We start from the raw sequence: 72,089 nt of genomic DNA on the forward strand, positions 1-72,089 counted from the left end.
AATGTGGGTAGCGAGTTTCTGCTCCCGTTAAATTTTGCTAACATAATAAATGGAAAATTGCGTACCTTCGTCCTCCCGGACTAAAACCGCACTTACCGCAACTTCTGAAACCGCGAGGTAGACTAGCAATGTTTTACCTTCTTTTGGTTTTGAGAGAAAAGAATGGCTTGATAAGTACTTATTCATGTCCCTCAAAGCCTGCTAGAACTCCAGTGTCCATTCGAAATTATTTTTCTTTTTGAGCAGTGTGAAGAAGCGATGGCATTTTTCCGACGAACGGGAAATGAACCTGCTCAAAGCTGCCAATCTTCCTGTGAGCATTTAGATTTCCTTTACGTTCGACAATTGATCCAGGATATCTTCTATAGACTTGTTTTTGTTGGGGTTTATCTAAATTCCCCTTTGTGAGACTAGAAATCCCAGAAACTTACCAGAATTGACCCCGAACGCGCATTTCTCAAGATTAGGTTTCATGTTATGCTTCCTCAGGATGTCGAATGTTTCTTGCAAATGCTTAAGTTGGTCACATGCATTCAAAGACTTAACGTGCATATCATCTATATAAACTTCCATAGTCTTTCCTATTTTCTTTTCAAACATCTTATTTATGAGCCGTTGATAAGTGGCTCCGGCGTTTTTCAACCCGAAGAGCATCACATTGTAACAATATGTACCGAAATTCATTACAAACGAAGTCTTTTACTGATCTTCTGGGTTTATCCTGATTTGGTTTTACACGGAATAAGCATCGAGGAAACTCATTAACTCGTTCCCGGTGCGGGATCAATCATTTGATCGATATTTGGCAGTGGGAACGAGTCTTTCAGGCACGCCTTATTAAGGTCTTTATAGTCTGCACACATGCGAAATTTATTGTTCTTCTTAGGAACTACTACTACATTGGCTAGCTAGTCTGGATATCTTACCTCTCGGATCGAACCGATATTAAGCAAGAAGGTTACCTCTTCTTTGACGAATTTATTCTTGGCCTCAGAAATAAGGCATTTCTTTTGTCTTACCGGAGCTACATTGGGATCCAAACTCAGCTTGTGCACGGCTACTTCCGTCGGGATACCTATCATATCCTCGTGAGACAATGCAAAACAATCGGCATTAAATTTACGGGATTCAATACAACCAGACCTGAGCTCCGGGTGCAGTCCTGTCCCCAAATGGAATTTTCTTTCTAGGAATTTTTCGAACAATGCAACTTGCTCCAGTTCCTCCACTGTGAACTTCATTGCGTCCATCTCTTCTGGAACTTGAAAATATCTCAGCACCTGATAATGTTCTGAGGACTCTACTCACGAGCTAACTTTTTCTAGCTCAGGGGTAGGTGCCTATTACATCCCATACTTTAATATTAGGATGAGTCGTAGTAATCCATATGAGCTTAAAGGGATTAAGACCATTCATGAGATTATAGAGGATTTGTGACTATGTTATTGTAAGACCTCGTAAGTTTAACAACTTTGATATAATTATATACATTTGATATGGTATTTTGAGTGGAGTATTTTTGTAAAAAAAAAAGGTTTGAAAAATATGATTTTGTATAGTTATTAATATTACTACTTTCGAACATATTTTAAATTATACACATAATATGAGAAAGTTTATGAGATTTTCTTTATTGTAAAGGTAGAAATTATTTTTTTCACAAGAAAAGAAGGTTATCGTTTTACCATTTTAAGAATTAAGGGTACGAAAATTTGTACTCTTTATATGAAATTAGAAAAATTAGAAGTTGAGAAAATATATGTATTTTTACATGGATGTTTTAATGAAATAATAGTGTATGTATTGATTTTCTATGGTACCACATGACCATGATAGTAAGATGAATAAAGTATGATAAAATTGAGTAGTATTTTAAGTAATTTAAGATAATTCTTAATTATGTGAATAATTGATTAATTGTGGGGATAATTATGGTATTAAATAGGATTAAGTGGATAAAGATTTTATGGGCTGCCACATGGCATTAAGCTAGGCCAAGGTGGCACCAATATGCATGATGAGTCATAACACATAAGGTGCCTTGTTTACACGTGAAAGTCTTTGGATAATTACCTTTGTTTTGGTTTCTTTATTAGTGATATAACTTGGAAAAGTTTTGGAAGACATGACAGAAGAAGGCCGAAAAAATTGTTTGATGATTTAGAGTATGGAGTGAATATTAGTCGAATAAGAAATAATGTGCTATGATATCAAGAATATCATACGGATTTTCCCTACTTCGATCCACCGTTACGTATTTTTTTGCAAATACGTGTGTTAGAGGGATTGTCAAGAGAATCGGCTCAGGTATATTAAGGCTATCCCTCTCTTTTCTTTTGGCATGATCCAAGTAATGATACATAAACGTAATATTATTCCATAAATGGTTATACTCTTAGTAGTTAAGGATGTCTACGTTATTCATTCCTATGAAATGTATGTCTAAGTACGCTCCTAAGTCTCTATTGAGGTATATGATAAAGATGTTAATGTTCATAATGGTATTATATGCATCATGCATTTACCATCGAGCTACGGTCGATTGGGCAGTTACATATTTACCCCCGAGCTACGGCCGGCCGGGCAGTCATGCATTTACCATCGAGCTACGGCCGGTTGGGCAGTTATACATTTTCCACCGAGCTACGGCCGGTCGGGCAGTCATACATTTACCACCGCACTACGGCCAGTCGGGATAGTTATCACTGATCAGTTGGGCAGTCATGCATCATACGATATGGATAATAGTCTCAAAAAGAAGCATTATATATATATAAGTATAATAAGTATGCATATACGGTGGCACTTCAGAGATTCAGGTTAATTTTATATGTCTTTAATTAATGTTGGGTTATTGTTATGTTTCAGTTCTGCCTTACATACTCGGTAAATTATTCACACTGATGTCCTTTTGTTGGGGACGTTGCATTCATGCCTGAAGGTATAGATGATCAGTTTGACGAGCCCTCATTGTAGACGAGGTTAGCATTCAGCGAAGGATCGGTAAGACTCCACCTCATTTGGAGTGTAACCGAGTCTATAAGTCATCGTGTCAGAGTTTTGCTACAGACTTATGGGTAGGCCGGTACCCTGTCCCATTTGATGTCGAATAATCTTAGAGGCTTTGTAGACAGAGGTTCATTATATACAGTATGTCAGAGTCCTTGATGGCCCATATGTATTCATGTTTTAAGAAAGATGGTTCAGTGATACAGTGTTTGCTCATTTATAGTTATACATTACGAGTTGTGGTCATCTTGGCCCATGACAGTTATAAAAAATAAGTTACAGAGTGGTTCGCTCGGGCTAATACAACACTGGGTACCAGCCACGCCTCCCCAGGTTTGGGGCATGACAGTGCCGGTTCATGTAATTTCTATATCGTGTGCTCCTTCCCTTTGCTATTGGAAACCAAAATTGCATTCATCTCTCTTGCTGCCGGTTGATCAACTCTTATCTGCTTGATTCCTTCGGGCGTTGGAAACTTTAGCCATTGGTGATATGTTGAGGGTATAGCTTTTATCTCGTGTAACCATGGCCTTCCCAGGATGATATTATATCCCATGTCACCATCTACTACTTCGAAGAGAGTTATTTTCATTGACCCATTCGCGGACGAATGTTCTTAAGGGGGGAGACTGTGAGACCCCAGGTGTTTCTCTCTTCTCTTACGTAATATACGTAACGTGGCGTGGTTATATTAGGTATATATGATTGGGTATAGCACATTGGGAGAATAAGACTGAAAATGTGTGGTAATATCAAGGAACTAAACTAAAGCTTTAAGTCAAAGGAATCCCTTAAACAAAGGTTCATGGTTAAAGAAATGGCTCGGGTAGCACCCCGCGCGTTCGAAAGGTTTAAGTTAACTTGCACATGTGGGATAAGACTAAGAGTGTATAATATGCTAAGAATAATGTGTTATGAGGTATTATAATATCACACTCGTCACATGTTAAGTTTTGGAGTCAAGCAAGTTGCGAAATAAAGGTCGGCAAAAGTTATCGTAAATTTCTCTAATAAATATTTTAAACTTTGGGTCAAATGTATCAGATCATTTATCCTAATATATAAAGATTTATGGGACCCACAACCTACCAAATCGAAGGTCTACGAGTCTAGTTTGCAACCAAAGAAATCTCACATCAAACCGACGTTGGAGTAAACAGTTATGACTGTTTTACCGCGGACTGTCCGGGCTGAAATCGGATCGCGAACCGGGTCGGGTCAAACAAGTGGTATAAGTCGGAAAATCCGACTTTTAAGACCCCAAAACATTTCATCTTCGTCCCAAAATAGTGAGAAAGCTTAAGAGAGGGTTTCATGGTGTTCTTGAGTGATTAAGGTCCGTTTTTAACAATTTCTATCGTTAAAATTTGCCCCCGTGCCTAGAAGCGCAATCTCTACGCTTTGCAATCGTTTTCCCCTTCTATTAGCTGTGTTTGGAGCAATTTTTGGAAGATAGGAAATTGTTATTCATGTCATAACCTTACAGTCTAGGCTTAGTATTTCAGATGTTGTGCTGCCCGATCTGTTGGGCCCCCAGTCTAGTTAGCTAGTATGTTTAGTGGCTAACTCGATCGAATAAAGTATCGAGTGCCAGTCGTGCCTCCCCTAGTTTGGGGCGTGACAATCACGCTCGCAAGGTTGAATCCAGCGAGGAGCTTTGTTGCCGGAATAATGCTTCCGGTGAGTTTAGCTTGCTCCAATACTCTCCATTGTATGATATTAGTTGAACTTCCTAGATCCACTAGAACACGTTTAATCTTAAAATCCAACACATTTAAAGAAATTACCAGTCATCGTTGTGTGGTAACAACAATCCCTCCTTGTCCTCCTCCGTGAAAGTGATATCGTCTTCCCTAAATCTTTTACTATGAGTTATTGATACTTTAGTCTTCTTCGCTACCAAAAGGGTGACCCCATTAATCTCATTCCCTCCGAAGAACATATTGATCATTTGGTGTGGGGGTTCTTCTCCTGCTTTTGAAGGTTCCGCGTTGTCTCTGTTACGACCATAATTGTTCTTAGACCGGTCACTCAAGAATTCTCTGAGGTGACCATTCTTGAATAGTGTTTCCACCTCTTCCCGGAGGTGTCGGCAGTCCCTTGTTCGGTGGTCGTTCGTCAACGGTGAACTTGTTTGCTGCCCGGAAGTTTCTGCCACGACCTTCGGTCCGCTCGTAAGGCAAAATCCGACCCCTCGAAGTCCGTCTGCTCGCATCGTAGTCATTCTTTGATTTTTCTCTACTTTTCTCCCGTCCAAAAGGCCGATGATGTAGAACTGACCTGGTCATCTTCGATCCTTATCTTTGACTCGTACCGACTGTGGACATCTGCCCAAGTTGTTGCTTGAAACTCAAGTAGGCTCTCCTTTAGCTTCCGGGAAGCGTCTGAGCTTCTTGGATTCAATCCTTTGGTGAATGCTTCAGCTGTCCATTCATCCGGGATAACTGGGAGCAACATTCTTTCTTTCTGGAATCGGGTAACGAACTATCGTAATAATTCAGATTCTCCCTGTGCGATTGTGAATATGTCGGCCTTCCGGGTTTGTACTTTTCTGGCCCCGGCATAAGCCTTGATGAAAAAATCCACAAGCATCTCAAAAGAATCTAAGGAGTGCTCGGGTAATAATGAATACCATGTTATAGCTCCCCTCGTGAGAGTTACTCCAAATTTCTTTTAGCAACACAGATTCAATTTCGTGAGGAGCTAAATCATTTCCTTTTACCGCCGTTGTGTAGGTGGTAATATGCTCCTGTGGGTCTAAAGTTCCATCATACTTTGGCACTTCAGCCATTTTGAACTGCTTCGAGATTAGTTTTGGTGCCGCACTCAGCTTGTACGGCAATTGAGTATACTTCTTTGAGTTCAGGCCTTTCAATACTGGTGGCACGCCTGGGATTTGGTCCATGCATGCGTTTACTTCCCTCATAAACCGTAAAAGTTCATTCTTGAACGGGTCGTTCTCGTTGTTGAGACCGGATCCACTCCCCCAGCCCCGTTGGAGCCAACTTTACCCCTGGGAGTGTTGTCGTCGATTCTATGCGTTGTTTGGTTTGCGGGAACACCAGGAGGAATTGGATCTCGTTTGTTTGCATTATTCGAAGCCCCCGATAGCGCCTGCTTCAGCTTCGTCATAACCTTATCGTGCCACGTGAGATGGCCTAGAATGATCGTTTGTTGCTCTTGCAGAACCCTCACTGCATCCACGACATGCTCCTCATCAGCATCATCGAGAGTTGTCTCCTGAACTTGTCGAGGGTGCTACCTGTCATGAACTGGCGTGGAGTCATTCCCCTCATTGCGGATGTTACTGATTGAATCCTCGAAATGAGGCTGATCCCCTCGAATTTCAGGGTTGTGCATGTCGTTAACAGTGTTATCTGCCATTTTTTGTATTTTTTCTAAGACAAAATAATCAAATCACGTTAGTAAAAAAGGCAAGGATCAATTTAATTGCACTATTTATAGCTGTATCTAGGGAAAAGGTCCTAGGATCGTGCCCTCCTTTAATGTCAATTATGAGGGTCATTGATGAAGATGTAATAGTGAACATAAATGCCAAATTCTCTGTAACGTACCGTCTCTCTTAATGCTATAGAATATTTTTTATTAAATGCTACCGGGCGCAGAGTATTTAATACACCTTTATGAACGTTATCCCTTCCGGTGACAAGTGAAATGATTGCGTTGGGTCTTCGGTCATCCCCGTCTTGGGTTCCACGTGCATCTTTCCTTTAAATAACCACGTGTCATATCATATTTCACCATATACAAGAGACGAAGCAGAGTTTGAAATTTGTGAATTCTGAATTTACACTGAACTTTTAACTCATTTGGTTACTTAATTTACAATTAAATATTTATACATATTAATCAATTTTCTAATACAAAAATAATATCTAATTAAAAATAATTGGACTCTTCCGAACCTGTAAAAATACACTATCTCCGCCCTTTACTAGGAAGTATGCTGGGAGCAAAAGCACATGGGAACTCGTTGTTCTTTTCTTGGTATAAACGAAAACTCCATCTATATATAGTATACAAACTAAATACTAAGGAAAGCGCAGGATTCAAGATTTGATATATACTCCCTCCGTTCACTTTTATTTGACATGTATGCTAAAAATAAATTTTTATATTTACTTATCAATTTACGCATATCAAGGAAAGACAATTTTTTTTCCTGTTATACTCACAGTATTTATTACTCATTTTAAATTATTTTCTCAAATCCAATAAAATATGCATCAATTAATATGAGTATTATGATAAATTATACACTTTATTTATTATTTTTTAAGGGGTGCGAAAAGTCAAAACATGTCAAGTAAAAATGAACGGAGGGAGTATTAATATTATGGTATTACGCGCCTTTAGCATTGTGCAGCAGATCAGGGGTTACTCCTAATCCAGAAGAAATGACGCTGATGCCTATGGGTTGCGAACATGGTTGCCAAGTATTCTTTGTCCAGCTATACAGGTAGCAGACTGTTAGTCCAACTGAGTTAGTGGGAGAATCATATGTAAAGGCCATTCATTAATTAAAGTATAGTAGAATTCATATCCAAGCAAACAGTAATACAACTAATCAGGACGGATGCACGTGGAACAAAGCGATTAGTTGAAATTTTTTAGTAATATTATACGGAAATAATAAGATGAAGGAAATAACACCGGTTGACATATATTGTTGCTTGGCACACTAGTTAAGTTACTAATTTTGAGAGAGCTTCTATTGTTAAAAATTGTAAATAGATAGAATTGAAATAGATAGAATTGAACTCACGCCTTCTTTTAACTTAAGACTCAACAAAATAACTGGACTAAGATTATTTCTTGTTAGGTAATGTGATAATTAGTACTATTATTTATTTTTTTATGTTCTATAAATATTGACACCACTTATAAAAAATCTTGCATGTAGATATTAAATCTAAGGTTTTAATTTGAAATTGGGATCATAAAAAGGTAAAGACGTTGCCGGTATCCCACGCTTCTTGAGGATTTACAAAGTTAATTAGAATATGTTACCAAGCTCGAGCTCACTTCTGACGTTAAGTTGATCAGTGCATGCATTCATGTGAAGTTTCATGGATTCCACATCTTTATTCTATTTTCTGTCTACTTGAGGGGATGCAGCTGACGAGATATTCTGTTTGAAAAGTATTCTAGTTTCCATTTCATAAATGCCACACCTAATTACAGAGATGCGTTTTGGCATCGCACAACTATATAGTATAAAAATCCAGGCATGTTTTAGCAACGAGTCAGAGAATCACTTTAAATTTCTTATAGATTTAAGAGTTGGGTATGCTCTGTCAAAAGTATTACTCCTACTTATATTGGATCACCAATTCCATCTATGCCCTAATCCATCACCCTTCCATTTTATAGAGACGAGTACATGCAACCTGCCCCCGAAGGATTTTTGTCACTTTTTCTTTTTGTTGGGGGGAGTGTGATTAATTATTACCATGGGTTATAATAATGTAAAATTATCTCATATCACTTAATTATGATTAAGTGGTATAAATAAGTGTATCTTGTATTTATTAATTTGATGTAAATACAGATTTGAATATATTTTCGCTTTTGTATTGCGAGTTTTTTTTTAATTAATGTTGAGCAGTGGAGGATTAGGAGCAAGTTTTGGTCATTTGGTGCAATGCCACCGAAGGAGATTCCTTAAGAAGCCCACACGATGACGCATGATTATTAAGCTATAGAATATCCAGAAAGGAGTTAAAAAATAGTATAGTATTGATGTTTCTACTTCTTTTTCATTTTTTCCCCTTCTCCTCTCGATATATTGGTGACTCTAACACGCTTGACCCACTAAAGCTGAAAAGAAACATGAAAAATAGGGAAGGAAACATTATTGTAGTCAACAAAACTAAAAGAGTGAAAGGAATAGGGAAATTATTAGGCTGATGAAAATAAAACAAATAAGTTTGGCCCGGCCCCTTCAAACTCTGAAATACTATCTTATAGGACTCTAGATTGTCTTATTCTTTTTTTAGCCATTTATCTCTACATTTACCTCCAACTAATTATTTATGTTACTAACAATTATTGATTGTTAAACAACTTCCTGAGTATCTTTAAGTTATTGGACACAAACTTATTTTTTTAATACTTAATTAGCTATTGGGATTGATAAAATAACTCCAGTTTCTACTTGCCCATGACCGTACGCATTCCGAGTAAATTTCACAACTAATCATATAATAATTATTATTTTTCACCAAAGTTATATAACTTTGTTTTCTCACACAAAAATCATATAACAATGTCATTTTTTCATCAAAGTCATATAACTATATTTTCTCACACAAAAATCATAAAACTTTTACTAACTCACACAAAAATCATAGTGATCGAAAAATATAAAATTTTAGTAGTATTTTCTTATTTTGTAATTTTTATTTTTTATTTTCAGTCTAATATATAATAATCCAATTAAAATAGGAATGAGCTCAGCGTGACCTGGCCCATCCGACCCAATACTCATACATATAAATTAAAATAATACTAAAAGTGAATAGTAAATCTATCAAAAGATGATACTTCTATATATCTTTTATTTTTCTTTTCAAGATTTTTAATCAAATTGATAGCATTTTTATTTCAATTGCTCTCTAATTATACCTTTTATTTCTTTATTTTTTTGTCAGAATCTCATGCATTCCGAACTAAATGAATTCACTTTTAGTATTATTTTAGCTTACGTATATGGGTATTGGGACAGGTTGGGTTGTGTCATTCCTATTTTAAGGAAGGAAAAAATATAAAATTAACCATCCGGCCGAAACTAATTGTATTTGCTAGCCAATATATATATATATATATATATATATATATATATATATATATGAGAGAGAGAGAGAGAGAGAGAGAGAATGTGTATGTTATATGTAAATAATACATGCGCGCGCGCGCACACATATATAATATTTTATCGGCTATTAGTTTTAGGAGCGGTTCAAAATATACTCATATTTCTTCTATTTTAATTGGGTAATTATTTATTAGACTGAAAATATAAAATAAAAAAACCGTAAATTAAAAAAATACTACCGAAAAATTTATTTTCCGATCGCCTATGATTTTTGTGTGAATTAATGAAAGTTTTATGATTTTTGTGTGAGAAAACAAAGTTATATGATTTGGGGAAAAAAGTCATAATTATATGATTTTTGTGTGAGAAAACAAAATTATATGACTTTGATGAAAAAAAGTAATAGTTACATGATTATTTGTGAAATTTACCCAATATTATTTTTTATATTAACCAACTTGAGCCAGAGTAGCAAAATAGTTGAGCCATGTTCAAAATTTTCATTTTCACATTTTAAAGATACATACTTCAGTATAGTTCACATGTGATGACATTAGACGTGTCATACATGCATCGAGTACAAGAAACTCCACTACTGAATTTCTTTATATTAGTGACAAATTAAATCTTTATAAACTTAAAATTAAGAATGAAAAAGAGTTCATATCTACTGGACTTATTGGACTCCTAATGATTCATTAGTATTTTGACTGGCGAACAATAATAATAATGCATATAATAGCACCAAGTTCTTTGCAGTTAATATATACCTTCTCTCTCTAACTTTATTTTTCTTTTTGCTCTTTGCTGGGTGGGTTGAACTTCTCTCTCCAATGGCGCGTGCTTTGTTTAATGCATTATTGGTAGAAGGTAGAATTATTAAAATAAGGAAAATTGAAATTGTCAGTGCGTCACTGGCGGTTACGATCACCGATGAACTTGTTATCTCCCTTTTTTTCTACGATAAATTATTACCGTATGAGAATAATTAGTCGTGCAGGTAACAGACTAACAGTAGGGCAGAGATGTTAAATGGACGGATCACGTCGGATATAGGTTAGTAAAAACTAAATAATGTAAAAATAGATAATCTATTCGATCCAACTAATATTCAATACGGATAGAAAATTAGTTAAATAATGGATAATATAAATATTCATATTATCTATAACTTTTTTATATGATCATTTTTGGAAGAATTTTTAATTTTTCAAGGAACCCTAATTTGAATCTTTTCACCTATAAAAGTTAAATCTATTTGTCATATATTTTTTAAGTAGATAATATGAATTTTATCCATATTTGACTAATTTTTAATAAATTTATTATCCAACGCATTTGTTAATGAATAATATGAATAGATAATTATTTTTTTATCCATCCCCTTGCCACAACAATTGGTATACCATATCTCATCTATTCAACTACTAGTAGTAGCTCGTAAAATCAAATAAGAAGGGAGAGTTTTGTGCAAAAAGAAAAGAAAAAAAAGGATAATAATAAAGAGAGAGTGTTGGTAGTCTTTGCTGTTATAGTTATTTTATCAAGCGCCCTGTCAGTTTAGCAATGTAAGCATTGACTTTTCTCTCTCTCTTCTCGTCTCTCTCATAAGATTGTCGGCTTCCATTTACTATTCGAGGAGTAATTTATTTACTTTATAGCTAAGCAGTGTGTGTATATAATTACATATGCCATACCCAAAACATATAGCCCACTGCCCGTCCTTGCCTAAAATCATTTCTGTTTCTTGTTTCCGCTGTTTCGTTAATCTGTTTCTTCTTCTTCTTCTTCTTCTTCTTCTTCTTCTTCTTCTTCTTTTTTGTCTGTTACTCTCTGAAGCTGGATCCTCTTCAATTCATTCATTAAGCAGTCTGAGTTGTTGTTCTGTACTGTAATTCAGATCCTATATATGCTCAAGGTTTCGCCATCATCTTAATTAGTGCATATATAGTCAAGCTGGATAGCTTCAGTTCTTGTAATCCTTAGTCGCACAATTATAAAAAACCTCTAAAGCATGTAACTTTAGTTCTCCTAGCTTCTCCTTTCCACCAAAAAAATTAAAAAAAAATCTTTTTTTTTCCATTTGTTATGTTTCCTGCCGGATTCTGATTATTCTGAGGATCAAACGATCTGGCCGTTAAACTGAATATCGTGTAGCTAAACATTTAAAAAAGCCAAAAAATCATGTAATTACTTCTCCTTTGAAAGAAACCTAGCTCATCTAATAAAACAAAAAACAAAAAAAAAACAAAGGAAAACTATCGGAGATGCCGGAATTTGAATCACCAGTATCGGCGCCGGCAACGCCGGGGACACCAACGCCGCTATTCTCGTCGATTCGAGTGGACTCAATGGAGTCTAATTATGATCGAAAGTCAATGCCCCGATGCAAGTGCTTGCCTTTGGATGCTCCAACATGGGGCACCCCTCACACGTGTCTTTCTGACTTCCCTGCACCAGACGTCTCCCTCACCCGCAAGGTACACACGTTCTCAACTATTAATTTGCATTGGATAAAAATAGTAGAAATCATGCTAGATAGTAACTCTAAAGGGATTATAATTAGTAGTTAAATTTTGAAGAATTAACCAAATAGCCGTCCACCCAATCAACTAAATTAAAAATAGTCAATAAAAGTATAATATGTGCATAATGTTTGTATTATACATGTATAATTATGTATAATCAGTGTATAATTTATATATATGGCTAGAAAAAATAAATAATAAATGTTGCCGGCTATTTGTGTAAAGATTCCTTAAATTTTTGGGACAAAAATATCTTGAATTATATTTAAGTTAAGATTTTTAGTTTACGATTTCATAACAAAAATAAGTATTGACTAATGTATAAATAACATGAGAATGACTATCTGTTATTAAAATCACATATTCACATTTCATTTGTCAAGGTCCAATGGTTGCGATAACTAGCTAGATTGTGTCAATTGGACCAGCTTTTGCCAGTCTCTCGATTGCTAGAATGTTGTCATATTATATTTTTCTTTAAGATATTTGCATCTCTTTTTAAGATAAATTCTGGTGATATTGATTATTTATTTTTTGCCTATGCTATTAGATTTTCATTAATTTAATTTTTGGTCCACGTAGAATACCCGGCTATTAATCAAGTTTTAGTTAGACAAATTGGGGGTTAGGTAGATCATATGGGTACTTAATAAACCATTACAAGCATGATTATGTCACAAGATACATTTATTAAACTCAGATTAATATCCTTTTGTTATACTCAAAAATGCATATCCAGACTCGTTTTTTTTAGTTACCAATACTCGTTTTGTGGTGAAAGACTCTGTAATATTTAAGTACAAAAATAAGCGAATAAAACGAGGAAAACTTGAAGGACGTACAAGCTCACTCTCACGAGTCACGGGTATGAAATGTGCTACAAATATAATCTTAAAATTTAGCAAGTTTTTGTTGTGCCAATAGATAATAAACCGACGCTCACTGTTCTAGTAGTTCATGAACTTGCAAGTTCTGATTTCTGACATAGAACTCCTTCGTTGTTACTTTGTTGCATTTATAGAACTAATTGTCATATCCTAAAGCATAGAAACTTGTGTGTGGATACAGTTGGGAGCAGAGTTCGTGGGGACATTTATCCTTATATTTGCTGCAACAGCTGGGCCAATTGTGAACCAGAAGTACAGCGGCGTAGAATCTCTAATAGGAAATGCAGCTTGCGCTGGGCTGGCCGTTATGATCGTGATTCTGTCAACAGGCCATATTTCTGGAGCACATCTTAATCCGTCGCTCACCATCGCATTTGCAGCACTTCGTCACTTTCCGTGGGTTCAAGTGCCGGCCTATGTTGCAGCGCAGGTTTCAGCATCCGTTTGTGCTTCTTTTGCTCTCAAGGGTGTTTTTCATCCTTTCATGTCTGGTGGCGTTACTGTTCCTTCCGTAAACACTGGCCAGGCTTTTGCTCTCGAATTCCTCATCACATTCAATCTCCTTTTTGTTGTCACTGCTGTTGCTACCGACACCCGCGCGGTATGGACCAACTTAACTTGTCTTGGGAGCATTAATCATACATAGTTTTCCTTCGCACTTCAGACTTTTCAAGCCGTTGAGAAATAATAATAATTATAGTATGCATTTTACCATATAACCCCTAATAATGATAGCATTTCAAAAAGTCATGGAAAATAATTTGGGGAATAATTAAGTAGTTAATGATAAGGGTAAAATAAGAGAAAAAAAATATCTTTCTCTCCATCTGCTAGAATGGACAAGTAATTTGCTAGAATGGACAAGTAAAAGTGAAAATATATTTTCAGTGAAAGAAAGAAGGATAGACGATAGCATGTTAATTATGTTATATATACTTCATTTGTTTCTGATTAGCTAGTTTTCTTTTATATACATATTAGACTACTAGTCTAGTTTATTGAAGAGGACCAAAGCGAGAAGGAGGCGTAAAAATTTACCTTAGGTAAAATTTATCATTGATATTGGTTCAATTACACGATCGAAATCTAGAAAGATCTATTACCTCCTTTGAGTTCAACTTAGAGGTTCACACAAATTAATATTAAAAAATAAATCCCTAGAATCCATCTGGTAATTACTTCCATGGCAAGATGGCATGAAAATTTTGTTTTTTCTTCTTTCCTTCCTCTTCCTATGCCAATAAATACATATTCCTTTAGTTTTCTTTTCTCTAACGATACAAATCTTAATATTCAATAGGTGGGAGAGTTGGCGGGCATTGCAGTTGGAGCTACAGTCATGCTCAATATTCTAGTGGCGGGGTAAGTAAATATCTCAACACCCAAGTATTTATTTATTTATTACTTTCTTATGTAAGCCCGTTTGAGGTGCTTAATAACCAAAAAGTGAAAGATCAAGGACAAGGAGGGGCACATGCCAACTTACATCCTCAAATCCTGAGTGTGAATAGGACAGGCTCAATTATGTTAAAAAATATAGCCAACTATCTTTAGCAACTAACCTAGAAATTGTCTTAGATTCTAACTTAGAGACTAAAGTATTGCCTTCCGTATTACAAACTGTGTCAACTCCTAATTCCTATATGTACACTAGGAGTTGAAGGCCAAAAAAATGCGCAAGTAGGACTTCTCCATAATACTACAGGTTAGATGTAATATGATCAACTTACAAAACATTATGTACAACCCTTTCCTTGACCTGCCTAGTTCTAAATGTTGGGAGCTGCATCTTATCCATCATGAGAGGACCATTAGCTTCTCTAGGAAGGTTCTGGACTGTGTAATACAGTTTAGTTGCAAGTGGGACTTGCAAATTTGGCCAAAGCATTTTGCAACGCCATTTTCTTCCCTAGCTAAAACAGTGCCATACTCACAACACCTAAGTATTTAGCTTTTACAGTTTACTTAAATCTATCTGCTAAATCTTTTCCTCCCAGAATCCAAAAATCCTACAATAGTACGTGTTAGTACTAATATTTGGGTTAGCTACCAAACAAATTAAACCTCTGGGGGTATTACCGTATCAGCTCTTGCATTAAGGAAGAAACTTCATTCTGATGCCCTTTCCTCACTTACAAAACTGTTGCACAGAACCAACCGTAAAGAAGTAAACAGTAAGTAGAGAGCTAAATGCTCTCATTCCAATTGTGTTTTTCATGCCTAGCACAGCGAGAAAAGAATTCTCAGCTAGGCTTTTAACTAAGACTTTGCCAAACCAGTAACTCTTTTTTTTTTTTTTTTTTTTTTTGGTTTTTGAAATGTTGGAATAAGCAGGCCATCAAGTGGTGCTTCCATGAATCCAGTAAGAACTTTGGGACCAGCCGTTGCAGCAGGAAATTACAAGTCATTGTGGATATACTTAGTGGCTCCAACTCTGGGGGCTCTTGCAGGGGCAGCTGTTTATACGCTCGTCAAACTTCGAGGGGATGATAGTACTGAGACACCACGCCAGGTTAGGAGCTTCCGCCGCTAGCCTGCTGAAGGAAGGGTGTTGTTCCAACTTCTAATAGCTTATCTTATTATACTATTGCGTGCTTGAAAATAAAGGTGGAGGACTCGGAAAATGTGACTTCCAGTCTCACTACCAAAAACAATTTACAGTTGCATTTGGCACTCTTTCTCCTCATTCGCTATGTGTGGATGGCTTGAGGAAGGGGCTGATATTCGCTTGTGGTCTGCGACCTTTTTTCCTTTTTTTATGGTTTGCTGTGTGAGAAACTTTGCTACGTTATAATTCTGTGTGATGGTAATAAGAAGCTTTCTGAGCTGCTACTTGTTTATGATCTTGTCATAATGTTTAAGCATCAAAATGCTTATATTAGCAGCCATCACATTATAAACACAAAGTTGTAGCAAAATTGTGCACTCCACATAAGTGTGAATCCAATTCAACAGTGATATAATTAAGTAAATAAAAATATGATATCTTTAACAGGTTAAACTTTTAGATGAGATGTCACACGCTTTTGCGACTATATTTCAGGAGACATCAGTTTCTTCTCCGCCAAAATTGAAAAAACAATGATCTTGCCTGAATTATTTTTCAAAACCGCCTGCCTATGGATTAAGCATGCACAATTCATGTGTTAAACCATCACAAACTTTGATAAAGAAAACTATATGATTGAAGCCTACCAAGAGGAGTGAACACCTGGTTCCACGATTGGTAATGGCGTAGTCACAACTCAAAGTATATCCTAACTATAGCAGATTTGAGACTCTCAGTAATAATCATCACGTAATACTAATAATACGCATAAGGGAGAGCTGAAGAGATCGGAGACTACTGCAAATCAAGATAGAAACAGGCTACTCACAGAGGGATTAAGGGTGACTAGGTAGTGTCTGATGGTTGCCTGTGGGCCAATATATACAGGTTGCATCCCTTTGCTTTCCTTTTGATAAAACAATCACTTACACGAAAATAAAAACCTGGAAAGGAACTCCTATACGGGAAGACATAGTATTTGTTAAAACAGCCCACCTACTGGAAATTTGGAATCTAGCTGAAAATTGGGAATGGGGCGGGGGGCTGCAAAGGACCTTTTCTATTGGCACGAAGGACAGCTTAATCAAGTTCCATTGTCAAAAATCACGAAGGCATGCAACTTCTCCATTCTTTAACACTTGAGCTTAATTGATCCGGGAAACGAGCAGACCAAATAGCCAAATCTGGTAATGGTCCTGTCAGCGCAAGAAAATTTTCTCCTGCTCTCTTTGGCAACTTTTTCCAGCTTACCTGCCATTTCAGATAATAAACTATTAGTCATAGCAGGTAAAGACAGAGAGCAAAATGCATAGTGGCATTCAAAAGACCAGATTATTCTTAATGTGCACACAGCAAAAAACAAAATTTATATGCCATGAAATTGTAATGTCACTGAAACCCTCTGAACGGTTTCATGCCAAGCTATAGCGAGCTATCATAAACTAAGCAGAATCACCAGTCCTGCCTTTTCCTAAGCTCATTCCCAGTAATATCGCACCACGCAATTGCACATTTCTAGACATTTATCACACATTTACAGAGTACACCATTACATTGCATCCATATACGGTATACCTTGATCAACTTGAAAAGTCAAGAATTCCTTCTAAAAGATGGACAACTTATGAAGACAGTACAGCTGTTTCAAGTGATCATTGTTAATTATGATGGGACTGGTGCGTGACCAAAGATACAGGGGTTTGGTGCCTGAAACCATCTATCTGGTGCACAGATAATGGTAACAGTTGGTGAAGACCAAACTCCCATATTGTGTGCTGTTTGATGAATTTCTGAAAATTTTCTTTCAGCCGAGGGTCTATTGGAAACAGCCTCTCTACCTTCACTAGGCAGGGGTAATGTCTGCGTACACACCACCCTCCCCATACCCCACTTGTGGGAATATACTGGGTTTGTTGTTGTTGTTGATGATGAATTTCTGAAAATTATATGTACAATACTATTTTCACAAACTCACTCAACTTTCATCTACCACTACTGATTTCTTTCGAGTGAACCAAAATGTTTTAATCTGTAAGTCAAGTCACTGTGTAAAATAAATAGGACATAGAGTATGTCATAATTACTAAACAGGATTTCTCTATCAAATTGCATATCTTGATAAAGGCACTTTTGAATTATAAATGGTTGAGATTACTTTCCAAAGCCTCCATGATTCACTGGATTAGAGTATTGCTTTCATAGTTGCATAACCCTAGGTAACCTTTTAAAAGAAGAATGACAAAAAAGGCAGCTAGGAAACCAAGAGCGGCCACAAAAATTTATACTGCTTTTACTGAGAAAATAAAGAGCTACAAACTTTGGTTCTTCCAGATGCTCCTATAACTCGATGAAGCTTCGCGCCTTCATGTGCGTCCTGCTTTAAGGAAGATAAATGGAATTCAATTACCCTACCTGCCCAGGAAATGCCTTGCATAATGCGTTGATAGTTGCGTTAAGTTCCCTAGGATCATCCTTTTCGGAAATTTCTGGTTGGATCATTTCAGAAGAAGTATTAGACCATTCTTTGGTAGCAGCACCACAATTCACCATGAGCCGACCATTGGGCATCAACATCTTATTCATCTCCAACCAAGTTGTGACCTGTCAAGGAAAGCCGAAACAAATGCATTAGATCCTAGAAATCTACCACCAGGAACCAGACAGCAATAGATGCACAAGGGTGAATTTTATGAATCAAAAAAGCACACACAGGTGAATTAAGAGTACCAGCAACTTAATACTTTTGGTGAATATATATATATCTACTTATTCAATAAAAATGAGAGTAGATCGGCAGGTCACACTAAATCTAGGTCCCACTGGGGGTGCACTTGAGAAATTAGCACTTTCAACATGAAATGAATCTTTGTCTAGTGTTTGGTAAATGTTGAAAGTGTATATCACTAGTAGAGCTTTCAACAAATGAGTACGGTAAGGGTGGCAAGTGGGCCGGTCCGGGACCGGGACCGCGGGACAAACGGGCCAGGAGCGGTAGAACCGGTATTCGTGGGCCTGTTCCGGGCTTCTGGCTGGTTCTACAGATTGGGACCGCTAGGACCGGGACCGTTTGGGACCGGTCCCTGGCGGGCCAAACGGTCAAATTTCAAAAAAAAATAACTATCCGTTGGGGAATTTAAAATCTGGCCGTTGGCTGTCACAAAATAGCCATTAAAACCCCCGAATTTTTTTAAACCCCAAACTTTTTATAATTACACTTTTTCCCTATTTTCAACTATAAATACCCCCTCATTCTTTTATTTTTCTTACAAAATCATCAATCTATCACAATCTCTCTCTAATTTTCTTCTATAATTGCTACTATTGCTTACTTTATTGTTACAATTTGTGAAAAAATTGTGAAGTTGGTGAATTGAAGTCTTCAAGTTTTCAACGATAATTAATTTTCAACAAGTTGTTCGTCAATTCGGTAAACTTGTTCCAACTCTTAAGTTTTAATATTATAGTTTTGTTTGTTTTATTTATTTTCTATTACTTGATTAATTAAGATGGCTTCCTTAAAAAAAACTTTTTGGTAAAAATAAGGGAAAATCCAAGAGTGGCGAATCTAGTGGTCAATCTGTTCCTCCTCCACTACCCCGGCTCCCCAAATCAAACCCCATATACGTCCTACACCTGCTATTCTTGATAGCGATAATAGTTTATTACAATTTAATGAGAGTCAATTTTGCCATAATATTGGAGCTGGTGAACAATTAGACCATGAATTAATGAATGCTCTTTATTCTAATCCAACTATTGATGAAAATGATGATGAGGAAATAAATTTTGATGAAACTCAACCGGATGATGATACACCCACTAGTCCTGCTCCAGATGTTAACCCAACTAGTGATAACCCTGCTAATCCAAATGATACCCCGTCTGATACTCCTGTTAGTGCCCCTAATATTTCTAGACAACCTACCAAACGGACAAAAACATCTCCTGTTTGGCCATTTTTTACTCAACTAATTCCAGAAAATAAGGCTAAGTGTAAAACTTGTGGCACAGAGTTAGCTTTTAAATATTTTGGATCTCGGGGAGGGGGGCGAGAACTTTGGCTAGAAACATATTGAAACACCCTCAAGATAGAGTCAGATATCTTCGTCTGAAAGCTTTGGCCGAGGGGAAAAGTGTACCTACTCCTAGTCAGGCTGACCCTAGTACCGATTCAAATCAATTTCAACCGGGAATTAACACTGTTATCAGTGGTATTTTATATTATGATCCAAAAAAAGATCGGGAAGAATTGGCAAAAATGGTAACTGTTATGTGCTTACCCTATAGTTTTCCTTCTGACCCTAACTTTGTGCATTATATTAGAAATTTTTTTAATCCTACTTATAAAGATTTTCCTCGCACAACCGTAAAGAGCGATATTTATAAATATAAATATGAATATGAACAATATTTGCGCTATTTATTTACTCATATAAATTGTCGTGTTACTATTACAACTGATATTGGTAGAAGTGGTAACGACTGTGATTACCTTACTGTTACCAGTCATTGTATTGATGAGGATTGGATAATGCAAAAGCACATTATTGCTTATAGAATAATTAATTCACGTCACACAAGGCAGTTTATTGCTAGCACAATTACGGATATTTGTAGATATTTGTAGATAATGCTACTAGTAATACAAATGCTGTAGCCTTGCTTACCACTATGCTAAATCCTGCATTTAGTAACATTTTTCATGTTAGATGTATTTGTCATATTTACCATTTAATTGTGGGTGATGGTATGAAAATTTTAAATATTGAAATTAAAAAGGTTAAAATGGCTCTTAATTGGCTTTTTTATTCAAACCGTAGAAGTAGACTTAGAGAATATTTTAAAAGATGCGATGAATTTGGCCTAAGAGAAAGAAAAGTTCCTAAACCTTGTCCAACTAGATGGAATTACATGTATGAAAGTTTGGTTGTTGCATATGAATGTAGAAATCCCATAAACTCAGCGTTTAATGCACATGTAAGTGATGATGATGAGCACCTTACGAATGAGGATTGGGCTAATGTTAAAATGCTTGTAGATTTTTTAGAAAAATTTCATATTGCTACAAATGAATTTTCTGGGCAATATTATCCTACTATTTCTAACTGTTTAGTTTATATTGCAGAACTTTGCAAATTTGTTTGCTCATTGTTCAGAAGGTGGGAAAATTTATAAACTTGCTATTGATTCTATGAGAAAAAAATTTAAAAAATATTTTTTCCCTATTCCCCCTATTTATAGTGTTGCTGCTTTGTTAAATCCTTGTATGAAATTAGGAGGTCCTCAATTTTGGTATGAAACTGTTTATAATGGTTTAGCACTTGAAGATGAGAAGTTGTCTCAACTTCCGGAAGCAATAGCCTCAATTAGAATAAATGCTCAAACTATTTTTAATGCTTATCAAGTTGCATTAAATCATGCTAGACCGAATGTTCCAACTCCTTCTTTTGATTCTTAATCATCTAAAAGAACTGCGGGAGTAAGAGCACTTAGTGCTTGGGCGGGGTTTAGGGGTTCTCAAGGTTCTAGTAGTAGTGATTTTCACAACTAACTGAGCTTGAAGTTTATTTGTCGCAGGGAATTGAGGAAGTGAATCCTGAAGGCTCCTTTAATCTTTTGGAATGGTGGAAGGACAAAGAAAAACGCTTTTCGGTTCTTTCAAAGATGGCCCGAGACATTTTAACTATTCAAGCTTCAACAGTGGCATCAGAGAGCGCTTTCAGTCAAGCAAGACTTCAACTCGGTGATTATAAAGCGTCTATGAGGGAGAGCTTGGAAAAATCAGTATTCTTCAAAGATTGGATCCGTTCGGAAAGAAGAAATTTTGGACTTGCTGAATCACAACCAAAGGAAGACGAAGCTTACGAAGAAATGCTAGCTGAACTTGCGGAGGATGCTGCTTCACCCGGAAGCGGCGATGACCAAGCTACTTTTCCGGCACCACCAACAGAAATTCCTTCGGACCTTGATGGATTTATGAAGTTTGTAAGAGATACCATGTAACTTGTATGAACAAAAATTAATATGTATTATGTAACTTGTATTTTGACACATCTTGATTAGTTTCTTTTTCTTCTCAATGATGGTATTAGCACCTTGTCGTGCTCATTCCATAGGGGTAAGGAAGACTAAGAAAGATATTGCCATATTTTTTTAATGCTATAATAAAATTACAATGCATTGCTTTGAATATCTTTTTACAATATTTTTGTCTTTAGGCTTTAAATTTGAATTAAAAAATTTAGGTCACAATTCTATAATAAAATTTACAAGGCATTTCCTTAGATATTTTTTTTAACATCTTTTTGTCTCTAATTTCTATTTAATTTTAAAAAAGAAAAAAATCCGTTGGGCCCACTTAGCCCACTTATCCCGCGGGCCGGGACCGTTTAGCCCGGGACCATGAGTTCGTGGGCCCGGTCCCGGGCTGGTTCCTACAAAAAGACCATTTGGCCCTTTTAATTTGGGCCCGGGCTCGGGACCGTTTGGACCGGCCCACATGCCAAAAATAGAGTACTGCAAATGCTCAAATTTGGAGCTTATGAAACTTCTGTTGGTTAATATTTAGGTGCTATTTGACAATTTTCCCCACTACCAAATCAAAGCGATTTTTTATTTTTTGATAATGTGGTGCCGAGGGCAGTTTGTGCGCAACTCGACTATTTCACCGGGTACCTGCTATCTCAACGACACAGGTACCAGACAAATCAAAGCGAATATTTAAATGCTTAATTTGTATATTAAACACAAAGTACTTTGTAAAATAATGGTACAACGAAATGCTACTATAGAATTTATAAAGTACTTCTCTAAATAACTACCAGAAAAAGTACTTATCCAGAATACCACACTCCCAATTGGGTGCCAAAGGATTGACTCAAAGATCAACTCTATTAGCAGCCAAAAAGAAAATCAACATGAGATTATTCCAAAAAAGAGATACTATTATCAACAACATTAGTTTATGAGAAGATAAGCAAGCATTGTCTGTAAAGATAGCAACAACAACAATAACAACCCAGTAAAAATCCCACAAGTGGGGTTTGGGGAGGGTAGGATGTACGCAACCTTACCCCTACCCTGGGGAACGGAGAAGTTGTTTTCGATAAACTCTCGGCTAAAGAAGATGAAAAAGCACCGATAGCAATTCATAGCAAGACAATATATTTAGAAAACTAAATTGAAGATAACAATAAAGAATATGAAAGAAGTATCGATAGCAAGTAAACTGTGCATGACTGTCAAAATTACTACAAAATGCATGGCTATCAAAATTGTGCACTTGAGCATACCTCTTGCAGTTGGGGCAAAACCTTTCCATCAGAAAACAAATCAACTATTATACCTGAAATTATCATTTTGGAGAATTAAGTAAACACTGGATAGAAGTCAAACCTAGAATGTTTCAATGTCAATATTTCGAATGCTCACTTCTTATGCGTGGCAAAACAAGTTAAAAAGTATGATAAATCAGGGAAGAAGCTTCCACGGAAGAAAATTATTTCAAACGCTTCAACTGCAGGAACCAGATGGAAGAACAATCATTTACTGGAGGATAAGAACTTCCCTTCCATCATAAACCAATTAAAAGGTTGACTAGGGATTACATTCTGAAATTCTTCTGTTTGATTAAGGCAGTGATATACCTGCATAACCTCCAGGAATAGTAACAGATGGAGAAAATACATCTCCAATATGAACTTCCAATACACCACCACCTTCATTATGTTTCTCCAGATCAGAAAGCCCAAGATATTCTCTTGCTTTTTCAATCAACTGGAATGAATGAGAAAAGCCATTTTGTAACTCATTTTCACAAATCAAACATGATGAATTGGACAGTGACTTGAATAATTCAGTTTTAAATGTCAGATGACATTATTAAGCTGCTTTTTTCTCAACAGTATTAAACTCCTTGAACTCCAAGTTATTGGATCAATTTCCAAAACAAAAAATTCCGAACTAAAAATGTATGAAAGATTAAGAATATTGTGTAAAACATTCTAGATGATCACGTTATTATTGAGAATAAAGAGAATAATTAAAAAAATTGTATTCTGGTGGCTGTTCCAGCGGTGCAGTGCCTCTTTCAGGTGGCAATTCCAAATTAGATATTCTGACCGCACCACTTGTTATGGTCACTATTCCTACAACTTTTCCAGAAACTTTTCCAATCACTGTTCTGGTGACTTTACCAATTGTTGCTTGGCCAGTGCAACAGCACATTTCTTCAATGATTGAGAGTAAATCTTTCTGGTGATTGTTTATATTCTAATGTCACTGTCTGGACGATTGTTTACTGTTCCGATTTTAATATGTCTCATCTTAGAAATGGGCGAACTCAAGTTGCTTCACCATCTTGCTTTTAAGGGGAATGTTGAAAGTCAAAATAATAAGAAAAAATATAAAGTAAAACTTAATGACTATGTCATAATAATTAGAATCCTACGAATTAGGAAGCTTTCTTTTTCATGTTACGAAAAAGTAAAAACTCCTATATAAACAGCTCTCTAGTACTATGTTTTTAACCAACAAACTTCAAATAAGAGTTGTCTCTTCTTCTTTTCCCTTTTCTAGTCCTAATGAATTCTAAAATTTTCATAACTTGTGCAATTTCTTTTGCCATGGGTATATTTTCTGCACTAGCACATGTCAGTAGCCTAGCCTCAGTCAAGAATTCAACGACATAAAATGCACGGAATTTCTAAAAGATTAAAATCCAACAGATAAATGACGAACAACCAGTATTGCTGCTGAGGAGTGCTAAATTCCTCAAACTAGGAGCAAGACAGGCTTGGTGCTCCACTCGCTTAGAGGCTCTTTCGTGCAGGCACCAAGGCGATAAAACATGTGCATCATCGACCATGGATTCTATCTTGAAGAGGGTGGCATTGGACAATAAGCATTTCACTTAAGTGAGAGCAGTTTTCAAAGTTCCTTTTTCAATATTATTGTTGTTTTTGTTTATAATCTGTTCATGCACTGGAGAAAATAAATTATTCATGCATTACACATGTATTTCTTCCTTTGTAATATTTTCATCAAAGTTCATGCTTTAGTTGCTCTTTGAACTTAAAACTCCAAAAAACTTGAATCTTTTTTTCCTTTTTCTTTTGCTGCTCTTTTGAAGTACAGAAACACCATAAATGCACATGTATTTTCAAGGGTGTCACTAGGTATTTTCTGAATTCATCATATGTTGTGACTCTAAATTAGAGGCGGTTCTAGGCATAATTTCCTCCTCAGAGATGTATAACACGAATCACTAGAGGTCTGTGTCATTTATATGACAATCAACTCTGGAGCTCCATGCAACTTTCAGTTACTAAGATCACTACATAACTTCCACATAAGTTAGAGAAGAAAAAATTAAAACTGAATGGCATCAAGTAGCTTGACGAATGACAAGAGCTGCCAAAAATGGATGAAAACCCAAAAGAAATTTCTAGTATGCAGCACATGCTCATATGATTTTGTAGAAGTTCAATTCCTAAATACAATAGAGATCAGTTTCAATTGCCACACTTAGTGAATCTGCTGGAAAGTTACTATAGACCTGTTAAAATTTTGAATTTCAAACTGATAGCAATGATTTTCTTTATCCTGCCTCTGGTCATATTCTAATGTCTACCCAAGGAAATAATTTTCTTCTTATATTTCCTGTTTTGGTTTTGGAAATATTAATTCGCAGAAGCTAAGGCCTTTAGTGTTCCGTTGATTGATTTTCACCATTGCCAAGTCACAGACCCTATGAGGTGTCCTTTTACTGACTACAACAAGGAGGTTAAATAAGTCACTCTCATTGGCTAAGCTTGTTGCAAAAGAGTATGCATATCCATACCTTTTTTTCCCAAACCAAAGATCTTTCTCGTAATTCTTAGAATTCTTGTAACTGCCTAAACTTCAATATCATTCTACTCTTTTTGAATGGAGCCGTATGCCTATGCCCATATCTGCATAGTACATTGATTGTTTTCCATAGGTTCTGCACTTTTTGCTACTGGCTCTACAGGATGCATCTTAGTGTAAAGGAGAGGGTACTTATTCAAATCAAAAAGCATGAAGTTAGGCTTTCAGGTCACCTTCCTCTCTGCTTTCCATGGTTTTGATTATCAACAAAATAGCTGATGCAACAAAGGCGTTTCCTTGACAAAATAATATAAGACTAATTTAAGACTCTGGAAAATTGTGAATGACGCAGTACTCAAATTCTTTTTTTTGGATCAATTGAAAAAAAACATAAGCAAGTATCATAGCATTGAAATCCTCTAGATTTATATTTTCTTTGTCTTTCTGGCAATGCACCAAGGTTCAAGATATGCTAGTGAAAAATTGCATTTGAGTTATCAAAATATAAATATGCTCTATAAAAGAAAAAAGCTAGGAAATGATAATGAAAGGTTATTACAATTTCATCTATCTCCCATCCAACAAGCTGCAAAGAAGGCCATAGTTCAAGCATCAAATGTGCAGCAGTTGCGCCCCCCTGAAAATTAGCAGGAAGTAGCTGTACATTAGTTTAATCAAGCATAAAGAGACGGTAAGATTTCAAACTTGCATTTGTTAAGAAAAGTTGATGTATTAGTGATATGTTTTGTCAAAAATCATTAAAAGAACCTAAATTACCAAGCCAAAAATTGCAATTGGACCCCTTGGAACAATGGCCGGCAAGGTGGCAAACTCATCCTGGTAATCAAATAGAAGAAACTGTACCACATTAGGAAGTTACCCCAAAGTAATATAGACAGCCTACCCCAGATGTTATTGCGTCCACACACAAATGCCCATCATACATTTTGATTTAAATAATGTGAGAATTAGACAACTATGAGAAGAATATAGACATTAATAAAAAGAAAATGAAGCAATGGCATACCCAATATGCATCAGTCCACTTCTTTCCCTTGTGAAGAATGCTATGCACATTATCTGTTCCAAACAAAATAAAACATAAAAAATCCTTAGAAAAAATTAAGTCACGGAATGACAATCGTTTGACAAAATGCTACTATCTCACATACTGGAAGAGTCGAGAAGCAGCACACGTGAGTCGGGAGTGTCGAGGATAACTATGTTATTATAACTACTTGTGACAGAAGTGAGCACCTTAAAATCCACTTCATCAGCAGAGCAGAATACTGTCGCCTTTCTTCTCAAATGCGCCTTCCTCCTTAAACGCGGAGCCCAATGGCAAATAGAGGCAGTGGAAGAGGAGCAGGGGCTTTGAATGGGTAATACAGCAAGCCTGCTCATGTCGATACGCCTTCTTTCCCGGCTATGTTTTTTTTTTTTTTGCGGATAAGAGAGTGAACATATCAAGAAGTCCAAATATTCGGTTTTTGGTAATCAAAATATAGTAGTATTAGATTTGTCACTTAACCACTCAAACTTAACTAGAAATCATTTATGTATTGTGAACAGCTGTAATTTAAAAAAAAACTACAATAATACATAAATTTTATCATTGACAAAATATAACTTCATGATCATGATACATGCTTCATCCGTTTTGATTTGTTTGAATCTAAAACCACCAGGGTCAAATTGACTAATTATGTGATAAGTTATTTTAATTTTAAAATTAAAATCTATATATTTAAAAACTATCAAAAAGTATTGGTATAAGTCACAATAGCTAAAAAATCAAAATATTTAAAATAACAACAATAACAATAATAATATATCCAGTGTAGTGTCACAAGTGGCGTATGAGGAGGTAGAATATACGCATATCTTATCACTACCTTTAAGAAAGCAGCGAGGTTATTTCCGTAAAATCTTCGACTTAGAAAAAAAATATTTAAAATCTATTTGAAAAAAATATGGTTAATAAAGTTTCTCATTTGACACCCTAAATAATAATATGTTCCTTCTTTATGAAACAAATGGAGTATATATTAATTAATGTAAGTTTTACATTAAAAGAAAACCTTAAATTTCAATTTTATAAGAAAATTCTAACTTTATTAAAGACGACAATTTGCTTGTGGTAGTTGTAAACAATAGACTACACTCGCATAGGCGAAGTGGACAGAAGGGCATAATGTTTTTAATCCACAAACCAAATAGGCTGCCAAACCGCCAGTAATTAAGGACAGCAGTGACTCCGTCTGTTCGATAGCTCCGTAAAAATCAGATATTTTGCAGTGAATATGTAGAGATACTGTTGAGAAAATCCAGGTCCGTCCCCCCCTACTTTTTCCATTGAATCAATACTCATCGCTACCGTCTTAATCAACTCGCTTCTGCTCAACGTATGTAACATTTCTGTATATCTTTACCTAACAGCGTTTTTAGTTCCCTTTATTTCTCGCTTGATTGGACGCTTCAAAGTTATGCCAAATTTTTTTACTGAGATGGTAAAGCATGAGTTTTTTTTCCGTTTAGATGACAATTGAGGGATTGAAACTGGTAACTGCAGGAGAATTATGAGATGGGTCCTCATAAAAAATTGATGAGATGGGGTATTAGCATTCTTTTCCCTTCTGCTTGTTTTGGATGTGGATTTTGCTCAAATGAGTGTGAAAAACGTAGTCTTTTTTTATTTAGTTTCAATTACTTATGTGCTTCTGTACATCTTCGATGGATCACTTAGTTCATGGTTTTTGAGGTTTGATTTACTCTTCTTCTCGTAATTAGGCGGCCAGTGGCGGGGCTATGTTCAATTAAATCCCCTTAATCGGAAAATTGTACTGCACAAAATAGAGTAAAAACAACTTTTTTGGGGTATATATAAGGTTTTGAATCCCCTTGACATATGTTTACCGGCTGGTGCATCCCTGGGTTAGCTGTGATGATAGCTGTGCGTATATGCGGTGATAAGGGTCTCTGCTGTTTTCCGACTTTACAGGACGATGAGTTGTGCATCTGAGCTTCCCTTCTATCTTATAAAAAAAAAATCCCCTTGACATTTGGGAAACTTTAAATCCATCGAATGAGGGGGTACAAAAGTTACTTAGGTCATACGTCAGCATCCTAATCGTCACATTCTTGCATTTTTCCTGGCTCCGCCATGTTAGGCCGCCATGCTAGATATTGTCGTGTGTTTATATGCAGACTTGCGTATGAATGTGTGAGCGTGCTGGTAAATGTATGCTCTTTATTTGAAGTTTCATCCACGTAAGTAAACATTGAAAACCGAAAAAGAATTCCTGTGGTTTTATGCTCATAATACCTTGCATTAGATTCCTCTTTGGATAAATTGAAATTTTCGGATGTAGTAGTCAAACTGTTTGCTTGATTTAGATTTATCTTGTGAGAATTTGTTACTTGGTATCGGTGTAGTGAACCAAATAATTTCAGCTTTATATCAAGTCTGAGCCTGTTTTTGTGTAGGAGGAATGTTAAAAAAGGTTGCAGAGGGATAGCAACGTTCTGGCTTGGTCCTTCATAGTTGTTACCAATGCAGGATGTCGGTGTAGTCCGGCATGATAGTACCGCCCTGGGTGGCCACTGCGGTGATCCATTGGATATTGAAAAGCAGAATGCGGAGGCCAGCAATCATGGCTTAGCTACTGAAAATGTGGATCAATCTGTACTCACCATAGTGGTTTCTGCGGGCGAATCACTCAACTCCCAAGCTGCCACAGTAACCACAGACCCAGTTGGGGATATTGCCACTACTGTGAAAATAGAAATTGTAGAGTCTCCTAAGAAGCTTAACTTATCCAGGAATTCTAGTCGTCATGAACAATGCAGGTTTCTAGCTCTTCTACTTGCGTAGAGATTAGGTCCTTTCTGCCAGTCTCTTTACTGCTTTCTCGTAAGCTAAGTTGCTCGGACACGGGTGCGGGCGTCCGACAAGGGTGTAGATCTAGAGGTCGGATTTTTCGAAATGTAAATTCTAAGATTCGGATATACGGATTCTAGTACGGATACGGGTGTGTGGACCCCGCTAAAAATAATTCAAAAAAATAAAAATATAAAAATATCTCTACATTATGAAATTTTTTGTGGAATACTTACGAATAACTTGTAAACTGTGAATTTTTTTTTATTTTAAGTTGTAGATAAGTAAAGGATTGGCATCCTATAAAGTATGCTATTTTCTTCAAATTTATCCTAGTTTTGGTTCTGATTTCGGGAATCAAATTGTATCTCGTCTCGAATTTTTCCGTCCATCGTGGTCAAAGTACCCAATCTTGTTTGACCAGATCCAGTGCGGATCTCATACCCACACCCATACTAGTGTCGTGTCGACACAGGTGCGGTACCTAAACTGCCGTGTCAGAGCAATTTAGCTCGTAAGCACCGTGTAAAGTTTTAGTTATGAGACCCTTTATTTTTCAAACTTTTTGATCCTAATTGAACCCTTCTTATGTGCTTTGTTTGCATTGCTATCTACATCTACATACTGAATAAACCATTCCCCTCCCTCCCCCGAAAAAAAAAAAAATTATTTTCGAGAACTTCTGCTTGGATGATCTTTTGTTCTACCAAGATTTAGCCTTTTTTTTTGTACAAAGGTTTATTGCTGTAATCATGTCCGAAGTTGCTTGCCGATCAATAACACATCAACCTTATGTTCGATGATGGTATCTAGATATAATAACCATAAGAGAAGTACCCATACCCTTTTTTTTGGGTTTCGTTTTGACACTATGACCTTTATTTCTCTCTAGAATTTAGCTCTCAAGAGCTGTTGTGAATTTGGTGTGTTGCTATATTCATGGTCAAAGTTGTGGTAGTGCTCATTATCACATTACTTCTGTGTAATTGAATGGTAGTGTGACACATAAACTATCAAGGGATTAAAAATTGAAAGGGAAATCGGAGTGCTTACAGGATTTATATTTGAATTAATGTCCACCTTATTTAAAAGAAAGAATTAAGTTGATGTCCATAACTAACTTAAAATAGGCTAGCAAATCCTAGTTGATTAAGTCTATGAGATTTGCAAAAAAAGACCTTTTGAGATAGTCTTTTTTTTTCTTTTAATTTATTTTTAGTACTTTGCCGAGGGTCTATGGAAACAGCCTCTCTACCTCACACAAGGTAGGGGTAAAGTTTGCATACACCCCACCCTCCCTAGACTCCATTTGTGGGATCATACTGGGTATGTTGTTATATTTTTAGTACTTTATGGATTTCTAGTTGGTATTCTTTCAGAACTTGCTGCAGCAAAACGGCCATTTATTTTGATTTAATATAGAGTGTGCCAATCTTTGTAAGTTTTATTCTTAATTTTTGATTTGCATATTCAGAGTATCAATCTTTGAAGTTCCTTAGGTACATTGAAAAGTCTCTGTCGCAGCTTTTAGAATATAAAGAACGAGGCTCTGGTCCAGTTTTGAAATTCTCTATGACGCTTTGCAGAGTATGTCAAGAGGAAAAGGAAGAAGAGTTAATCGATCTTGGATGCCACTGTCGTGGTGGATTGGCAAAAGCACATCAGTCATGCATTGAAACGTGGTTTAATACTAGAGGTTCAAATAAATGCGAAATATGCCAGTAAGTGATAGACTAAGTGCATGCTAATCTTGTTTTTCCTTATACAGAATATTGATGTAGGTTTTCCATTTTATGCAGGCAAGTAGCTGCCAATGTGGCACCTCCAGAGTCTCATGCACCTGTAAGTATCTGTCTTTGTTGGATACCAATGCTTTTAGATGAGTGCGGAACGATTGGATCTCTTTAAACTTTGGTTATGCATGCTTTTGGCTCTCTATTTGAAGTTGCTGCTGGGTGCTTCAGCATTCAAGCTAGACTGCTTTTTGAAGCATGAATATTCTTCTGGCATTTCAGCTCATAGGCTTTTGAACTTGAGCATTTGACTGCACCTGCCTCCCTTGAGTGCTTTTTGTGGTCGATTAAGTAGGAGCGAATGGAGAACATACTTTTTGAACCATCAGTATGACAAAGACCACTTTGGCTAGTGGCAATAATATGTCACTTCCCAGAATGTTGTGTGACTAGAATGGAATAGATAAAGAACACTTGGTAAATTTGTGAAACACGAAAAAAATACACTGCATATGCAGATAATCGTTATTCCCTTCCACAAGTAGTAGATTCTGGTTATTAAATTACCATTTTGAGTTGATGTTGAATCTCTTACAACATTATGCATCTTTATAAAAAAGAACTAACTTCAAATTGTTTTAACACTATAATGGACAAGATAAGAACCTGTAAATTTGTAAATGAGGAAGAATATGCACCACTACAAACAGTTAGTAGTTATTCCCTTTTCTTGAACTAGTTTATTCTAGCTAATCACTAATCTGTCAGTAGTTATGCCCTTCCATTAACTAATCAGGCAATAGTTTATTCCATTTCACAAAATAGTTTATTCTAGCCATTACAAACAGTTAGTAGTTATTCCCTTTCATAAACTAGTTATTAAAGAGAGTCATCTGCGTAAAGTTGCTTAATGCCGTGAGGGAATTTTGCCGACTCATAACTCTACAAAATGAGTTAATGGCTAGAATCTTTTTCTTGTTAACTAGTTTATACAGTTGTGAGTTGCTATGGAGTCCCTCACAGCATTTGATGCCAGAATGTCAGGGGTGTGCCAAAATTGGTGAGGTTAGGAACCTAATATGATATGATAGCCGAAAAAGAGGCCACCTTGGTTGGTATTTCCAAGGATACCTCACTTCTTAAGATGAAATACACTATTAAAAGAAGCAAACTAAAGCACAAAACTTTTTATAAAGTGTTTATAATTCAATACAAGATAATTCATATTAAGGGTTAAAGGCATTTATATAGGCTTGGAAAATCTAAGGAGTAAGAGTCACCAACTATACCAACCAATGTGGGAGTAAAAACCTACTAAAGGAGATGATGAAAACTCAATAGATAAGGATGAAATCTCAAGATAATTTTGTCCAGAATACCATCAGCCCCTCGGCTATCCATATTTACCATTTCCCCCCTTAAGTGTTCCTTATGCAGTCCGGTTCATAACTCTTTACAACTAAAACCTTAAACCCTGAGTACTCAGGGTGCACCTCAGCTGAACGTTCTGTGTAAAAATTGCTCTATAGCTGAAGAGAAAGCAATAAGGCCCCTATAAGAAACATAATTTCTGGAGGCAATTCTGTATTCTTCACCATTCGATTTGCCGGAAGATTTTATTGAGATGACATACTTTCGATAATGGGATTTGATGTTCTGTGAAATATGTGGAACGACGGTTACTTTTGATTCCTCCAAGTATGCTCGCTGTCCCTTATGCAAATTCAAGAAATGCGTCAAAGAGATTGCTGGAAAGGAGATACACTATGCTATTTCTGCTGAGGCTATTAGAAGGGGATTGGGTATATCTCCATGTGATGATCTTGAAGAAGAGAAGGAGCTAAAGCAAATGAATTATGATGCAACATATAAAGCTTGTCAGTATTTAGGCATGTCATATGTGGCCAGACAGATTAGATCTGCTGATGAAGGCCACACTATCTTCTATAACATTTGTGTGGTTATAAAACTTATTGAAACACGTAGTCTTAAACAAGCCATAGTATTTGTGTGGCTATAAAGACTTCCTATTGAGGAAATATAGGAATGCGCCAATCTTTTTTAAACAGTTTAAGATGATTCGACAGCGTGTCATCATTTATCCTTATACTTGTCATATCTTTTAGCTTACCACTATTTTGTCATCTAGTGGGTTCATTTGTTCACATTGATTAGTTACCAAAACATCTTAGACTTAGTAGCCTATAAATAGGTCTCGAAGCCTTAATGTAGGCCAGTTTGTATTTAATAAATCTATTATATGACTTTTGTGCAGTAGTTTGCTTCTTTTAAGAGAGTGTTCTTAAAAGGTGAGTTATCCTTGAAGATAGCCAACCAAGGTGGCCTCTTTTTCGATTATCATGTCATAGTGGGCTTTCTAAACTTGCCAATACTGGCACGTATCAACGATTTGGCGTCAGCCAACTTTTGTAAGCCATGTCCCTCTTATAAGTTTGCGTTAAGGTCCACGTGTGATTTCTAGAATGGGGTTGGTGTACCGCTTGGTAGAGGGACATGTTATCCACTGAGTTCCAAAGTTGGAAATAACTGATTACTGAAAAAAAATTTAAAAATAATTTCACACTGGTTCAGTGAATAATGGTAGTCTTCTTATGTGATTTTGAGCATTTCTCACTACTTGAGCTAGATGTTAGAGTTGAGTTAGGCCCAAGGTACATTTCTGTAACATAGTAATTTCATTTTATTCCTTTTTTAGATTTTGTGGCTCCAAGTTACTTTCTTGATAAGTCAAGTAAATTACTTCAAAATATATCGTGTCAATACTATGTAGAAATTGGTTGGCTCAACCACAATCCTCTCACGTGTTAGGGTAAATATGCATACTGCCGGATTCTCTCTTTACAGGAGAAATACAAATGAAACATGGACACCAAGTTTCTTCGCCACAAAGTAATTCTTGATTCCTAGTCATTTATCCTAGACCGAAAGTTTTGTGTTTATATGCTTTCTACCATGATAATGAATAACAAGGCTGAGTTGATTATGTTGTGTTGATCTCTTATTTTAATTGGGTGGGGTGGGGGGTGGCTCTCTCGCTATCTCTATATTTCTCCTTCTTCCTCTCTTTGTTCCTACTTTACCAATCCTGTGTACAGGTTCTTCCACTTTTTTTAATCTATGAATGAGAATATTCTGATTCTGCTCTTCCTCTCTTTTTCAACTGCTGCACCTATATTATTTGTCTGCAAAATGTTAAATACGAGCAATCTTGCAACCTCCCGGTAAGCATTAGCCATGAACCAGACCTCAATAAACATCTTGCAAATTTGTTACAACTGCTTCATCCTTTCCACATTTTCTGAAAATATAGGGTATCTGCTAATATAGAGATGCAATACTTTAAAATAGAGAAAATCTCATATATAAAAATAGACATATTTAAGTTTATTTTGTACAAAGTGGTTGACCCAGTAAAAAAGTATTTCTAGCTATGCCCCTTTTTGTGGGTATGTATTCGCACATTAGTACAATAAGAATATTGTTAATATGTCTATTGTATTTTATATAAGATTTTTTTTTTTTAGGGATAATACATAAGTTGCTCTCTATACTTGTCCCGAAAAGTCAATTTCACGCTCAACCTTTACGGGCGTCCTATTACCATCCTATCCTTATCCAAGATGAATTTATTTACCCCCTAAAATGCCACAACCAAATTCAACCCAAGTAGTGTTTACACGCGCCGACACATGGCATTTTCGCAGGTGTTTTCATTTTTTTTCTTTCTTTTACGGGAATAATCCTCCCCACCACCCCCCTCCCCCCCCCCCCACAACCCCAACCCAAATCTTTCTCTCCTTCAAAATAATCCACACATTTTTATCATCTTTTCCAGCTTGCTGGAAAATTTTCAATCTCCATGGGCAACCAAATTACAACCAAAGAAGTGACTTTCAGAAAAACTTTTTCTGATGGAACCTTTGCAAGAGAAGCTAGCTGACTATATTGACAAGAAAATGGTCTCTCTTTTTGGGTTTTTTCTTTTCCTTTTTCTTCTTTCCATCTTGATCAAAAGATAAAAATGTAATGTGAAGTTAATGTATAGAGCACAATCACAAAGCAAGAGGAAGCTAAGAAAGATCCAATAAAGTGCTGGGTTTTCGTTTCCACCTTGGTAATTTTTTGCTCCAGCCAAGTTGTGAAGAACAATTGGAGGGTGGAGGAGGTGATAAAATAGGTGGAGAAAGAGCTATCAATCTTTAATTTTTGTTTATTTACGATTATGATTGTATGGTGCTGCTCTCTTGTGACAATGGAGGAAAGAGAGAAGAAAAGGAAAGAGGAAAGAGAAGAAAAGAAAAACGGGAAAATGAAAAAGAACAAGGAAAATAAAAATAAAAAGGGTTAGTATTACACTAATTAAATACAACTAATTAAGTGTAATTAAATATAACAACCAATGGAAAAATAACATCTGTAAAATTTAAGTAACCTTTTACGTTTTTTCAGCCTCCCACGCGTTTTGAGTAAGGTGAAATTAGTTTCTTTGGCACCTCACATTTGAAGGAGGTATTAAATTCACTTTGAATAAGGATAGGGTGGTACTAGGACGTCCGTAAAGGTTGAGTGTGAAACTGATTTTTCGGGACAAGTACGGGGTGCATCTTATGTATTTTGCCTTTTATTTATGTATGTAGTAGATAATTAATTAGAAAGAACACTCTAGAGCAATAGTCAAGTTGCTTCTTCAAGGTTCCTTCGGAAGTCCTGTGTTTGAGCCCCTTAAGCAACAATTTTACGCTGCCTTATTTCTTTTCTGAATTTAACTGTTTTGGGATTTGCGCATACTTGTTGATGCAGATCTAGTTCTTTCATCTAAAGAGTGATCTAATAACAGAGCAAATTTTGAAAAATATTCTTGCCGAGTTAAAATGTTGTATTGGTTTGAGATCAAATTGTACATGGAGTCAGTTCACTTCGAACATAAAATGTATGTAATTTCAAACTTGATGAAAGATCTCTGTAATATGTCTAAGTTCATGTAATCAGTCTAAATTCATCTACAGGCCTGGTTGGACGCATGGATAGCCATGCCCTTATTTTTTCTCTGACAAATATTCTACTGATTTAAATGTTATATCGGGTTGGAGACCAAATGAATACCGTGGATCCAGATTCTACTTACTTCAGAACATAACCGGTGTCCAAACAGAAATGATTAAAATCTCTGAGCCAAGTCCAGATTCATCTACAGATCTGGTGGAACACTCATGTCATTTGTTATCCTATGAAACAAAACCACCTTAATTTCGATAGGCACTGTAAGGGTATATTTTCATTTTCGTTGCTTTTGGGATCAATGTTGTTAAGGGGCTTTTTTCCGCCTTCAAAACTTGCCACTATCACAGAGATACTTTGGCGATTTTCATCTTTATGCTAAGTTGTGGCTCAGAAAAAGATCTAAGCTCAAAGATTAGTCAGCTACATATTATCGGATAGATACTCTTTTAATTATGTTTGACTGTATCATTTTCATGGATTGCAGACAAGTTATTGGATTTGGAGAGTCGATCCTTCTTTTAGAGGGACGAATATTTCCCAAGAGCGGGATAGAGTAAGGAACATCGCATTTTCCCAAGCTGCTACTCTTACATTCTTTCTGAAAGTCATATCTTTTATATTAATTCTAAATCAGTTAATTTGTACAGGGTTGTCTTAATCCACTTTGGGTAGCATTTTGTATCCTCATTGGTGGTCTGTTTCTGGATGTGCTAATATCCATTACGCTTGGAGTCTCTGCACTGCCTGTGAACATCATAATCGGTACATGCTCTTGATCTTTTCAACTTCTCATTAATCGTCTGTTGTCAAAACTAGGACATTAGAACTTTTTAAGTGTCCCTTCTCACGTTGAAAGCAAGAAGCAATGCGCAGGAGTAATAGTTGTGCTGGGACTCGGAACGGCTCTTCGGCTTGCCCTTGAGTTCTGCCATGATAGGAGTATCAGAAGTGTAGTGCACCGGGTAGAAGCAAATGTCAGTCTTGGATATCATCCTACGTTGTAGGTGAAAGGTACTTGGAATTCAAACTACACCAAAACTGTTCATACACCCTGAAACATTGAAATTTTTCCAGCAAATGTGACCCAGAGGCTCGCAGAGCCTGCAACTTGAAAAATTTGTTGGAGCTAGTGTTCTTAAATGACAATTTCTGAGTGAACTTATCATTGTATTTATATGCATTGTGTAGTTTGTCTGCTTTGATATCTATACATCAGTCTATATTGCCAAAATTACTTCGGAGTGCAAAACATAGGCTGCTAAGCTAATTACATTTATGCTAGGCAATTAACACTCCTCAAAAGTTCTAGGGATTAAATGGATAATAATGGAATAATAGATTCTTATTAGAATATCCCAAACAAATGGCAATTGTTTAACCAAGTGAGTTTTACGAAGAGTAATTATATTGGATTTTATCATGTAGGTAATATTAGTAATTATTTTATCCGGTTTAACTATATTTTATTATTTAGTTAAAGTAACTTTTTTTTTTTTTTTTTTTTTTTTTTTACAGATGGTATACAAACTGGATGTTCGTCCTCCTTCAACCTGGAATTGAAATCCTGCTAAATCTGCTCAAAATCTTCACCAAATTGTGCAAAAGTTTAGTTATGAGCTCATTAAAGTATTTCCAATAGTTTGCCACAACACCTAATCAAATTCGAATTCAATTTTGAAACTGTAATTTTTGAACTCAAAACTGTAAAGCTTTGTTAATGGCAGAAAGCTGGGGGAATTAAATTTATAGGACTTTTGAACACTTAAAGCAGTTTATAAGACTAAAGTGTTAAGATTGGTGTAAAAATGACACTTTCATTGTTAGTGTTTAATATTTATAACTAGGTTTAAAAAAAATCCCAAACTTTTATAGTTATAACAACTGCCCCAAATGGGCCCCACCCTCTCTAAAAAAACGGAAACCCTCCCAGCTCCCATTCCCGCTTCCGGACCCCATTCCTCATTCCCAATCAAAGAGTAAGGGTTTATGTAATGTTGGGTTAAACCTAGTTAATAATAATATTCTTAAACGTGGATCTTGAAAATACGGATAGTGTGGGAGTAATTCTGTGGGGGATTAATAATATCGCGCATTAAATATTCCAAAAGTATGAGCAATAATGGAGGAGTAACTAGCAATAAATTACAACAAATGACATTTAAATAAATAGAAGGAATGATTCACCAAATAATAAATGAGTTAGATGATTGTTCCTCGTGACAATGATGCGTGACAGATAAATCCTAGAATGTTCGAACTATTCTCGGATCTGATGGAAAAGCATAGAATAATATCAACAAGAATCTTGATGAAAATGTATTGTTTGTATCCTTGTTAGAGAGAGAGAGAGAGAGAGAGAGAGAGAGAGAGAGGGAGAGAGAGAGAGAGATTCTTCTTCTGAAAAGTGTTCTTATCAAGTGCATATCACCTCCTCTATTCCTTATCTTTTTTCCTATTTATCTGGGATATACCCCCAATAAACCCTAATAGTACAAGTATCAAGAATATTCAACGGAATATTCTCTTTAATATCCTACCCTAATAAACTAGCCGTTACAACTCTTTCTGCATTACACAATATCGGCCATCTGTTGCTTCTCGCCCACGGGCTTTGGCATCTCCTGGTCGACCTCGGCTGACTCTTCTCTTAATGTTATATTATCCTAAATATTCTAGGGAAGATTTTGACCTATACAGTTAGTCCCTCCGCTTATAGAGGCCGGCCTAAGGCGGGCTCGATGAGCGGATATTGTGTAACGTGGCCGAAGCATTTGGTCGACCTAAACGAGTCGAGATGATTGGGGCGAGTTGGCAGCGTGTCCCTTTGTGAACCGTAACTCCTGGAGTTGTATGTCCCACGAATCAGGATGGCGTCATGGCGACAAACGTCATTATGACGCGATTTCCTGATATGTTGCTTCGTTTCGCGCGCGTCTTTTGATTGAATTTGCCGCTTCGGTTACAGTGCCAGGTAATGATGGATTAATTCCTTGGTTTCGACGCTTGAATTTTTATAAATAGGGGTGTGTGGGTAACGTTTCAATTTTTACGAAACCCTTGCATAAAAAAACTTCGTATTTTCTTCTTCTTCCCCCATTATTGCGCATCTTTTTACAGTTTTAGTGATTCTCGCAGCTTCTAACACTTCCTTGCTTGAATATCCTCCCTTAATCAACATGGCTAATGTACCCTCTATTTCCGGTATGGAAACTGACCCTGTCCCTTTGGCGGTGCTTATACCCCCACGCTGATAGGGTATCCGTCGCCATTAAGGAAGAGCATTTTCATACGGTGGAGGAAATAATCCCTCGTAGTGAGAAAATTAGGTCCGATTTTTCGAAGGCTCCTGAAGGTGAGCCCGAAATCTCGGAGTCAGTGATGGAAGAGGCCGATTTGGCCGAGCTTAGGGCAAAATTCAACATTCCTGCCCACATCGATCTGGTCCCAGCAGGGCACGATGTGGTGCAAATCCACCGCCCCGGATATTGCACGTTCTATGCGTATCCTTTCCAGGTCGGCTATACTCTCCCCCTTTTCCCATTGGTGGAGGAAGTTTGCCGCTATTACGGTGTCTGTCCCGCCCAACTCTCCCCGTACATTTACAAGCTTACCAGGATGCTCTCAAAATTTGCCAAGCTGGCCGGGGTCGAGGTCACACTCCGCCATCTGATGCATCTCTTCGTCCCTAGCTTTTATAGGGGGTCAGTGTTACATCTTGGCCACTGATAAGTGGATATTTTGACTACTTATTAGCGCCTTTTAGCTTTCGTTTTAGTCCAAATGCGTTTAATTGTATTCCCGAAAACTAATGAAATGTGCTTAATTGCAGAAATATTGGAAGATGAACTCCCAAGATGAAATCAAACTAAAGAAGGAGTAATCTGAACTTAAAGACATAAATGGCACAGAAACTCAGAAGTGCGGACCACAAAATTCCATCTGCAGCCAAAGGTTATAAAGGAAATTCCATCAGAGATTGGTGAAATGTGCGGTCCGCACATGAATTGTGCGGCCGCAAAAGCCGAGCCAGAAGTAAAGTTCAGAGAAGATGCATTCCAAGTCTCCTAGAAGTGCGGACCGCACAACAATTGTGCGGTCGCAGAAGACGAGCTATGCGGCCGCTATTACAATTGTGCAGACCGCAGAAGAGCAAGATGCGGCCGCAGTTATAAATCTGCGGACCGTGGAAAGAGTGCAGTGCGACCACAGTTCAGAATTATGCGGCCGCAGATTTCCAATCCTGTCAAGCTGAAGAAAAGTCCGGACCGCACATGGAATTGTGCGGCCACAGAACCTCTGAAAGGGCATTTTTGTCCAAAATTTTCAGCCCTGTATAAATAGATAAGTTTCACATTTTTAGGTTAACTTTTGACATCAGCTGCTACAATAGCCGTTTCTTTTTACTCTTTTTAGTAGTTTTTCATATTTTGAGCTATTTGGACATAGATTTTATCATTTTAATTAGCAATATGAGTTTAATTATCATTTCTTCTTCTATTTCTTCCATTTCAAGCATGAGTACCTAGATTTTCACTAGGGTTGTGACCCAACCCTAGTGTGTAAACTTAATGGGTGTTTGATTTAATGCTTGTTTATGGTTGGGTATTTATTATTTAGCCTTGTTCTTGCTTTTATTTATGGAATAAATGGTGGCAAACATTAGTTCATGCCTATTTGACTTGGTCTCTATTTGAGAAAGAGAGACTTAGTATAGGAAAACTTGGCTAACAAAAAATTGGGTCAATCAAGAGATTTACAACCCCAATTAAAGGGTTGAACCTAGAGATAGTAACAACCCGACTTGAGCTTTTTATCAACCGTTTTGTTCAATACCCATTTGGACTTGAGAAAGCCAAATTGGGCAAAATCACTCTCTGACTGTATTGAGTGTGTAATTGAGTGTTGATAGCTATAATACACCCTGATCAATGAAACAAGCTTTAACGTTTATATCCGATTAGGCAAACACCTAGGTGAAGGTCATATCCCTAGGCCTTTTTATAACATTTGAAAAACAACAAAATCAATTTCCTAGTTTTATTTCTTAAATTGCAATCGTAGTTTAATTTAGACTTTAAAACAACCCAATTTTGTGGAAGTGCAAATTTAGATATACAAACTCACGCGCTACGATATATACTACTAACTCCCATGCATATAGCTCCTTGCGGAATTTGACCCCGACTCTTGTTGGGTATTATTATTGCATCAGCCATTTTCATAACCTCGAATTGAGGTGTGAACTTGGACGAGATCAATTTTTGGCGCTGTTGCCGGGGAGCTAAAAACGATATTAGCTATATATTTAGGTGTGTTTTGGGGATATCTTCTTTTCCTTCCTTGTTACTAATGTGTGAGTATTGTAGGTGCAATCATGGCAAACAACGAGCTCGGAAACGTAGCTTTGGGGGATGTGGACGTTGAGGATGATCAAATGGATGAGGTCCCTCTTGAACCTCAAGCCAATAGACGAGGCCGAGCGCCTCAATACAATGTTCCCGTTCCACCCCCACCTCCACCACGAGCGGCTCCACACCGGGTGTTGCCGAATGAAAGGTATGAAAGTGCTATAGTCCCTCCCCGAATTAGGGCGGGCAACTTCCAAATAACTATCGTAATGCTCACTTTGCTCGAGCAACGAGTGTTCTTCACCGGTGCACCGGGTCAAAATGCATATAAACACTTGAAGGGGTTCATCGATACGTGTTGGAGGAGCAAACAAACAAATGTCTCCGAGGATGCTTTGAGGCTAAGGATTTTCCCTTCTCTCTACGGGGGAAAGCTTTAGATTGGTTGGAACGTTTGCCAAATTATTCCATTCATACTTGGGATGAACTAGCGGAGAAATGTATTTCTAAGTACTTCTCTCCCGGGCACATCGCTATTCTTCCGGATGAAATTCTAGCATTCAAGCAAGAGCCTAATGAACCACTACACGAGATATGGGAACGATATAGAGCAATGGTGAAAGAGTGCCCTAACAATGATATGACGGAGAACATGATTCAACAACTTTCTATCGAGGGATCAATACCACCAACCAATGTGTAGTGAATCAACTTGCCAGTGGGAACTTCATGACTACGCTCTATGTGGAGGCGTGTGATATCTTGGATGAGATGGCAGATACTTCTTCGGCATGGCAATCTCGGGATAATATTCCACAAGGTGACCCCAATGTGATTCACCTTCACAAAGAGTTGCATGATCATTGGCAAGCCATAGCTGAGTTGACTACCACCATGAACCAATTGGCAAAGGCTCAACTTCAACAAGTGCAAAACCCGAGGCAAGTCAATGCAATTGAGGGAGTAGGTATGATAGTTAACAAGCGAAGAACAAGAAGTCCACAAGTGCAACAAAGAGTGGACAATTTTGTGCAAGATGATAGTGGATTTGATCAAGATGAATCTCACAATGATCAAGAAGAGGAGGTCTAATATGTGAACAACTTTCAAGGGCAAATAAACAACTACCAAGGCCCTAGCCAACAACAATGGAGACCTCAGAATAATTAAGGCAATTGGAATTCTCACAACCAAGGTAATTGGAGTGGTGGAAACAATCAAAACAATTGGAATAACAACAACATTCAAGGCAATTGGAGTGGAAACAATAATCAAGGGAATTGGCTTAACAACAATAACCAAGGCAATGAGGGAGGCAACAATCAACGCGGGTGGAATAACAATCAAGGAAATGGGGGGTCGGGTTTTCAAAGGCCCCCGATGTATCAACAACCGAGCAACCCACTTTCTTATCCTTACCATGGTCCTAGTTCTTCCAACAATGAAATGGGCCGTATTAAGAACATGTTCAAGTGAATGATGGAGAAGAACGCCGATTTCGATGCCCAACTTGATTCACACAACACATCGATCCACAATCTAGAGGTACAAATGGGTGAAATCTCTCAAGCTTTAAATTCTCATCATAATGGGGCATTACCAAGTGACACGATGGTGAACCCAAAGGGTGGGAACTATACGGGGCATGCCATGGCTGCTACAAGAAGTGGAAAAGGTGGGAATGCACCCACCTCAAGTCAAAGGCAACTTGTGGATGATGAGCAAGTGGTAGAAGAAGAGGAAATCCCATCCAAAGTAGTGCAAGCAAATGATGAAGTGCGGATTGATATTGATGACACGGTGGAAGAGACTCAAAAGGAAGTGAACCCGTCTATGGAGCATGTGATTGACATACCGAAACCGGTAGTGCAAAAGGCTAAGGCACCATTACCTAAGTCACCTCCTCCATATCCTCAAAGGCTCGCCAAGAAAAATGGCGAGAATCAATTCAAAAAGTTTACTGATATGATGAAGAGTCTCTCGATAAATGTGCCATTAGTTGAAGCCTTGGAGCAAATGCCCGGATACGCAAAGTTCATGAAGGACTTGGTGACAAAGAAGCGGTCGATGAATTTTGAAACTATCATAGTCACTCACCAAGTGAGTGCAATTGTGCATTCGATGGCTCCTAAGTTGGAAGATCCCCTTGCTTTCACAATCCCTTGCACCATTGGAAGTGCCGAGTTTGCCAAAGCTCTTTGTAATCTTGGGGCGAGTATTAATTTGATGCCCTATTCTTTTTTCAAGACCTTGGGAATTGGGCAACCAAGACCCACATCTATGAGATTACAAATGGCCGATCATACAATGAAGAGACCGTTGGGGGTGATCGAAGATGTATTGGTTCGTGTCGATAAGTTCATTCTCCCAGCGGATTTTGTTATTCTTTATTGTGAAGTGGACTATGAGGTGCCGATTATTCTTGGAAGACCTTTCCTTGCTACGGGGATGGCTCTTGTTGATGTGGAATCCAGAGAACTCACTTTTCGGGTGAGTGATGAAAAGGTGGTGTTCCACATGTGCAAATCTATGAGGCAACCGAATAGCAATGAAGTGTGTTCATTCATGGACTTGGTGACCGATTGATTATTGATGATACAAGTGCCACGATTAATGTGGGTGATATGTTGGAGGCCGCCTTGCTTAATTTTGATGATGACGAGATGGATGGCTTCATGGAATGTGTTAATTCTTTGCAAGGAATGAGGTCGTACAACTATGCACCCCAGAAACTTTCCTTGGATCTTGAGAATAGGAAAACTCCTCCTACAAAGCCTTTAATTGAAGAGCCTCCGATCTTGGAGTTGAAGCCATTGCCTCCACATATCAGGTATGAATTCCTTGGCCCTTGTTCTACTTTATTGGTAATTCTTTCCTCTTGCTTGACTAACGTGCATGTTGACTCTACATTGACGGTACTCTACAAGGGGAAGAAAGCTATTGGGTGGACTTTGGCAGATATTCGGGGAATAAGCCCCGTCTTTTGCATGCACAAGATTAACTTGGAGGAAGATGCCAAACCCTCCATTGAACATCAAAGAAGACTCAATGAAGCAATGCAAGATGTGGTCAAAAAGGAGATTATCAAATGGTTGGATGCCAGGGTGGTCTACCCTATTTCCGATAGTTCGTGGAATTCTCCGGTGCAATGTGTCCCAAAAAAGAGGGGCATAACAGTGGTCGCCAATGATAAGAACGAGTTGATTCCCACAAGAACGGTGACCAGGTGGAAAGTGTGTATGGACTATCGGAAGCTAAACAAAATCACGAGGAAAGACCATTTTCCACTTCCCTTCCTTGACCAAATGCTTGATAGGTTGGCGCACCGTGCTTTCTATTGCTTTCTAGATGGATATTCGGGCTACAACCAAATCCTTATAGCCCCAGAAGATCAAGAGAAAATAACTTTCACTTGTCCCTATGGCACTTTCGCTTTCAAGGGGATGCCATTTGGCTTATGCAATGCACCAACGACTTTTCAACGGTGTATGATGGCGATCTTTATGGATACGGTAGAAGACTACATTGAAGTCTTCATGGATGATTTCTCGGTAGTCAGGGATTCTTTTGATGATTGTTTGGAAAATTTGGATAGAGTATTGGCAAGGTGTGAAGAAACAAACTTGGTGTTGAATTGGGAGAAATGCCATGTCATGGTCGAGGAAGGCATTGTCCTTGGCCACAAAATTTCAAAGAATGGCATAGAGGTCGACAAGGCGAAGATAGAGGTGATTTCTAAACTTCCACCTCCAACTTCAGTGAAAGGCGTGAGAAGTTTCTTGGGTCACGCGGGGTTCTACCGACAATTCATAAAGGATTTTTCTAAAGTGGTGAACCCATTGTGCAAGCTCTTAGAGAAAGATGCTAAATTTCACTTCAATGATGATTGCATGAGAGCCTTTGAATTGCTAAAGTTCAAGTTGACAACTACTCCCATTATCACCGCTACTAATTGGAGTATTCCTTTTGAGCTCATGTGCGATGCTAGTGATGTAATAGTTGGAGCAGTTTTAGGGCAACACATCAACAAGTTTTTTCATCTGGTCTACTATGCTAGTAAGACCATGAATGATGCCCAAGTCAATTACACTGTTACAGAAAAGAGCTCCTTGCCATTGTGTTTGCAATTGAGAAGTTCCGCCCATACTATATGGGTGCAAAGGTTATTGTTCATAAGGATCATGCGACACTTCGCTATCTTATGAGCAAGAAAGATTCAAAAGTTAGGTTGATGAGATAGGTGTTTGTCACGACCCGAAATCCACCTAGTCGTGATGGCACCTAACCTAACCCGTCAGATAAGCCAATTAACCACTAACCAATTCCAATAACAAATAATAAAGCAATTAAGTAAAGAAATATCTGAATCTGATACATTCCCTAAGGATTAGTAGTACAAATCATGAGCTTCTAAGAATAGAGTTTACAAAGCTGAAATGAAGTAAATACATCATCTGTTTGAAGAGTACATAAACAGAGTTTTATAGATCTAAGGCTACCATGAACAAGAGATAGCTACAATCGAAATGCAGGTACATCTTCAATTCCGGCTCCCGTCGATCACAACAACGTCAGCAGTCAATATCTGCACGCAAGGTGCAGAAGTGTAGTTTGAGTACAACCGACCCCATGTACTCAATAAGTAACAAACCTAACCTTAGATTGAAAGTAGTGATGAGTTAGAACAAAGGTAGGGTCCAATACCAATATCCCACAACAATTCATAACAGCATAGTACAAGTAATAAAAAGAGTATCTCTGAAATAAAATGCTCAGCTCGTTCACAGTTCCATAAAAGTAGGCATGCTTTTCAAGTATTTCAGTGAAAACTCAAATCTTTTACCGAAATTTGCAGAAAATATGAGTAAGTTTGATAACTGTGATTTTTCCCTACCCCTACCCCGAGGGTAGTATGTACGCAGACCTCAACCCTACCCCGAGGGGGTAGATAGGTTGTTTTCGACCGAACCAGAAAATAAGTGAAAAGCAAAACAATAACCAGCCTCTCCTTCGACAAGAACTATAGAAAATTTCTAAGCCGACTTTCGATATTATCCTTCCAACTATGCTGTAATCAATTTTGAAAGTATCCATTCTAGGTCCAATGACCTCATCTCATCCAACACGACCACTCTAGTGACATGACACATCAATACAATCTAAAGCCACAACCCGTGCACTAATAAACAACATTCCAAATGTACTCAATCATGGAAAATGACTCAGACAAGAGAACTGTCCCGCAAGCTCCTCAAGTACTACCACAACGCAATGCTAAGAACCTATCACACACCGTAGAACCAAAACACACGAATCTAACACAAGGGATCATATCTCAACATAACTCTACTGCAATGCGTGACCCCATCTAAACACTGATCCATATGAAATACCTCAGCCACCATGCTCAAAATCAATAACGACGCGCAATCCGACATCAAGTACTCAAAGTGCATTACCATAACCATGGAGAAGTAGATGACACAATGCCACACAAAACCCGAAAGAACATAACCCATACGACATCAACCATACAATACCCAATTACTCATCTTGCTCAAATTACGCTATAAAGTCCAAATAGAACCGCACCAGGCGTGCTTATAGCCAACGAATCACAACTCCTCGTAGCATAGAAGAGTAATTCATAGATCCTTTCAGAACATGAATAAGATCAACAACAACCGAATGGAACATCCCTCAACAATAGCAGTATGGAGCCAACCAATCCGGCTCGGTGTAGAATACACATCCTAATTTGGCCTACCAATGGACCCCCAAACCAACTCTGGTCACCCATAAATAGATAAATAACCCTCCGAAAGTCTACAATGACTGAATCATAACACATACTATCATCTGGCTAGCTTCGGCCACAACCTCACAGTCCACAACCATGAAACAATTTGCTCCTGAGAACTCTCAGCCTCCAAATCCATAAAACACATGAATCACCATATCTGATCCTAACTCCACCGCCCGAATGTCTAACACATCTCTCATACACGATTATCCCACGAGGAATACTTCTAAAATTCTTCTGTGCCACATAGCAAAATTTGAATATCAGCAGTGGATTAACCAGGAGAGTGCTGCAGTACCAGTGAAGTATCTATATCAAAACACATTTCCCCTTCTGAAATGTATACTCTCATCAAGACATACCAGATAGTAATATCATTTACCAAGTCATCTGAAACCGTCTATGCTACCTAAGAATTTTATGACATTCCCTTCAAAACTGAATTGTGATCTCGCTCATGTAAATCTCAATCTCACACAACACACCACATGTACCACGCCATCATATGAAAAATATGAGAACTTCATAGTCCACTCCGAGTCACAAGCAACTACATACTCAATTAGCCAAAGACCTTCCATTTGATTTCATCCAGGAGAAAATCACTATACACCACATGCTCCTCATGCCAGTAGGAAATATACTCCTCAAACCGTGGTAGAAACTATTGAGAACTCTTTGAAGCCCATTTACACATAACCAAGCTATCAGAACCGAATCTCTCTAACTCAACCCATCCACGCATGTCGCCAAAACCCAAGAGCATTGCCACGAAACACCTGTAGATACTAGACACATCATAAGTACCCAAAAAACCAATTATATCCATTACTGTGCTGATCCAACCTACTACTAAGTTGTCCTAACTCTCCGAGTTCTTTTCGAATTACCTTCAAATTGATAGTTCTCCTCGCCATAATACCATAGTCCTCAACCAAAACTCACCACACAAGAGACTCTAGTATAAAACCACAACGCCCTAAGGCCCATAAGCCGCTGACTTCCCTCTTAAGGACCCCAAAGCACCACAACCGAGATACCCACTATAAAGAGACCTTATGTGAACCTAAAACTATTTCCTTCACCTTCTTGATACTGAAATGCATAATCCACAATGATATAAAAATGCCACAAGTCTCGACACCATCCCATGCAAATATCATATCCTAGCCATATACCAATCTAAAATTCTCAATTGCTACATATAATTCTTGAATCCATTAGAACCATTCTCGAGAGTCATCCACTCTTCTCAAATCTCAATTGCACCGCCCCAAATAGGCCAAACGACTAGTGCCCTATTGGCACGACGAAACCCAAAGAAGTAACCCCACCTTAACGCAACCAAGAAAATTCCTACTCCATGCACACTACATCCTTCACGAATAACCACTCAATCATTCCACGATTCCCATATACCCATATAGTGTAATATAACCCGTATCCAGAAATTCCCTTACTCGAGTCATCCTCAATCTCAACCCCTGCAGTCATAACTGATTCACCGGTATACCTCAAACTGAAACCAATCAACTCATCGATAGCAAACTCCCCCACTTGGATTAAAGCCATAAAACAAAACAACTAATAACATCACGACGCCCATACTCTATTACTGGCAAAATCCCGCACTGAAATTCAACTAAATCCTTTGTAAGCTCATGTAACACAAACCATATAATACCTCAAATCGTCTGCAAATCTCGCATTCATCCTCATGATAGTCGGGTCAACTGTCACAACTGATCCAAACTCAAATCTCACAAATATACCCCACTGGAAGAAAAGAAAGCCTCAACATAACATTATAAAAATCACACATCCGTAGTTATAACCCACGTGCTTAGCCTCAAACTGACGTCTCTTGATACCCTTTCATAGCCACAACTATTAAGCAATCACTTAATCTCCCTGAGTTTGATCTCACCAATAAGACATGAGAACCTATTTCGTTCTAGCCTTAAGCAACAGAAAGGATCCTTCAATGCACTCATACTCGAGATTGTACGTCACATCAAGACATAAATCAAACACCCCATAGTCCTTGCTATATCCTAAGTAAACTCTTCTCATCACATTCGAACAATCTGAACACATCTCGCAGTCACATCATACTCACCACATAGTCATCCAATCACAAATTCCAATAATAGGGACACCAATGGACCTATAAGTCTCAAAAGCACGAGCTCACACAATCGAAATCACCGTGCTCAAGCTACCATCAAAACCCGACCTCAAGTCCTCCAGAATGGCCCATCATTATCACGCCAAAATACATCTCGCACCTTAACCATGGAATCACAAGCCGCCGGTGCAGAATCGATACCGAGCGCTCACATACGTATAAGAATGCGTGGAAGAAATTCAAAGAGTTACGCTTCAAGCTGAATCAATGCCACACAATAAGGAAAGAAAGATGGAAAGTATATCCTAAATATCCTGTAGCCTCTCGAAGATAGGTATGGATGTCATCACACCGATCCGTAAGACTCTACTACACACTTGCTCATGACTTGTAGAACCTATGAACCTAGGGCTCTGATACCAACTTGTCACGACCCGAAAAATACCTAGTCATGATGGCACCTAACACAACCCGTCAGGTAAGCCAATTAACCACTAACCAATTCTAATAACAATTAATAAAGCAGTTAAGTAAAGAAATATCCGAATCTGATACGTTCTCCAAGGACTGGTAGTACAAATCATGAGCTTCTAAGAATAGATTTTACAAAGCTGAAATGAAGTAAATACATCATCTGTTTGAAGAGTACATAAACAGAGTTTTATAGATCTAAGGCTACCATGAACAAGAGGCAGCTACAAACGAAACGTAAGTACATCTTCAATTCCGGCTCCCGTCGATCACAACAACGTCAACAGTCAATATCTGAACGCAAGGTGCATAAGTGTAGTATGAGTACAACCGACCCCATGTACTCAATAAGTAACAAACCTAACCTTAGGTTGAAAGTAGTGACGAGCTAGAACAAAGGTCGGGTCCAATACCAATATCCCACAATAATTCATAACAACATAGTACAAGTAATAAAAGGAGTATCTCAGAAATAAAATGCTCAGCTCGTTCACAGTTCCAGAAAAGTAGGCATGCTTTTCAAGTATTTCAGTGAAAACTCAAATCTTTTACTGAAAGTTTCCAAAAATATGAGTAAGTTTGAAAACTCTGATTTTTCCAAAAATCCTTTAAACAATAAATAAGATGTTTCATTTTCCTTTCAGATAGCAAGTGTAAGATGTCTCTCTATGCCCATATGTCATAATGTATGAGAAGTCATAAATGACATGATACTATACATCGTGAGGAAAAATGCAGCTCTATGCCTGTATGTCAAGTGTGCATGCCAAATGTGATGCAAATAAGTGATAAAGACCATATGTATACTCCCAGAGTATCAATTCACTCAGTCCTCCCAGCCACTCAGTCCTCCCAATCACTCACTCCTCACAGTCACTCAGTCCTCCCAGTCACCTGGCACTCGCACTCAGTAGGTACCTGCGCTCACTGGGGGTGTGTACAGACTCCGGAGGGGCTCCTACAACCCAAGCGCTATAATCTGCACGGGCAACTCATGTGCTGCACGGACAACTCACGTGCTATAGTATCAATATTTGGATCCGCACTGACAACTCACGTGCTGCACGGACAACTCACGTGCTATAGTATAACATCTGGATCCGCACGGATAACTCACGTGCTATAATATAATATCTCACAGTCAGGCCCTCGGCCTCACCCAGTCATCAATCTCTCCAGTCTCTCGGGCTCTCAATGTCATGGAATATCAGCCCAAAATAATGATGTGATGTATCCATATGTAGCAACAGAGACTGAGGTATGATATGAAATGAATGAACATGACTGATTATGAAATTGCAATGTAAGCAAATAACTCAACAGCAGTAACGCCTAGACATGGTTTCTAACATTAATCACAACTCAATAGCTCTAGTACGTGGATTTCATGGTTACAAATATGATCAGGTAGCTACACAGTATCACAGAAATAACAGAATTACAACTTACACGGTGCACGCCCACACGCCCGTCACCTAGTATGTGCGTCACTTCAACACCAATTATATTACACATAATTCGGGGTTTCATACCCTTAGCACAAAGTTTAGAAGTGTTACTTACCTCGAACAAGCCAATTCCAATACTGAGCAAGCCAAGTGATGCTCCAAAAATGCTATCTAGCACGTAGTGACCTCCGAACGGCTCAAAACTAGCCAAAAGCAACTCAAATACATCAAATAAAGCCCAAGGAAACAATTCCAAATGAAAAAGGTCGAATCTTTAATCAAAAGCCCAAAATCGGCCAAAACGTCCAACTTAGGCCCGCACCTCGGAATCTGACAAAACTCACAAAATCCGATAATTCATTCAATTACGAGTCCAACCATACTAATTTCACTCAAATACCACTCCGAATCGATGTTCAAAACTCAAAAATTAACTTTATGAAACTTTAGGCTAAAACCCCCAAATTTCTCTTTTGGAACCCTCAATCAAATGCCGAAAACGAAGATAGATTCATGATATAAAATCAAAAATGAGTAGAGAACACTTACCCCATTTCACATGGTGAAAATTGCCTAAAGAATCGCCTCAATCCGAGCTCCATAGCTCCAAAAATGCAAAAATGGTCGAAACCCCCGAAATAGAGTACTTTATACTTCTACCCAGACATCCTCTTACGCGAACGCGGGAAGTTCATCGCGTTCATGATGAACAATAATACACTGCCACCAAAAGCACTACGTGTTCATGATACACCCCAAGCGAACGTGATGACCACTGATGCAAAGCTTTGCAAACACGATTCACCTTTCACGATCACGTTGAAGAATTCTCCAACTCCCAACTGCCAAACCTCAACACTACGCGAACGCATAGCAATGGACGCGGATGCGAAGACAAAAATCTTCAACCTAGTATGAATGCGAAAAACAAATAGCTCCATTGACCAAACACCTTTCGCGATTGCGGCTACACCTTCTCGATCGCGAAGAATGCCAGAAGCAACAGGTAATAGCAGAAAAACCAGCAATGCAAAGCCATTTGATATGATCCGAACTACGTCCGAAATTCAACCGAGCCCCTCGGGACCCCGTCCGAACATACCAAAAAGTTTCATAACACAATACGGACCTACTCAAGACCTCAAAACACACATAACAACATCAAAATGATGAATCACGCCTCAAATTGAAATCTAGGAACTTTGAACTTTTCAACTTCAATAACTCGTGCCGAAACATAACAAATCAACCCAGAATGAACCCAAATTTTTCACACAAGTCCCAAATGACAAAACGAAGCTATTCCAATTCCAAAAATCACAATCCAAATCCGATATCAAAAAGTCCACTCCCGGTGAAACTTTCCAAAACTCCAACTTCCGCCATTTCAAGCCAAATTCCACTACGGACCTCCAAATCACAATCCGGACATGCTCCTAAGTCCAAAATAACCCAACGGACCTACCAGAACCATCAAAACTCCATTCCGGGTTCAAATTCACAAAACATCAAACTTGCTCAACTCTCCCAATTTAAAACTTCAACAATGAAATCCATTCTTCCAATTCGATTCTGAATAACCTGAAAATTAAAACCGACAATTCACATAAGTCGTAATACATCATATTGAGCTACTCATACCCATAAACTACCAAGCAAAGTACAAATGCTCAAAATGACCGAGTAGGTTGTTATAGTGCTATTGTTGCAAGAGTTTGATATTGACATTCAAGATCGAAAAGGGAGTGAAAATCAAGTGGCGAACCACTTGTCTCGTTTGGAGGAGGAGGGGAGGTCGCATAATGGCCTTGAATCAATGACTCTTTCCCCGACAAGCGACTCTTGGCTATTTCAATGAAGGAGGTGCCATGGTTCGCGAATCTAGCAAACTTCCTTGTGTGTGGAATCATCCTGGATGAGCTCTATTCAAATTAAAGGAAGAATCTCAAACGGTATTGTCAAGATTATTATTGGGACGAGCCATACCTATGCCGGATTTGCACGGATGGGGTAATTAGAAGATGTGTACCGGACGAAGAGCAAAATGTTATTCTTGAGGCTTACCATGCTTCGTCTTATAGTGGTTACCATGGCGGAGCAAGACCGGTGGATAAAGTGCTAAGTTGCGGTTTCTATTGGCCCACTCTCTATAAAGATGCAAGTAATATGGTGAAAAGATGTGATGAATGCCAACGGGCTGGTGAAATCTCGAAGAAGAATAAAATGCCTCTCACTACCATTTTGGAGATTGATAATTTTGATGTGTGGGGTATTGACTTCATGGGTCCTTTTGTGAGTTCTTGTGGAAGCAACTATATCTTGGTTGCGGTTGATTATGTGTCTAAATGGGTGGAGGCCGTTGCTCTACCCAACAATGAAGCGAGAAGTGTGGTGGCATTCTTGAAGAAGAATATTTTCACAAGATTTGGTACTCCGCGGGCTATCATAAGCGATGTGGGGTCGTATTTTTGCAACATGGCTTTTGTCACTTTGCTTAGCAAGTATGGTGTCACTCATAAAGTTAAGACTCCCTATCATCCACAAGCTAGCGGTCAAGTGGAAGTCTCTAACCGGGAGATAAAGAGTATCTTGTCCATAATAGTGAATGCTAACAGGACGGATTGGTCAAAGATGCTTGATGATGCACTATGGGCTTATCAGACTACTTTCAAAACTCCTATCGGGATGTCTCCAAACTGGATAGTGTTTGTAAAAGCTTGTCATCTTCTGGTGGAACTTGAGCACAAAGCCATGTGGGCTTTAAAGAAATTGAATCTTGATTGGGATGCATCCGCTAACTTACGTGTTGCACATTTGAATGAATTTGATGAATTCCGGTACAATGCATATGCAAGTTCATCCTTGTACAAAGAGAAGATAAAGTACCTTCTTGACAAATACATCCGAAACAAGCAGTTCAAGGTGGGCGATCTTCTTTTGTTGTTCAACTCAAGATTGAAGATGTTTCTCGGAAAGCTGAAATCTAAATAGAGTGATCCCTTTGAAATTATGGGTGTGACATCTTTTGGTGCATTGGACTTGAAGAACGAAAATAATGAGGTATTCCAAGTCAATGGTCACCGGGTGAAGCATTATTTAGGATAAGTAGATGATGGCCACGTGGTGACAGTTATTCATTTGAAGTGATGGTAATCTGCGTCGTGCCGCGACGTTAAATCATGCGCTTCTTGGGAGGTAGCCCATGTTTTCTTTTTCTTTTTCCTTTCTTCTTTTGTATATATGTGTTATTTTGTGCTAACTGGATTTGAAGTGTGGTGCAGGAATGAGTGTGCTTTACAAGAACTGTACTCAGAACATTGTCTAAGTGTGAAAAAGTGCGGACCACACAATTGTGAGTGCTACGACAGAAGGCAACTGCGGCCGCACAATTTCAGTGCTGACCGCACAACTTGGAAATGGAAAATACAAACTCTCTGAAGTTTGATCTGTCAGAGAAATTGCCAATCTGTGGCCGCACATCAAATTCTACGGTCTGCAGCCAAAATCTGCGGCCGTACCCTAAATTGTGCGGACCGCAGATCATCATGGGCATTTGAGCCCCAGGTAACAAAGTGCAGACCGCGGAAAGAATTCTGCGGCCGTACTCCTCTTTCGTACCTCAATCCAGCCCGTCTGTACATTTTTCCCCTCTCTGAGCACTCCAAACATTAACACATTGAAATTATCTGTTTAATCATCTGCCACACTCCATCCACATTTGTGATCACTTAGTTGCACTCCTTCATATATGGTATTCTTCAATTACACATTTAATATCTTTTTTTTTGTTTAGTTTAATTTACAATTTTATAGGTAGTTTAGGCCATTTGTTAATAGATTTCAATTTTACTACCATGTGGGTTTTAATCTGTAATGAGTCAATTGCCAATTGCTTTATGGGGACTGCATAAATTGATCTGCATGCCTACTTGTTAATACCATGTTGAATATGTGCAAAAATTGAAAACCCTAGGAAGTCTGATCAATTTAGGTATGAAATCTGCGGCCGCACAAGAAATTGTGCGGCCCACAGAAGTTGAGATTTTGGGTCTTTGGTCAAGTAAATTCTATGGCCGCACTTGAAATTGTGCGGACCGCAGAAATCCCACCTCGACCGCAGAAAAGTGTGTGTGGCCGCAAAACCGCCTATTCTCTATCTTAAGAGAGTTGACATTTTGAGGTGTCCAATGTGCAGCCACAATAATTATTGTGCGGACTGCAGATTCATTGCTGCGACCACAAGTTCAAATTATGCGGTCTGCACAACCCAGCCTGCGGCCGCACTTGAAATTGTGCGGACCGCACTTCCCCACCTTGCAAATATGTTTTACACTATGTGTTCACTGTTTGTTGCACCTGACTTACAACTGACTCCTAATGTTGCTTGTTACAGAAAATGGTGAGATCTCGAGGCCATGGAGATACGTTAAAAGGGAAGGGTGAACCTTCCAAAGGTTGAGGCAAAAGTACTTTACCCCTCGCCCTCCAAACGATAATCACAAAGAAGGCTACAGTCGGCCGAGGAAGAAATCCAGAGCCCTCCGCATCTAGTTCATATGCCCCATCTCAGGAAGCATCGGAGGGCGACTCAGTGCAAGAGCAGCCTGCTATCCAATCACAACCACAAGGAAGGTATCAACTTCGGGACGAGCCTTCCTTCTCACATAGCACCTCCGAGGGTTAGGAGAGTGACGGCCAGGCTTCAGAGCCCTCTTCTACACCTGTCCCTGAGGCACCAGTGGCTACTATTGACGATATTCCGAATGATGGCCGAGGGGGTGATATGACAGGTTCCAGCCTTGAGAGGTCGAAAAAGAAAGAGGTTTGGGAGGACCTTTTTGTAAGTCTAGGTGCCTTCACGAGCTTCCGTGGATGGTAGCCTGTGCGATCTCTCACTCTTCAGCGATAATTCCAACTCAAAGATCTTGACACGTATAATCCAACAGTATTGAGACAGTTCCGAGAGCGGAAGGGTGAATGTAGTTAACCAAAACTATTGCGGACGCCAAAGAGTATCTGGTCCGGGAGTTCTACGCCAATGTGGCACACATAAAGAAAGGGACCAAAGTGACAAATGTGAGGAATCGGAAGGTGAGACTTGACCAACACACACTGAACACCTATTTGGGGTTTGAGGATGTTGAGGGAAGCTGGCAATGGGTGATGCAGCTTGCCCATGGTTAGCTGAGATTCTTGCAGCCCCGGTGCCACCTCTACCATGGATCACAGTAGGGGTTCCTATTCAGCGGAACACCCTAAACTTTGAGGCGAAGGGATGCCAGACCTTCGTATGCAGCAAACTTGACCCGTGCCAGAATGAAACCAACCTACCTATTCTACGGGCAGTTCTAGTCGCCTATATTATGACCGGGTACCCGATCAATGTGGGTGCCGTGATATCGGCCAACATGTCAGTGATTGGCAGGCAAGCTGATACCTCCTACCCGTATCCCAACACCATCAATGAGTACCTTACGAATGCACGGGTAGAGCCCAGAGATTTTGACACGAAGGTTAGGGATAAGAAGCCCTTTTCATGGTATTCTATGATGGATGCACATAACTCGAAGAGAAAGGGTCATCCGACTACCAGCATAGCTGTAGAGACGGCCGATATGCCATCCACTTCAACAGAGCTCAGTCAGTGCAGCTGACATGCCTCCTCCTTCAGCCTCAGTGCCTTCAACCTCGGCTTTGAAGCCGGTGCCTATGCCCTCTGCTCCACTCTCTGCGCTGCGAGTCTCCCAGACTCTAGCGAGCCTCAACAACTGGATGCAGACAGCTACTGCAAAGTTGTCTGACATATCTAGTCATGTTGCAGCACAATTATCTATTCCGACACTCTAGATTTACCCTACAGTTGAAGAAACTTTGAAGAAGCTCCTGGAAAATCAAAACACGATCATGGCCACTTTAGTGCATCATGGGGCAGTGATCGAAGATTTGGGAAAAAAGGTAAATAAAATGAGAAAGTGGCAGGCATCTAAGAAGTCAGTGGATGAGCTTCGGAGCTAGGTTACAATGCTTGCAGCAGCTAGAGACATTCCATTTGATATGTTGATAGACCCGAACCACCCAGCCCAGCTCCTACAGCACCTACAACACCAGCTGGCCAGTCTGAGGAGCCAGACACTGCTACTGACACTGCTGAGGTAGTCCGTCAGATATTCACCAACCTAGCCACTCCTAGACTTGAGGATGATGAGATCCAATTGGATGAGGCTGAGGTCGGTACCACTGCTGGGGACACAGAGATGGCCACAGATCCATAGGGAGTTTTCTTCACTCTCACCCTTCTTTTACTCTTATGTTGTTAAGCATTGGGGACAATGCTTATTTTTATTCGAGGTGTGGAGTTTCTTTGACACATTCTGATGATTCTGTATTTTGATAACTATGATACATTTGGCCTGTAATTAACTTATTACTATTTTCTTCCTCTTTCTCATTATGTATATATTCCCTCTTATCTTTCATTATGTATATTCGTTTAGATTTCAATATTTATTTTGTTTTATAGCTTCTTTATATTTATGTTTGTCTTCTTTAACTTTCTTAATGCCACGGTTCTTTCCAAAGGTGGTTTCTGTGTGAACCGGGTGGCTCTTCCCAACGATGGATGGCATGACAACCTTCTTAAGGGATTGAGTCTATTTTTGGTGTTTAGGTAATAATAGTAGTAGTAATGAATAAAAAGACCTAATTGAGTCATACTCGAAGAGTCAAACATGCTTCACTTGGTACCAACACACTTAACTTCATGCCTATGGTTAAAAACAAGGTTTTTGGAAAGAAATAGCTCTAGTTAGTGACAGTGTGACTCTTGTGTTGACTTAGGCTATCATCGAGTGGTTTAATTGAACCATAGTTATTTTCAATCTTAAATATGGTCGTTGTGTGCCTTCGACTCTATCCTTTTTAACAATCCAACTGCGTGAGAGGTGAGATGTTGTTTTTGCAAGTCCAAGTACTAGTGCGAATGGTCTAGAACTTGCCCCAAATGTGTTTGTAGGCAAAATTTTAAGTTTTGCTTGGCTTGAGAAGTGATTGTAGGCTCTCCTTGACCCGCTTGAAGTTTTCCATGACCAACCAATATTGTTATCCCTAGTAAACCCATTTGAGACTAAAACCCTTTTCATTTGACAACTATGTTATAAGCCTTTACCCGTTTTGTCGTGACCCTCTCTTGGCACCCGAGCTTTCCTTAACACTCTTGTGAAATAATTGGCTAAAAACATAAGTTTGGGGGATAGACGGGTTACTTGAAAGAGGTATCAAGGCAAAAAAAGAGAAAAGAAATGATGAGAATAAAAGGCAAGAAAAAGGAAGAACAAAAAGAAAAAAAATGCAAAAAGGAAGTGAATAAGCTGAAGAATTGAAGGGATTCAAAGAAAAGTAATGAGGAAAACCATGGAGAAATCAAAGAAGGATAAAATGAATATCATAATCAAGAAAGAGTTATGGTAAGTATCTCTAGTTCCCCTAAGGAAAAGAAAACGCCTCAAAGAATTGGCAAAGCATGAGCCAAGAAAAGAAAATGTAGTGCTTAAGGAAAGATGAATCCGTTCTATCATAGTATATCCAACCTTAGTCCAAAAGCCTTCGTTGCATTCCGAAAAAGCCCTATGTGATTTCAAGCCGAGTGAGCTTACATTAGTGGTGATCTACATGAGGGGCAAGCCTATGGTACTTAAAGCCATACTTGTGACATTCTTTTGAGAGAGATGAGTGAACCTTTCGCAAATCTTTGGATTGAGTGCTAAATTCTAAAGTGAGATAGGCAAATGGAGATTAGAGGAGGAAGAGTTTGGGATCCACAATGACCTACATAAAAGAGCGAGCTTCCTTGATGAATAAAGTCAACTCTTGATGCTCAAGTGTCACATTAGAACTATTTGTGTTTAAAAGTTTAACTTGTTGCCTTGTTGATAATTCATAAGTGGTGTGGGTAATTGTTGGTCCCAATTGATGTGTAAGTGACTCACTTTGAATTGCTGGAATGGCTCTTAACTTGTGGAGGTGGGAACCACTTTATTTTCTTGAGGACAAACAAAAGCTTAAGTTTGAGGGAGTTGATAAGTGGGGATTTTGACTACTTATTAGCGCCTTTTAGCTTTCGTTTTAGTCCAAAATCGATTAATTGTGTTCCCGAAAACTAATGAAATGTGCTAAATTGTAGGAATATTGGAAGATGAACTCCCGAGATGAAATCCAACTCAAGAAGGAGTAATATGAACTTAAAGACATAAAAGGCATAGAAACTCAGAAGTGCGGACAACAGAATTCCATATGCGGCCGAAGGTTATAAAGGAAATTCCATCAGACATTGGTGAAAAGTGCGGTCCGCACATGAATTGTGCGGCTGCAAAAGCTGAGCCAGAAGTAAAGTTCAGAGAAGATGCATTCCAAGTCTCCCAGAAGTGCGGACCATACAACAATTGTGCGGCTGCAGAAGATGTGATATGCGGCCGCAATTACAATTGTGCGGACAATAGAAGAGCAAGATGCGGCCACAGTTATAAATTTGTGGACCGCAGAAAGAGTGCAGTGCGGCCAAAGTTCAGCATTATGCGGCCGCAAACTTCCAATCATGTCAAGCTGAAGAAAAGTGCGGAACGCACATGGAATTGTGCGGCCGCAGAACCTCTGGAATGACATTTTTGTCCGGAATTTCCAGCCCTGCATAAATAGAAAAGTTTCATATTTTAAAGTTAACTTTTGACATCAGCTGCTACAGTAGCCATTTCTTTTTACTCTTTTTAGTAGTTTTTCATATTTTGAGCTATTTGAACAAAGATTTTATCATTTTAATTAGCAATATTAGTTTAATTATCACTTCTTCTTCTATTTCTTCCATTTCAAGCATGAGCAACTAGATTTTCACTAGGGTTGTGACCCAACCCTAGTATGTATACCTTATGGGTGTTTAATTTAATGCTTGTTTATGGTTGGGTATTTATTATTTAGCCTTGTTCATGCTTTCATTTGTGGAATTAATGGTTGCAAACATTAGTTCATGCCTATATGACTTGGTCTCTACTTGAGAAAGAGAAACTTAGTCTAGGAAAATTTGGCTAACAAGAAATTGGGTCAATTGAGAGATTGACAACCCCAATTAAAGGGTTGAACCTAGAGATAGTAACAACCTGACTTGAGCTTTTTATCAACCATTTTGTTCAATACCCATTTGGACTTGAGAAAGCCAAATTAGGCAAAATCACTCTCTGACCGAGAGGTATTGAGTGTTGATAGCTATAATACACCCTGACCAATGAAACAAGCTTTAAAGTTTATATCCCATTAGGCAAACACCTAGGTGAAGGTCATAGCTCTAAGCCATTTTATAACATTTGAAAAACAACAAAATCAATTTCCTAGTTTTATTATTACATCGACCATTTTCATAACCTCGAATTGAGACGCGAACTTGAACGAGATCAGCCACCGAGGAGGTAAATGCCTGGTGGTGAAGATAGACGACAAAGCAAATCGTCAGTTCTGGCTTAACTACCTTTTTGTCAAAACCAAAGACATGGTAGCCAACGCGGACGACTTTCCTATGACTTGGAATCACGCTTGTAAGTATCCATTTTTTGTGAAAGGTAATTGATTTGTCTGTTTCTAGTTGTAGGCTCTAACATTTTGTCTCTTCCTTGTACAACCAAGACTGCGCCTCCTCCTTTGGTTGGGAACATTTCCGACTGGGTTGGCCGGATTCTGCCTCACACTGTGGGGATTCGTGAGTGGCCTGGCTTTCTCAAGAAGTTTGGGCATGCTTCTTCCTTGACCGGTGAGTTCATCTATCTTTTATTTTTACTGCTTTGACCTCGTGGTCGCTTGCTCGCTATAGTTTATTATCGGTAGTGACGACCTTATATATTTCTTTTTTAGTTCGAGGATCTTCAAGGAGGCCGAGGGCTCCTCCTCCTGCATTTCTTAAGAGGAATGATGCTTCTTCTTTGGAGTCTGTTCCTTCTTTGACCGCGGCTATGCCTGCTTGGTGATCTGCTTCTGTTCTTTCTTCTGTCGCGGCCAGATCTACTCATTCGGGGGCCGTACCTACTGCTGCTTCCATACCGGCTTTTCCTCTGCCTGTAGATATATCGACAATAGAGATTTCGGCTTCCCTTTTGCTTAATCTAGTGGATGAGGAATCACCACCGAATGATGGGGATTTGGTTCTCGTAAGAGAATATCGTTGGACGTTGGTGATGGGAGTGCCCAGGTGGCGGATTGAGTAAGGAGTGAGTTTGTCATCCATGAAACGACGACCATAGAGCTTGTAGATGACGCCGAGTTATCGCATGTGGTTCCGCCACCGACTGAAGCCGTAGAGGGTATGTCTCTTCCTGAAACCATGATGGAGGTTGAAGGGCCATCGACGAGAGCCTTTAACAATTTATGGCGAGATGAGCCATCTGCCTCGTGACTGGCCGATGATCCTTCTTCGATGGCCGGCATAAAAGGAAAATGCATAGCCGAGGATGGTTATGAGACGGGCTCCGATGTTGATGCCGATGAGGTGAGGATGATGGGGGAGGGATTTACCCGACTCGAAGTAAGATTGGAGGGGTCAACGCGGACTATTATGATTCCCGTGGATAGAGATTTGTTGGTTAACACAGAGAATGTGGTCCCTTCCCTTGGTCCTCTCTATTCTGATGTGGAGGGTAAAACCCTTGAAAAGCTGGATGACGCTACCTTATCTAGGATCATAGCCGACCTCGCTCTCAGGGTATGCTTTTCGACCTCTTTCGGTTTTGTTTGTCAAGTTCAAAGTTTGTTTCATTCTTACTCTTCATTTTCTTTGTCTCTCTTTTAGACTGTGGTTTTGGAGATTGAAAGCGCCCGAAGATAGGAGAGGCGTAAGGCTATTTTCCTGAGGATGGAGAAAAAATACCACGAGTACCGTGGCAAGCACCGTAATATTTGTATGTGGTTCGGTGAGAGCGGCAATTTCCAGGCTCTCCGAGACGAACTGAAGGAAAAGGATGGCGAGCTGGTGAGGGTCATCGAAAAATGCAGCGTTCTTGAGGGGGCGCTGAGAGATAAAGAAGAGGAGCTTGAAGTTAGCAGGGGGTCGAAGCCTAGCGCGGCCATATTAAAGCCCAGGTGGTCTCGTTGTGCGCCGAGCTCAAGGATTGTGAATTCAAAGCGGGCGCTTTAAGTGGATAGGTCACCGAGAAGGCAACAGATCTCGAGAAGGCAGAGTTAGCTCGGTTGAGGGCTATGAGGAAGGATGAGGCTTTGGAGATCGTAATCCATGTTCTTTATTCCGAGCGAGAGAGTGCCTTGGAGATGGCCAGGCCCAAAGAAGAGCGGCTTGATGATCAGATTGGAGAATTAGAGAAAGAGGCTTCTGGCCTTTATGATTGAGTCGCCGCTCTCGAGGCTGAGAAGGCACAATTACTAGCTCGACCTTCCTTTTCCCGCACTTCTAGTTTCCGTTATGTTCCTCGAGATTTGTACGAGGAGTGGATTCATGCTGAGGCCCAGTTGGATATATTTAGAGACCTAACGAGGGCGGGAACCATTTTAGAGGCGTCTTTTCGAGCCTTTGTAATAAATATTCTAAGTATGAAATTACTAGTTTTGTTATTTGTACCTGATTCTTTTTTCTTCTGTTCGAGTTTGTATGCTTTTTGATTTTGTTGCTTGGTTGCCTTGGTTTCCTTAGTCGTATTAACTTAGCTCGAGTAGGGTCGAACGAGGTCAGAAAACAACCTAAGTTTAATCATGGCCGAGGGCCAATAGATGTTAGTTTGAACGAGGTCAAACATATCATATGTTTATTTATGGCCAAGGGCCGATTAGGTATTGATTCGAACAAGGTCGAGTATAACCTATACTTATTTATGGACAAGGGCCGATTAGGTGTTGATTCAGACAGGGTCGAATATAACCTATGCTTGATTATGGCCGAGGGCCGATTAGGTGTTGATTCGAATGAGGTTGATTATAACCTATGCTTGATTATGGCCGAGGGCCGATTAGATATTGATTCAAACGAGGTCGAATATCACCTATGCTTGATTATGTCCGAGGGTCGATTAGGTGTTGATTCGAACAAGGTCGAAAGAGGCTTCTGGCCTTTGTGATTGAGTCTCCGCTCTCGAGGCCGAGAAGGCACAATTACTGGCTCGACCTTCCTTTTCCCGCACTTCTAGTTTCCCTGATTTTCCTCGAGATTTGTACGAGAGTAGATTCACACTGAGGCCCAGTTGGATATATTTAGAGACCTAACGAGGGCGGGAACCGTTTAAGAGGATGTCTTCTAGGATGCTCGTGTTAAGTCACGTGGAGCTTGGTTCGCTTGCAGCTATGATCCTACTAAACCGGAGGCCGTTGATGACGAGTAAGATGTGGGTGTGGATCGGATTGAAGAGGACACCTGGTATGAGGACAAGTATCCTGATGGCGATGGTGATGGTGAATGGGCAGATGGCGATGGCCCAGGTGATCAGGTCAATTAGTAGCTTTTATTTTCCTTCTTTTTGTTTTGCCGCAGGCTTCTACGTTTTTTGTGGGCGTCTTTTTGAGCCTTTGTAAAACATATCCTAAGTATGAAATACTAGTTTTGTTATTTGTACCTGATTCTTTTTTTTTTCCTGTTTGAGTTTGTATGCCTTTTGATTTTGGTGCTTGGTTGCCTTGGTTTCCTTAGTCGTAATAACTTAGCTCGAGTAGGGTCGAACGAGGTCGAAACAGAACCTAAGTTTAATCATGGCGGAGGTCCGGTAGATGTTAGTTTGAATGAGGTCAAACATATCGTATGTTTATTTATGGCCAAGGGCCGATTAGGTGTTGATTCAAATGACGTCGAGTATAACCTATACTTAGTTATGGCCAAGGGCCGATTAGGTGTTGATTCGGATGAGGTCGAATATAACATATGCTTGATTATGGTCGAGGGCCGATTAGGTGTTGATTCGCACCTAATTCAAACGAGGTCGAATATCACCTATGCTTGATTATGTTCGAGGGCCGATTAGGTGTTGATTGGAACGGGGTCGAATATCACCTATGCTTGATTATGGCCGAGGGCCGATTAGGTGTTGCATTTTTCTGCGGTATGAGTTTAAGGCAACGTTCCCTTGGTTGTACATTTGGAGAAAGTGGAAATAAACTTCATGCATTTGTGCTTTGCTCATACATTTGGAGAAATTTACATATTTTTCGGGCGTTGGTTGGCATTTCAGTCCCAGTCCTAGTCTATCTAATCCCTTTATTGGTCGACCTGGAGAAGTATTGAGAGGTCGAGCAATGAACTAGCCGTCCTGTACACACTTCAATCCTGAAGTGTCCCCTTCATCGCCTCGTTAAAACCCTCCTCGATAAAACCCAATTAGGACGAAACTCAAGTGAGGGGAAAAAGAGTATGACTTTAGGGACGCTTCGTCTTTTAAAAGTTGAAGTATTTGAGGTGTGTAATATTTCAGTTGTTTGGTAGCCGTTTTCCTTCCATTGTCTCTAGTTGGAATGACCCTTTGTTCGCTGTTGCCGTGATTTTATACGGGCCATCCAAATTTGTTCCTAGTTTCCCTTCCCGTGGGTCTTTGCTTGTTTGTGTTTTAGATTTAAGCACGTAGTCCCTGACTTTGAGTGGCCTGATCTTTGCCTTTTTTTTATAATAACGTTCTGCTTGTTGCTTTTGGGCGACCATTCTTACGTAGGCCATGTCTCTTCGTTCCTCGACTTCGTCGAGCTCCTTCCTTCTGTTGTCATCTTTCCGGGGTCCGCTTTCATGGGAGTATCTCAAGCTGGGCTCCCCGACCTCAATCGGTATTACTGCATCAGTCCCATAGACTAGTAAGTATGGCGTCTCTCCTGTGCTCGTCTTTGGCATTGTTCGGTAAGCCCAGAGTACTTCCGGTACTATTTTCGGCCACAATCCTTTGGCTTCTTCGAGCTTCTTCTTCTTCATGATGTTCAGTATCGACTTATTGGAGGATTTCGCTTACCCGCGGGGTGGTATGGCATTGAGAGAATTCTTTTGATGTGCCATTTCCTAAAAAAACTCATCAACCTTTTTTCCCGCAAACTGGGGTCCGTTGTCGCAGCTGATCTCTTTGGGGAGACCGAAATGATGTATAATATTTTTCCATATGAAGAAGATCACTTCCTGTTCGTGTGTTTGGGCGAATGCTCCTGCTTCTACCCATTTAGAGAAATAGTCAGTTAAAACCAAACAAATCGTATATGCAGGGGGAAGTCACTGAGTGTAGGTGTTCGCCTGCTTGGTGAATAATTGGGGAATACTTCTGGCATTGCTCACATTTTTTCACGAAATATGCGGTCTCCTTTTCCATGGTGGGCCAGTAATACCCTGCCCGTATGAGGCATCTGACCAAAGCTCGATTGCCGGAGTGAATCCACAGTGGACTTCGTGTACTTCTTCAAGGATGCACCGCATCCGATTTGGGCCTAAGTATTTCTCTAGAGGGCCACCATAGGTCCTATTGTACAGGTCGTTATGAATGATGCTATATCTGGCTGCTTACATTCATAGTTTCTTGGCCTCTTTTTTATCATCTGGGTCCATGCCATCATGCAAATATGTACTCATACTCGGCCTTATTCTTAGTCATGTCCGGGCATCTTATGGACTGGCGAATCATTTCGCCTATTGGAACTTCCAGTACGAGTCCCATCCCAGACCCTGACGCTTTAGACGTGCCATCAGTGTACAAGACCCATAGATATTATGTTTGGGGAGAAGCGTAGACGACTTCTTTTTCGACTTCGGGCATTATTTTTGCACTGAAGTCGGCGACGAAGTCTGCGAGGACCTATGACTTTATCAGCTTTTGCGGTCGATATGTGATATTGTGCTTGCTCAATTCAATGGCCCATTTGGCTAACCTACCCGATAGCTCGGGTTTATGCAAATGCTTCTTAAGGGGAAAGTCGTGACGACCGAGATAGGGTGGCATTGGAAATATGGTCTAAGCTTTCGTGAAGCTACGACTAAGGCCAGAGATAATTTTTCGAGATAGGGGTATCTTGTCTCGGCATCGACTAGTGTTTTGCTAATGTAATAGATGGGATATTGCATACCTTTATTTTATCGGACCAGGACCGCGCTCACAGCTTCTTCGGACACGGCCAAATAGACGAGGAGGGGCTGTCCCAATTCTGGTTTCGAAAGTAACGATGGAGATGACATGTATACCTTTAACTCCTTCAGGGCTTGGATGCACTCAGGGGTCCATTGGAGGTCGTTATCCTTCTTGAGTACTCCGAAGAACTTATGGAACCTATCAGAGGATCGCGAGATGAATCTTGAAAGGGCGGCGATACGACCAGTCAACCTCTGAACCTGTTTTTTGGTGGTCAAGTGTTCGGGTATCCCTTCGATGGCCTTGATTTGGTCGGGATTGACCTTGATACCTCGCTGTGATACTAGGAAACCCAAGAATTTTCTTGAGGCCATGTCGAATGCACATTTTTTGGGGTACAGTTTCATCCCTTATTGCCTGAGTATGCCGGAGGTTTTTCTCAAGTGGTCGATGTGATCTTCTTTCCTTTTGGAATTGACCAGCATGTCATCTATATAGACTTCCATCATTTTACCGAGTTGGTATTTGAACATCTTCGTTACCAACCTTTGATAAGTTGCCCCCGCATTTTTCAGCCCAAAGGGCATGACCCTATAGCAGTACGTTCCTTGGTGGGTGATGAAGGTGGTTTTTTCCTGCTCCTCTTTGTCACGACCCGACTTCTTATTTTAAGAATTAGTGTTCCATTCAGTGACTTAAGATACCGAGCAAATTCGTAATATGTATTATGACCTGCGTGTGTGGTCTAGTTTGGTTTTCGGAAGATTCGAAATTAAATTGAAAGAACAATTCTTATTTTTGAAGCTTAATAAAAAGAGTTGAACAGAGTTTGACTTCTGAGCAACCGACTTCGGAATGGAGCTTTGATGATGTCAATAGCATCGTATGGTGATTTCGGACTTAGGCGTATGTCCGGATTTGGATTTGGAAGTTTGTAGGAAAATTAGCCACATTTCGGCGAAAAGTTGGAAAAATGAAATTCTTGAAATATTCATAAATTCAACCGTAAGTCAATTGGTTGATAATGATGCCGGATTTCGATTCCGAAAATTGGAACAACTCCATTACGTATTTATGACTCGTGTGAAAAATTTGAAATCATTCCGAATTGATTTGATACGTTTCGGCGCAAAATATAGAAGTTGGATGATTTGAAAACTTATAATTCGATTTGATGCGTGATTGGCAATTTCGGCGTTGTTTGACGTGGTTTGAAGCCATGACTAAGTTCGTATTATATTTTGGGACGTGTTGGAATTATTGGTTAAGGTCCCGAGGGCCTCGGGTGAATTCCGGATGGTTAACAGATTGATTTTTGGACTTGAAGGAAATACTGGAAATCTGTTGCTGGTGTTTTCGCTTTTGCGGAAGCTTCATCACAAAAGCGACCTCGCAGAAGCAAGATGAAGCTCGCAAAAGAGAAATTGGGATGGAAGGCTGGACTGGACAGAGGTCGCAGGTGCGAAAAATTTCCCGCACCTGCGTGATCGCAGAAGCAGGTGATGGAAAAGCAGAAGCGGACAGCAACGCAGAATCGCAACTCCAGCCGCACCTACGGTTGAACAGAAGTGGATCCTTGTCCACAGGTGCGTGGTTTCAGCTGGTAATGGTCTTTCACAGAAGCGAGATTGGTCTCGCAAAAGAGAGGCCGTAGATGTAACCACTTGTCCACAGAAGCGAAAATCGTACAGAATCATAAGGACAAAAAATGGTCATTTCTTCATTTTCGATTGAGATTTTTGGAGATCGGTTCTTGGGTGATTTTGGGGAATTCTCGATGACTTTGACTGGGGTAAGTGTTCTACATATGAAAGTGATTATATTTCATAAATCCATAGTTTTATTCATCGTTTAATTCGAGTTTTAATGGAGGAAATTGAGATTTTTGTAAAATCTTTGAGAAACAGAAATTTAAGATTTGGAGGTCGAATTGTTATCGGAATTTGATAAAATTGGTATGGTTGAACTCATATCGGAATGGGTGTTTGAATTTCATGAAATTCTGTTGGGTTCCGAAGGACGGTCCCCGCGTTGACTTTTGGTTGACTTTTTTATGAGAATTTTTAAGTCGACGTTTTATTATCCGGAATTGTTTCTGATGAATTTTAATGAAGTTATATAATTAATTTGGATAGATTTGAGCTCTCCAGAGGTCAATTCAAGCAAGAAGGCTATTTTAGAATAGTTGCCTAACTTCAAAAAGGTAATTATCTCTCCCAACCTTGTGTGGAGGGAATTTTCCCTTAGGCATTGAGTCGTATGTGCCATTTGTGTAATGTGAAAGCCGTGTACGCGAGGTGTCAAGTAAGTACTCAGGCTTATATGTGCAAATTGTATTAGTTTAAAGTCATAGGAATGTTTAAGTATTAAATTGGCAATTGCTGGCACCTATTAAATCCTTATTTGTCATCCCTCGTTCTTTGTTTGTCGAATTTGTTTTATATGATAATTTAGTGTGATTGCTACTTTGATTTTTATGTGAATTCCGTATGCTTGTTGAGTTGATATTTTCTGGAAATAATTACATTATGGATTTTCCATCTGCAAATAGTCAATTAAATAAGTTTAAATGGAGACGTTAATATATTTATCAGAAATTTGGATTTAAGAAGAGGCTGTTCTTGCTGAGTTATTCTCCCATCTTCGCTTTTACATATTTACTTTGGGACTACGAGGCGGTACCTCAGAAGATCCCCCTGCTTGCATATTTACTTTTGGGACTATGAGGCGGTACCTCGGGAGATCCCCCTGCTTGCATATTTACTTTTGGGACTACGAGGGATACCTCGGGAGATCCCCTTGCTTGCATATTTACTATTGGGACTATGAGGTGGTACCTCGAGATATCCCCTATTTGCATATTTACTATTGGGACTACGAGGCGGTACCTCGGGAGATCCCCCTGTTTGCATATTTACTTTTAAGACTACGAGGCGGTACCTCGGGAGATTCCCCTGTTGAGCAGTTACATTTGGGTTTATGAGGCGATACCTCGGGAGCGCCCCTGTTGTGTGTTTACCTCTAGTTGTTGTGTTGTTATCGTTATGAAACTTCTCATTGTTCACTTCTCAGTCATTTCATTAAATTATTAGGTCTTCTGCCATGTGAATTGTCCGTGCGGTTGTGATAGAAATATGGGCACGAGGTGTCGTGAAAATATGAAAGTGGGTTGAGACCCGTAATTTTTATGATTATGAAGTGAGATGTCATACGGTGACTTTAACTTGAAAGGAATTATATTCGAAAGATTTTATTTGAAAGAATTATATTCGAAAGATATTTATTTGAAAAAATTATATTTGAAAGATTTTATTTGAAAGGATTATATTCTAAAGATATTTATTTGAAAGGATCATATTCGAAAGATTTTATTTGAAAGAATTATGTTCGAAAGATATTTATTTGAAAGGATTATATTCAAAAGATATTTATTTGAAAGAATTATATTGGAAGATATTTATTTGAAAGATTTATATTCGTAAGATATTTATTTGGAGGAAGTATATTCGAGATATATTTAATTGAAAGGATTGCATTCTAAAGATTTTTATTTGAAAACTTGTAGATAAAAGATGTATATTTTGAAGGACTTGTTTTGTTAGTTATACTCGTCTTCATTATTCGTTTGAGCTATATTTATGGTGTTCTTGCTGCCTTGCTGTTTATATCACTAATCGATTATTCTTGCTATCACTGCTAACTGTTTCCTATTATTTTTGTATGCTATGTTGCACATGTTATTAGACTATTGAGTGTCTTGACTGTACCTCGTCACTACTCCACGAGGTTAGTCTTGATACTTACTGGGTACCGACTGTGGTGTACTCATACTACATTTCTGCACATTTTTGTGTAGATCCAGGTATTGGAGATACTAGACTGGGGAAGAGTTAGTGTGTTGATCGCAAGGATTCAAGGTAGAGCTGCTCGGCCGTCGCAGTCCCTAGGAATCTTTCTATTTTATTGTAATGTCAACTCTTATTCTAACAATATTGTATATTCGATCCTTGAGATCATGGCATGTATTCAGTTAGAGTTGGTGACTTAGTATTACCTGTCTTGAGAGGTTGTTATATTTATTTCTACTTTTGGTTTCGACACTTGTATTAAATTGTATGATTAAAAAAAAGGCTCGAAATGTAATTGTAATCGGCTTACCTAGTCTTAGAGACTAAGTTCCATCACGATGCCTGTGGTGGGATTTTGGGTCATGAGAAGTTGGTATCAGAGCTCTAGGTTCATAGGTTCTATGAGTCAGGAACAAGTTTAGTAGAGTCTTGCGGATCGGAACAGAGACGTCTGTACTTATCTTCTAGAGGGTACAGAACTGTTAGGAAATTTCCACTTCTTTCATTCCTGTCGTGCCGAATTTGTTGATTTTTGAAATTTGAGCCTTGTACCTTTATTCTCTCACAGATGGTGAGGACACGTGCTACCGGGTCAGCTGAGCAAACACTCGCACATACTGCTAGGGACGCAAGAGGCGGAGGTGTAACGACCCGACCGGTCGTTTTGAGCTCTAGCGTGTCGTTCAACGGTTTGAGGCCTTGAGAAGCTTCACTTCATGTATTGTGACTTGCACATGTGATCGAAATTTAATTTCGGGAGGTTCAGAGTTGATTTGGAAATAAAATTCTCATCTCGGAAGCTTTAAGTTGGAAGAATTGACTAAGGTTGGACTTTTGAGTAAACGACCTCGGAATTGGGATTTGAAGGTTCCAATAGGTTCGTGTGATGATTCTAGTCTTAGGAGCGCATCCGGATGTGGATTTGGAGGTCTGTAGGTCATTTCAAGGTCATTTGGCGATAGTTGGAAGTTGGAGGTTTTTGGAAGTTTGACCGGGAGTGGATTTTTTGATATCGTGGTCGGATTACGATTCTAGAAGTTAGAGTAGGACCGTAATGTCAATTATGACTTGTATGTAAAATTTGAGGTCAATCAGACTTGATTTGATGCGTTCCGGTACAAGTTATAGAATTTGGAACTGTTAAGTTTGATTTGAGGTGCGATTCATGATTTTGATGTTGTTTGACGTGGTTTAAGGCTTCGACTAAGTTTTTAATGTAATTTGGGACATGTTGGTATATTTTGTTAAGGTCCCGAGGGCCTCGGGTGGATTCTGGATGGTTAACAAATTGAATTTGGCCTTATGAAAATGCTAAAGCTTCTGTCATTTGGTGTAACTGCACCTGCGAGGTTTTGGCCGTAGGTGCGGGGTCGCAAAAGTGCTCTAGGGGTCACAAAAGTGGAGTAGGTCATCCAGGGGAAAGACCATAGGTGCGGAGTTTTGGCCGCATCTGCACAAGCGCAGAAGTGAAGCGTGGGGTGCAGAAGCAGAAGAAGGCGCAAGAGCGGAAGGGAGCTCGCACCTACGATGTCGCAGAAGCGGGAAATGTTTCAGCAGGTGCAAGACATTGTGTTTGGGTGATTTCCACTGAAGCGGTGGCGTGGTCGCCGAAGCGACGCCGCAGGCGCGGCTACTGTCCTGCATTTGCAAAAATATCGCTGGGCACAATCATTTTAAAAGCGGGATTTGG

At 38.9% G+C, this 72,089-nt stretch overlaps 3 protein-coding genes and 1 pseudogene across 5 annotated transcripts; 3 read left to right on the forward strand and 1 right to left on the reverse strand.

Annotated features, from left to right (window-relative positions):
- Window positions 1–11,531: 11,531 nt before the first annotated feature.
- LOC107792591 (putative aquaporin NIP5-1) lies at window positions 11,532–16,102 on the forward strand. The gene is made up of 4 exons (XM_016614816.2): window positions 11,532–12,327; window positions 13,444–13,863; window positions 14,563–14,624; window positions 15,597–16,102. The coding sequence occupies exons 1-4, from the start codon at window positions 12,115–12,117 to the stop codon at window positions 15,793–15,795; spliced, it is 894 nt and encodes a 297-aa protein (XP_016470302.1). The 5' UTR covers window positions 11,532–12,114; the 3' UTR covers window positions 15,796–16,102.
- Window positions 16,103–16,693: 591 nt separating this feature from the next.
- LOC107770179 (uncharacterized) lies at window positions 16,694–27,142 on the reverse strand. Its single transcript, XM_075231904.1, has 8 exons — window positions 26,832–27,142; window positions 26,687–26,739; window positions 26,437–26,496; window positions 26,219–26,296; window positions 23,457–23,586; window positions 23,103–23,155; window positions 18,223–18,411; window positions 16,694–17,061 (listed from the first exon to the last, which is right to left on the reverse strand). The coding sequence occupies exons 1-8, from the start codon at window positions 27,061–27,063 to the stop codon at window positions 16,915–16,917; spliced, it is 942 nt and encodes a 313-aa protein (XP_075088005.1). The 5' UTR covers window positions 27,064–27,142; the 3' UTR covers window positions 16,694–16,914.
- Window positions 27,143–27,826: 684 nt separating this feature from the next.
- Window positions 27,827–38,040, forward strand: LOC107770178 (uncharacterized). 3 transcript variants are annotated; one of them, XM_075231905.1, is made up of 8 exons: window positions 27,827–28,064; window positions 29,146–29,508; window positions 31,126–31,260; window positions 31,339–31,381; window positions 36,779–36,847; window positions 36,942–37,056; window positions 37,168–37,305; window positions 37,810–38,040. In XM_075231905.1, exons 2-7 carry the CDS (start codon window positions 29,213–29,215, stop codon window positions 37,296–37,298), a joined length of 789 nt encoding a protein of 262 aa, XP_075088006.1. In that variant the 5' UTR covers window positions 27,827–28,064; window positions 29,146–29,212; the 3' UTR covers window positions 37,299–37,305; window positions 37,810–38,040. The 3 variants fall into 3 exon arrangements, with proteins under 3 accessions (XP_075088006.1, XP_016444939.1, XP_016444941.1); XM_016589455.2 differs by lacking the exon at window positions 37,810–38,040 and adding an exon at window positions 28,198–28,274 and having other exon boundaries at window positions 28,025–28,064; window positions 37,168–37,525; XM_016589453.2 differs by lacking the exon at window positions 37,810–38,040 and having other exon boundaries at window positions 27,828–27,990; window positions 37,168–37,525.
- Window positions 28,596–28,685, forward strand: LOC142170066 (small nucleolar RNA snoR114; annotated as a pseudogene).
- Window positions 38,041–72,089: the final 34,049 nt, after the last annotated feature.

This window comes from Nicotiana tabacum, chromosome 15 (genome assembly GCF_000715075.1).
Source record: "Nicotiana tabacum cultivar K326 chromosome 15, ASM71507v2, whole genome shotgun sequence".
Taxonomy (NCBI): Eukaryota; Viridiplantae; Streptophyta; class Magnoliopsida; order Solanales; family Solanaceae; genus Nicotiana; species Nicotiana tabacum.

Bases quoted from the DNA above. Each gene is read 5' to 3' on its own strand.
- LOC107792591 (XM_016614816.2), top strand. From the start codon at position 12,115: ATGCCGGAATTTGAATCACCAGTATCGGCGCCGGCAACGCCGGGGACA. The intron at 12,328-13,443 runs GTACACACGTTC...GTGTGGATACAG, and splicing joins ACGTCTCCCTCACCCGCAAG to TTGGGAGCAGAGTTCGTGGG. The intron at 14,625-15,596 runs GTAAGTAAATAT...TGGAATAAGCAG, and splicing joins CTCAATATTCTAGTGGCGGG to GCCATCAAGTGGTGCTTCCA.
- LOC107770179 (XM_075231904.1), bottom strand. From the start codon at position 27,063: ATGAGCAGGCTTGCTGTATTACCCATTCAAAGCCCCTGCTCCTCTTCC. The intron at 26,740-26,831 runs GTATGTGAGATA...TGTTTGGAACAG, and splicing joins GCTGCTTCTCGACTCTTCCA to ATAATGTGCATAGCATTCTT. The intron at 26,297-26,436 runs GTAATTTAGGTT...GCTAATTTTCAG, and splicing joins CAATTGCAATTTTTGGCTTG to GGGGGCGCAACTGCTGCACA.
- LOC107770178 (XM_075231905.1), top strand. From the start codon at position 29,213: ATGCAGGATGTCGGTGTAGTCCGGCATGATAGTACCGCCCTGGGTGGC. The intron at 31,382-36,778 runs GTAAGTATCTGT...CATGGATTGCAG, and splicing joins CTCCAGAGTCTCATGCACCT to ACAAGTTATTGGATTTGGAG. The intron at 37,057-37,167 runs GTACATGCTCTT...AGCAATGCGCAG, and splicing joins GCCTGTGAACATCATAATCG to GAGTAATAGTTGTGCTGGGA.